Source organism: Capra hircus, chromosome 7 (genome assembly GCF_001704415.2).
Source record: "Capra hircus breed San Clemente chromosome 7, ASM170441v1, whole genome shotgun sequence".
NCBI lineage: Eukaryota > Metazoa > Chordata > Mammalia > Artiodactyla > Bovidae > Capra > Capra hircus.
Window position 1 is genome coordinate 96291724 of NC_030814.1, and position 53351 is coordinate 96345074.

Sequence of the window (53351 nt, forward strand, 5' to 3'; positions counted from 1 at the left end):
GTTGTGGCACATGGGCTCAGTTGACCCTGGGCACGTGTGAAGTGAAAGTGTTAGGACCCCATGGACTGTAGCCTGCCAGGCTTCTCTGTCCATGGGATTTTCCAGGCAAGAATACTGGAGTGTGTGGCCATTTTGTTCTCCAGGGGATCATCCCATTTGTTTAAAATGTATTCTTTTTTAAAATTTATTTGTGGTTGCTCTGGGTCTTCATGGCTTTTGGCACAGGCTTTCCTCTAGCTGTGTGGAGCAGGAGCTGCTCTTTGTTGTGGTGCATGGACTGCTTGTTGCTGTGGCTTCTTGTTGCCAAGCACAGGGTTAGGCACACAGACTTCGGTAGTGGTGGCTCGTGGGCTTAGTTGAAATCTTCCTGGACCAGAGATTGAACTTGTGTGCCCTGAGTGGCAGGTGGATTCTTATCTACTGCCTCACCAGGGAAGCCCCCACTTGTTTATTTTCTGTTTTTATTTCCATTACCCTAGGAGACAAATCTAAAAAGATCTTTCCGTGGTTTCTGTCTAAGAGTGTCCTCCCTATGTTTTCCTCTAGGAGTTTTATAGGATCCGTTCTTGTATTTAGGTCTTTAATCCATTCTGATTTTCCTTTTGTGTATGGTGTTAGAGAATTTTCTAATTTCATTCTTTTACAGGTAACTGTCCAGTTTTCCCAGCACCTCGTATTGAAGAGATTGTCTTTTCTCCTTTGTATATTCTTGTCTTTGTTGTAGATTAATTGAGCATAGATGCATGGAGCCTCTTTTCTATGTAAGGAGACACATTCATAGATTCCAGGAATTAAATTTTTGGAGGGAATAGAAATTATTTTGCCTGCCATAAGTTCCTAGGAGAAGAGAATGGCAACAGCAACCCACTCCAGTATTCTTGCCTGGAAAATTCCATGGACAGAGGAGCCTGGCAGACTACAGTCCATGGAGTCACAAAGAATCAGACACGACTGAGTGACTAACACTTTCAATTTATAAGTTCCTAAGTTCACAAGCTAAGCCAATAGGAGATTCTCAGTGAATAATGGTTGTTACTAAGATGATCAGTAGGTCATTATTGACATTACGACTATTTATACCTAGAACTTCAGTATCTCGAGGGTAGGAACTTAGTCTCCTGTGTCTCCATTGTTGGATCAATGCTGTCTCCCTTTGGGGGAACAATGTCGCAGCATGTCAGCACCATGGACAGCGAGGGTGCTATCCAAGGTGCTCCCAAGGCCCACCTCCCCGCTCTGCCTTCACCTCCAAGCCTCCGACATCCCTGCCCCCTCCAGATCCTGGGGAACACATTAAGCTGAAAATTAAGCCCCGGTTTGTACCCTGCAGACATCTACACCATAATTGCCCCCCACTCCATGCTCACTTGCTCCTCCAATTCCACTAGCATCTCTTCTGCAACTCAAATTCTTCATGGATTCCTGCCTTGGAGCGCTTTACTCTGTGTAGTTAAATAAGTCTATTCTCAAATATTGCCTCTTCAGATTGTCTGAAAGTATTGTCTAAACCAGTTTCCGCACTCCCACTGTCCTGTTTTCTTGCCTTTTTTTCTTTGTAAAAAAAAATATTTTGGCAGCACTGTGCAGCATGCATGCTCTTAGTTCCCTGACCAGGGATCAAACCCGTACTCCCATATTGGGAGCACAAAGTCTTAATCAGTAGACTTCCAGGGAAGTCCCCTCCATGCCTTTTTAAAAAATAATAATTTTTTTAATTTATTTATAGCTGTGTGGGTCTTTGTTGATGTGAGGCTTTTCTCTAGTTGCGGCGAGCAGGGGCTACTCTCTGGTTGCAATACACAGGATTCTCACTGTGGTAGCCTTTTTCATTCCAGAGCGTGGGTGGGCTCTAGGGAGCTAGGGCTTCAGTAGCTGCAGTGTGTGGGCTCAGTAGCTGTAGCTCCTGGGCTCTAGAGCACAGACTCAATAGCTATGGTGAATGGGCTTAGTTGCTCCACAGCATGTGCGATCTTCCCAGACCAAGGAGGAAACCTGTGTCTCCTGCATTGGCAGGCAGACTCTTTATCACTGAGCCACCAGGGGAGCCCCCTTCCTTGCCTTTTAACCATACTCCCTGACCACAGTTGCTTTGCTTGTTTATCATCTGTCTCTTTTTGCTCAAATATAAGTTCCAACCCTGGAGGAACCTTGTGTAGAAGAGCTTTTGGCCCATAGTAGGATCTCAGTAATGTTTGTCTAATGAGATCAAGCTCTGGGGGTAAAGCAAAGATAGCTGAAATGTCCCTTATGCCCTAGGAATCTCGAGACCCCACTTGGAAGCTGCATAGCACCCTCTTTCCCTTAAGCACATATGAGCACCACCAGCAGCAATAACAATGACACGTTTCGGAGAGAATTTCTATATATCATGTCTTGTGCTGATGGGTACATATTCTCTCTTTGAACTCTCACTATAGCTCCATGGACGATGTGTATTATTATTATCATTATCCCATTTCATAGAAGAGATAACTGATGCTCAAAGAGAGGATTAAGTGACAGAGTTGCTAAGAGATGGAGCTGGTTTTCGTATTCAGAAGCTTAACCACCACCTTATACTATCTCCCTGGGAAGTGGGTTTGTTGAAGTTTCCTTGCTAGGCTGCATTCCTGTGGACAGCACTTGATCCTCAGGAAAGAAGTTCTCTGGAAAGAGTCCCCTGATCACCCAGCTCCCTCCTCTCACTGATGCTGCGAAGGCTGGGACCCCTGGCACCTTAGAGTTGAAATGGAGTCTGTAATGGGATGATTTTGTTGTTGTTGTTGTTGTTCAGTTGCTAAGTGGGGTCCAACTCTTTGTGACCCTGTGCACTACAATATGCCAGGCTCCCCTGTCCTTCACTATCTCCTGGAGTTTGCTCAGATTCATGTCCACTGAGTCTCTGATGCTATCTGACCATCTCATCCTCTACCGCCCCCTACTCCTTTTGCCTTCTATCTTCCCCAGCTTCAAGGTCTTTTCCAATGAATTGGCTCTTCGCATCAGGTGACCAAAGTATTGGAGTTTCAGCTTCAGTGTCAGTCCTTCCAATGAATATTCAGGGTTGATTTCCTTTAAGATTTACTAGTTTCATCTCCTTGCAGTCCAAGGGGCTCTCAAGAGTTTTCTCCAGCACCACAATTAAAAAGCATCAATTCTTCTGTGCTCAGTCTTCTTTATGGTCCAACTCCCTCATCCATACATGACTACTGAGAAACCATAGCTTTGACTATATGACCTTTGTCGGCAAAGTGATGTCTCTGCTTTTTAATACACTGTCTAGGTTTGTCATAGCTTCCTTTCCAAGGAGCAAACATCTTTTAATTTCACGGCTGCAGTCTCTGTCCACAGTAATTTTGGAGCCCAAGAAAACAAAATCTGTCACTGCTTCCCCTTTTCCCCCTTATATTTGCCGTGAAGTGATCAGACTGGCTTCCATGATCTTAGCTTTTTCAATGTTGAGTTATAAGCCAGCATCCCTCCAAATCCATATATTGAAATCCTCGTCTCCAGGACATCAGAATGGAACTTTATCTGGAGATGGGGTCTCTAAGAAGCAATAAAGTTGGAAGGAGATAATTCAGATGGGTCCTAATCTATTATGTGACTGGTGTCCTTTAAAAAAGGGGGGGCGGAATTTGAACACAGACACACATAGAGGAAAGATGATGGGGAGACACGGGGAGAACATCACCTAAAAACCAAGGAACCCCTGAGACTTTGAGAAGCTGGGAGAGAGGCATAGAACAGATTCTCCCTTACTGCCCTCAGAAGGAATCAAGGCTGTAGCATCTTGATCTTGGATTTCTAGCCTCCAGAACAGAGATAATCCATTTCTGTTGTTTAAACTACCCAGTCTGTGGGTCCCTGGCTATGGCAACCCTATCAAATGAATAGAGAGCCCTTGGTTGGACCCAGGTGCATGAGGTAGATGGGTTAGTTTATCTGTCAGGAAATTTAGATTATGCTAACCAGGGTGCATAAAATTTAGATTATGCAGATGACACCACCCTTATGGCTGAAAGTGAAGAAGAACTAAAGAGCCTCTTGATGAAAATGAAAGAGGAGAGTGAAAAAGCTGGCTTAAAACTCAACACACAGAAAGCGAAGATCATGACATCCGGTCCCGTCACTTCAAGGCAAATAGATGGGGAAACAATGGAAACAGTGATAGACTTTATTTTCTTGGGCTCCAAAATCACTGCAGATGGTGACTGCAGCCGTGAAATTAAAAGACAATTGCTCCTTGGAAGAAAAGTTATGACCAACCTAGACAGCATATTAAAAAGGAAAGACATTACTTTGCCAACAAAGGTCCATCTAGTCAAAGCTATGGTTTTTCCAGTGAACTTTGGTGTTAGAGAAGACTTTTGAGAGTCCTTTGGACTGCAAAGAGATCAAACCAGTCATTCCTGAAGGAAATCAGTCCTGAATATGTACTGGAAGGACTGATGCTGAAGCTCCAATACTTTGGCCACCTGATGTGAAGAACTGACTCACTGGGGAAGACCCTGATGCTGGGAAAGATTGAAGGCAGGAGGAGAAGGGGCAACAGAGGATGAAATGGTTGGATAGCATTACTGACTCAATAGACATGAGTTTCAGCAAACTCTGGGAGTTGGTGATGGACAGGGAGGCCTGGCATGCTGCAGTCTATGGTGTTGCAAAGATTCGGACATGACTGAGCAACTGAACTGAACTGAACTGAACTGAACCAGGGTGCCTAAAGAATACAAAATTAATTTCTCACTCCCAGGATATATCCATCACAGATCCACTGGGGATTCTTTCCTAGGTGCCTTCACTCCATGACCCAGGTGATGAAGCAGCCACTGCCTGGAATGTGTCAGGACACCATAGCAGAGGATAAGAACTCTCTGGAGGGCCTTGCGCCAGCCATTCAATACTCTGGCCCAGAAATGACACAGCATTTCTGTTCACTTCTCATTGGCCAGAACAAGTCACGTGGTCCCACCCAACTAAGAGAGGGCAGGAAAGAACAGCCCTACCCTGTGCTCAGAAGAGACAGCATTGGAAACATTTGATGTACATTCATCACTAATAAAGTTAGTCAGATTTCACTGGATCTTCTTGAGCTGTTTTGGCTACTTCTCTCTATGCCGGAGCTTGAGCTTCAGCTAACACTAAGAAATCCTGGGGTTCCAGAGGCCTGACCCGCACTCACAGAAGCTGGGCAAGAAGAGTGGAGCTAGAGGAGGCTGATGGAGCCAGGCTCACAAGAGGGGTGTGTGTGTGTGTTTCTAGCCAGGTCTCTGGAAATGCCCATATAGAGATTGGACAGCAAAGTGACAACTATGTTGGACCCCAGACATCTGGAAAGTTGAGTTTAAAAGACTTCTTATACATAGAGTTAGCTTATGGCCCAGCAATACCACTCCTAGGCTTCTACCCAAGAGATATGAAAGTATATGTCCACAGAAATGTTGTGCATGAAAATTCAGGATATCATTCTTCATAACAGCCAATCAGATGCCCAACCACTGATGACTGAATAAAAAAATTGTGGCATATCCATACAACGGAACATTTATTTGGACCTAAGCGGCACAGTGGTAAAGAATCCCCTTGCCAATGCAGGAGACACAAGAGATGCGGGTTCGATCCCTGGGTTGGGAAGATCCCCGGAGTAGGAAATGGCAACCCACTCCAGTATTCTTGCCTGGGAAATCCCATGGACAAAGGAGCCTGGTGGGCTACAGTCCATGGGGTCACAAAAGAGTCAGACACAGCTAAGCACAACAGAACAAAGAAGAATGACGTACAGATACATGTTACAATGTGGATGAAACTTGAAAACATTATGCTAAGTGAAAGAAGCCAGATACAAAAGGCTACATGCTGTACCATTGCATTTGCGGGAGTGCTTCCATTAACATGAAATATCTGGAACAGGAAATCCCTGGAGATAGACAGATTAGCAGTTGTCAGGGGTTGGTGGAAGGGGAAGTGTGGAATGACTGCTAATGAGCTCGGGGTTTCTTTCTGGGGTAATGGAAATGTTCTCTTTTTTTCCACCCAGCTTTTTTTTTTTTTTATCAAGGTATAATTGACAAAATTGTAAGATATTTTAAGTGTGCCATGTGATAATGTATACACTGAGAAATGATACTCTCCGTCTAGTTCATTAATACCTCCATCACCTCTCATATTTACTTTTTTTTTTCTTTTTTGGTGAGAACGCTTCAATTCTAACAGTTTCAGTCATACAATACAGTGTTATTAACAGTAATCACCATGTTATACATTAAATCCTCAGATCTATCTATTCATCTTCTAGCTGAAAGCTTATACTCTTTACCAACATCTCCCTATTTATCTCACCCCCAGCGTCTGGAAACTTCTTTTCTCCTCTCAGTTTCTATGAGCTCTACTTTTTTCCTTTAGATTCCACGTATAAGTGATTGCAGGACTCCCCCGGTGGTCCAGTGGTAAGACTCCGTGCTTCCACGACAGGGGACATGTTTCCATCTCCGGTCAGGGAACTAAGACCCCACGTGCTGCGTTGAGCAGCCAAAAATTCTTAAAAAGTAAATAATTGCAGTATTTGTCTTTCATTGTCTAGTTTATTTCACATAGCACAATGCCCTCCATGTTCGTCGATGTTGTTGCAAATGACAGAATTTCATTCTTTTTAAAGGCTGAATCATAGTCCATCCCCTATATAGTGGGGAAAAAATACATATCCCATTTTCCTTATCTTTTCATCCATCAAGGAACACTTCGGTTGTTTTCATACCTGGGCTATTGTGAATAATGCTGCTATGAAATAGGAGTGCAACTATCTCTTCTGGAAAAAGGTATCATTTCCTTTGGAAGTAGATCCAGGTGTGGGATCGCTGGACCGTATGATAGTTCTACGTTTAGTTTCTCGTGGAAACCTCACTACTGTCTTCCACAGTGGGTGCACTGATTTACATTCCCACCGACAGTGCACGAGGGTTCCCTTTCCTCCACATCCTGTGATAGAAATGTTTTCAAATTGATAGTGATGATGGTTGCACAACTCGGAACAGACTAAAACCTACTGAACTGTACACTTTCAGTGGGTGAATTTAATAGTATATGAATTAGGTCCACAGACAGGGCAGAGGACCTTTGGGAACAGAGGACTTTGTGATCAAAAACAGGGACCTGGGGGAATTCCCTGGTTGTCCAGTGATTAAGACCCCACACTTCCGCTGAAGGAGGCATGGGTTCGGCCCCTGTTCGGGGAATTAAGATTCTGCACGCTCTATGGCACAGCCAAGAAACAAACAAAACAAAAACCAACCAAATAACAGCAAGAAAAAAATAAGCACTTGGACATTTCTCCAAGGGGGTGAGGAGCTGCACCTTGCCAGCAGGTTGATTCAAATTTCTCATCTGTGTCTTTTACATAATTTTTGTCCCCAACTCAAAGGGTTGCTTTGTGATGTAAGTAAAATGGAACAGAACTTCCTAACAGGAGGGCAGGCAGGTGAGTGTGCACACACACACACATAAACACACACACACACATAAACCCACACACACCCCCCCCTCCCTGGATCACCTCGGCTCTCTACCACCTACCACCAGGGGGCGATCCTGCCATAATGTTTGGGTGTTTGGCCCCCACAGCTGGCTCCTTCAAGGGTGGAGCTTTCCTCTGCTGGCTCCGCATGGGTTAAGTGTGGAGTCCCAAGCTGACTCCCTTGTTTTTTTAAGGGGTGCTTTTTCTCATTATAAAATGATTATCAATGTGCTTAGCATAAAATTTAAAACCACATAAAGCATAAAAATGAAGGTAATATATGTTCACTTGGAAATACATATTCATGATACACTCTCCTTAGAGCATTCTGAAAACATGAAACATAAAGAAAGGAGAAGTCGCCTGAACTCTGTCGCCCAGAGGTGAACATTGCTAATATTTTCTTCTTTCCCAGTTTCTTACTCTTTGTTGGTGTCCAGTCGCTCAGTCGTGTCCAGATCTTTGCAACCCCATGGACTGCAGCATGCCAGGCTCCTCTGCCCTTCACTGCCTCCCAGAATTTGCTCAAACTCGTGTCCTGCTGAGTTTCTGATGCCATCCAACTCTCTCATCCTCTGTTGTCCACTCTATGTTCAGTTTAAATGTTCTGGGTTTGCTTTTTTTTTTGAAACTGAGAGCCATGAAACAAAAGACAGACAGATTTGATGACATGGAAACACACTAAACAAAGACAAAAGGGCCAACAGAGCTGCAACCCTGAAGGAAATGTTTGCAACATAAATGATGGCAAAAGGGCAATTATTGCTAATGTTTTATTAACTGCTCACTGAATGCTGGATACTCTTCTTGGCCTTTGTATACATGAAGTAATTTAATCCTCAACCCTATGGGATGGATACTATCATTATCTCTATCTTATAGATGAGAAGCAGACACAGAGAGGTTAAGTGACTTACCCAAGGTCACACAGCCAGTAAACAACCAAGCTGGAAGCAAAGCAGGTTGGCCATGGAGTCCATATTCCTAACCCCTACATCATCAGGCCTCTTTATATAAATTAGGTTAACATCTGGACTGTGTAAGCCGGCTAGAAATAGAAATAGGAAAAAAAAGACAGCAACATGCTCAGTCTCACTAGTAATCAGACAAATTTTAATCCTCATTCTTTAACTTGTGCTGTGCTCCGTTGTGTCTGATTCTTTGTGGCCCCATGGACTGCAGCCCACCAGGCTCCTTTGTCCATGGAATTTTCCAGGCAAGAATACTGGAATTGGTTGCCATTTCCTACTCCAGGGGATCTTCCTGACCCAGGGATCAACCCAGTCTCTTGAGTCTCCTGCATCGGCAGCAGGCTCTTTACCACTAGCGCCACATGAGAAGCCCAGCATTAAAACTATTGCAAGCATCCGATCTTACGGAGAATTGGATGAATAATAAGCACTGCCACATTGTTGGGTGGGGGAAGTGTGGATTACTGCAACTTTTTTGGAAGGGAATTTGACTGTGGTCGAACAAACCATTTAAAGCACGTCACATTTCACCTGGCCACCCTACAGCCAACAATTGATCCCAGGAATATACGTGCCCAAAGATGTGTTCTCATCAAAGCCTTGCTTGCAATGATGCCATTGCTCGTAAAAGCAAAACATGGAAAACAGTCTTGACGACTGACAATAGGGGCATAGTTAGACAAATTAGGGCATGGCAGACTGTGGGAACGCAGCACAACCATTAAAAAAAAATGACTTGGAAAAATCCCTGTGTGTGTTGCTGGTGTATTGCTCCGTGGGAAAAAAAAAAAAAAAAAAACAAACAAGCATAACATTGTATACAGTCTGATTGCACTTATTTTAAAGAACATGAGTGATACACAAGTATGTACATGTATAAGACGCCCTGGGAATTTATTCCAAACAATTGACAGTGGTTTCCTCTTAGGAAGAAGTGGCAGGGGGACAGTTAAAAGTGGAACTTCTGTATCATCACTTTTTGCATTCTTTGACCTTTTTTTACAATGAGATTGTACTATTTCAATAATTTTTAAAGCCCCCCAGAAAAAAGCTTGTTAAATATTCCTCTAAAACAAGATTCCTGGGACTTTGCTGGCAGCCTAGTGGTTACGATTCCATATTTCCTGCGGGGGAAGGAGAGGGTGGGACGAATGGAGAGAGTAGCGTTGAATTACACACGCTGGCAGGTGTAAAATAGCTAGCTAGTGGGAAACTGCTATGTAACACAGAGGGCTCAGCTCGGTGCTCTGTAATGACCTCGAGGAGTGGAATGGGGAAGGAGGTAAGAGAGAGGTTCAAGAGGGAGGGGATATTTGTGTACGTATGGCTGATTCATGTTGTCGTATGGCAGAAACCAACAACTATGCAACGCTGCTGTCCTCCAATTAAAAATGGGTTAGTGTTTTTTTTTTAAACTGCAGGGCTTCATGAAAGGAAAAGGGAAAAAAAAAAAAAAGATTCTTTGCTTCTACTGCAGGGGGCGTGGGTTCAATCCCTGGTCAGGGAACTAAGATTCCAAATGGCTTGTGGTGTGCAAAAAAAAAACAAAAAGAAAGAACAAATAAACAAAAGCACGGGACTCCTTCTGTCCCTGCCAACTTGGCTGCTGCGTAATTATTTAACCGGTTCTCTCCTGCTGGGCATTTAGGTTGGTTCTAACTTTCACTATTGTGAATGAAACTGGGATGAATATCCTTGAATGTTCACCTTTATTTGCCTCTGTGATTTCTTTATGCTATTCCCAGCTGATTAGTGAGGAAATAAATACACAAGCACATATTTATTATTTCTTTGCTCTTAAGGAAAACAATCCCAGATGTGGAAATACGGGATTAAAAAGAAGTGATTTGGATGCGATTAACCTCTGTGGGAAAAGCATCTGAAAAAGAATAGATACATGTATGTGTATAATGGGATCACTTCGCTGTACACCTGAAACTAACACAGTATTGTAGATAGACTATACTCCAACATAAAATTTTTTTAAAATTTTAAGTGAAAAATATAAATAAATAAATAAATGATCTGGGGAATTCTCTGGTGGTCCAATGATTGGGACTCTGAGCTTTCACTGCTGAGAGCACAGGTTCAAACCCTGGTCAAGGAAATAAGATCCCACAAGCCAAGCTGAATGGCTAAAAGAACAAATAAATAATTTAAAAATAATAAAAATACATGGTTTTGGTAAATTTCTTGATGCATTGTGCCAAGTGGTCCTGGAGAAACTGTCTGTCATCCCCAGCAGCGGATGCAAGTCTCACTCCAGAGGACAGTTGAAGACCTGGGACACGATCACAACTGGAAAGCATCTACTGATGGAGTGACTGACACTTTGACTTTCACTGATGCAAGTGAAAATGGACTATCTCACATCCATGTAGTGTTACGGGTTTCCCTGGTAATTCAGCTGATAAAGAATCTGCCAGTAAGGCAGGAGACTCGGGTTCAATTCCTGGGTTGGGAAGTTCCCCTGGAGAAGGGATAGGCTACCCACTTCAGTATTCTTGGGTTTCCCTGGTGGCTCAGACAGTAAAGAATCCGCCTGCAATGTGGAAGACCTGGGCTCTTCGATCTCTGGGCTGGGAAAATCCCCTGGAGGAGGAAATGGCAACCCACTCCAGTATTCTCGCCTGGAGAATCCCATGGACAGAGAGGAGCCTGGAGGGTTACAGTCCATGGGGTCACCAAGAGTTGGACGTGATTGAGTGAGCAGACAAGCGTGCCATTCTCCAAGACACTTCCTTTCCACGTTTTTTCATTCTACAGTTCTGCTGGCAGGATTACGTTTTGGGGAATGACAGGAAGTGGAACAGAAGCACAAAGCAGGAAGGATGGACTTGTGGGGGATAACAGCTTTGGAGAGCGCAAAGGAAAAGCGTGAATGGTGGCTGGGAAATTTCAGTGATGTTTCTACTCTCTCATCTCATTGCCTCATCTACTCCCTCCCTTGGGCCTCCCCACACACATATCTTTGAGGCCAGTTTCCCGAAAATCACCTTTGAACCGCTCTGTCGTTGTATCAACTGTGACTGCCCATTCTTTCTCCTGCAGACACTCCAAGCTAGCCCTGACCCTGGGGATCCCTCTTCTTCCAGAAGCCCCTGCCCACTCGGTCCTTCACCTGTGTCTCATTTTTCTCAATCCTTCAATTTCTCGGACTCCCACACAGGCATCTCCAGCCCTGACCATTACTCTTGAGGAGCTCACACACCATGGGGTCTTAGCAGATGGGGCCATTGCAAGACCCCAAAGTTTGTATATGATTAGCTGAGTGTCTCTTAGAGTTGAAAATGGTGGTTGGGCACAGCGATGAATTCCAAGGATGATACAGGCCCTTCATTTGTGTTGAATCTCTACAGTCTTCATCAGTGTCTGAAGATCAGCCTCTCTTCATCCTTCTTCGCCGGCAATCATCTTGTGTGTGTCCTTGCTAAGTCATTTCAGTCGTGTCTGACTCTGTGCGACCCTATGGACTGTAGCCCGCCAAGCTCCTCTGTCCATGGGAATACTAGAGTGGGTTGCCATGCCCTCCTCCAGGGCATCTTCCTGACTCAGGAACTGAACCTGCGTCTCCTGCATGGGCAGGTGGGTTCTTTACCACTAGCGCCACCTGGGAACCCCACAATCACCTTAGATTTTTGTTTTCTAGCCTGCTTTAGAAAGTCACTGGCTTCCCTGGTCGTTCAGATGGTAAAGAATCTGCCTGTAATGCAGGAGACCTGGGTTTGATCCTTGGGTTGGGAAGATCCCCTGGAGAAGGAAATGCCAACCCACTCCAGTATTCTTGCCTGGAGGAGCCTGGCGGGATACGGTTCAAGGGGTCGCAAAGAGTCGGACACGACTGAGAATCTAACACTTTCACTTTAGAAAGTCACTGCCTCCTTTCTGCCTGCCCACAGATCTTCTCCTTCCAGAGGGAGGGAAAGGGAGAAAGGAACAAAGTGGATAGAAAATGTCTTTCCATCAAGGACGTGCAGAGGACACAGGCACACTCAAGATAATCTTTTTGGCCTTGACCTACATCAATAATGAGTATGGCGTGAGTGTGTGTGTGTGAGGTGTTCATGCACAGATACTGGTGCTCAGGAGGGTGAGCATGTGGGTATTATTGTGTGTTTTTTAAAATTATATTGGGATACAGTTGATTTACAATGTTGTGTTAGTTTCGGGTGTACAGCAGAGTGATTCAGTGATACATATGCATATATCCATCCCTTTTTAGATTCTCTTCCCAGGTAGGTTATCACAGAATATCGAGTAGATCCCTGTTGATTATCTGTTGTAGATAGAGCAGGGTGTGTAGGTTAATCCCCAGTTCCTAATTTATCTTCCCTCACCTGTTTCCCATTGGGTATATTTTAAATGCCCCAGTATGTATTTATGAATATTTGCTCAGTTTTTATATGTGTGTCTCACTGTATCTGTTTCTTATAGACTAACTTTTAGAGCAGTTTTAGGTTCACAGCAGAAAATACAGATCAGATTTCCCACATACCCCTCCCCCCATAGCCTCCCTACTATTGACATCCCCCACCACATGGTGCATTTGTTACAATGAACACACCTACAGTGAACACTAACAGTTCATTATCACTCCAAGTCCACTGTCAACATTAGGGCTCACTCTTGGTGTTGTACATTCAGTGGGTTTTGGACAAAAGTATAATGGCAAGGGTCTGCCATTATAGCATCACACAGGGTGTTTTCACTGCCCTAAAATCCACAGGCCCTGCCTGTTCATCCTTCGTTCCCTCTTCATCCCCAGCAGCCACTGATTCTTTTACTGTCTCCATAGCTTTGCCTTTTCCAAAATATCCTCAAGTTGGAATCACCCCCTCCATCGATTTTTCAGATCAGCTTCTTTCACTTAGTCGTATGCATTTTTAAAAGTCGTTCTGCGTCTTTCCGCAGCCTGATTGCTCATCTCTTTTTAGCTCCAAACAGTATTCTATTGTCTGGATGGCTCACAGTTTGTTTATCCTGCTGAAGGACTTCTTAGTGGTTTTCAAGTCTCTATTGTGCCTTCTTCTTCTTCTTTTTTAATTTGCCCATGCTGGGTCTTACTTGCAGCATGTGGGATCTAGTTTCTTTACCAGGGATCAAACCTGGGCCTCCTGCATTTGCAGCATGGGAGTGTTAGCCAGTGGACCACTACACTACGGAAGTCCCCAAATTGTGTCTTTGTGCCACAGAGGCAAGGGGCCGAATTACCCCTTTGGGATTATTTTACGTTCGTGGAAGCACACAAGGCACCACTCATCGAGGCAGGTAAGAGATTAGGAGCAGATGCCCTCCTTTCCTCCCTCCAGGACCTGAAACTCTTCCTGCCCAAGATGAAACTTGGCATCCTCCCCTCCCTCACCCAAGCTGGCCCCTCATCTCGTGTCCCCATCTCAGCTGATGACTCCACATCCACCCAGCTGTGAAAGGGAAAGATATGGGCATCTTCCAAACTCCTCCCTTCTCCTTCTGTCCTCCTCCTCCCATCAATCAGCAATTCTTTTTTTTTTTTTTTTTTTTTTGGCCATGGCAGGAGGCTGGCGAGGTCTTAGTTCCCAGTCAGGCATTGAACCCTCACCTTGGGCAGTGAAACCACTGAGTCCTGATCACTGGACTGCCAGGAAATCCCCCAGTTCTCTCTCTCTCCCTCTCATTTTTTAATAATTTTATTTATTTACTCTTGGCTACGCTGGGTTTTCATTGCTGCCCGGGCTTTCCTCTAGCTGTGGGGTGAGGGCTTCTCCTTGTGGTGGCTTCTTTTGTTGCAGAGCATGGGCTCCAGGTGAGTCGGGCTTCAGAGGTTGTGGCACGTGAGCTCTAAAGCACAGGCTCTGTAGTTGGGCTCAGTAGTTGTATGGGCTTGGTTGCCCTGCAGCCTGTGTGATCTTCCTGGACCAGGGATGGAATCGGTGTCTCCGGCACTGACAAGCGGATTCTTTACCATTGGGCCACCAGGGAAACCCCTCAATTTTCTCTCTTCAACACATTCTGAATCCTTGCTTTCTATCTAGTCCCAAAGTCAAGCCCTAGGATTGGCCTCCTAAGACATGTGTCCATGGTCCTCCTGGCATGAGGAGGATTGTTTGGGAGATCCCAAGCCCCTCAAGACAGCCGTGAGGTCACAGACATGCCTAGGTCTTTCTGGACTGTTAACAGGTTTGACCTCATCACCTGCACACATGCATGGTTTTCAGCGGGCGAGTGATTGATTCAGGTGGCCTGGGGGACGTTTGGTAATGTCTGGAGACATGTTTGGTTGTCTCCAAGTTGGCGGGGTGGCTGCTACAGGTGTCTAGTGGGCAGAGGTCAGGGATGTTGCTAAACATCCGCAATGCAAAGGCTCGAAACCCACAGCAAAGACTGATCTGTTCCCCAAATGTCAACAGAGCCGAGGGTGAGAACCAGTGACCTGGAACTGCTCAGATCAACCCACAGACCAGCACTGATCCCATCCAGCTGATTATCCATCCAGATAAGAGACTATAGAAACCAATAAGGAAGCACTTCCCTGGTGATCCAGTGGCTAAGACTCTGCATTCCTGATATAGAGGTCCTGGGTTTGATCCCTGGTCTGGGAACTACACCCCCGACGATGCAACTGAAGCTCCTGCTTGCAGCAACAAAGACTTATGCTGCTGCTAAGTCAGTTCAGTTGTGTCCGACTCTGTGCGACCCCATGTACTGCAGCCCACCAGGTTCCTCCGTCCATGGGATTTTCCAGGCAAGAGTACTGGAGTGGGTTACCATTGCCTTCTCCTATGCATGCACAGACAAATAAATAGATATTTTTTTCTAAAAGGAAAGAATAAGTGTTTAGAAACTTTATAGCAACTTGCCATAGTCATTTCATGGACTATTGGGCTTGTGTTTTGCATGTTTTGTAAATTCTTTTTTGTAAACATTTTTTAAATTGATGTATACTTTGGCCACCTGATGCAAACAGCTGACTCATTGGAAAAGACCCTGATGCTGGGAAAGACTGAAAAACAAAAGGAGAAGGGGCGGACGGCAGAAGATGAGATGGTTGGATAGCATCATGGACTCAGTGGACCTGAATTTGAGAAACTCTGGGAGACAGTGGAGGACAGGAAAGCCTGGCATGCTGCAGTCCATGGGGTCACAGAGTCAGATACAACTTAGCAACTGAGCAACAACAAATAGTTTACAATGTTGTGTTAATTTTGTGTGCACAGCAAAATGACTCAGTTATACAATCACATATAAATATTCATTTTCAGATTCTTTTCCATACAAACTCTTTATTTTAATGAACAGACTTTTCTAGAACAAATTAAAATTTACAGAAACACTGGGCAAACAGTACTATTTCCATGTATTTCCTGCCCAATACACACACATACAGTTTCCCCAGTAACTAGCGGAAGTAACATCTTCCCCTAGTCTGGGATTAGTGAACCAAGGCTTCCCTGGTAGCTCAGCTGGTAAAGAGTCCACCTGCAATGCAGGATATCCCATCAGGAAGATCCCCTGGAGAAGGGATAGGCTACCCACTTCAGTATTCTTGCCTTCCCTTGTGGCTCAGCTGGTAAAGAATCTGCCTGCAATACGGGAGACCTGGGTTTGACCCCTGGGTTGGGAAGCTCCCCTGGAGGAGGGCATGGCAACTCATTCCAGTATTCTTCCCTGGAGATTCCAATGGACAGAGGAGCCTGGCTGGCTATAGTCCATGGGGTCACAAAGAGCTGGACATGACTGAGCAACTAAGCACAGCACATCTATACATTATCATTAACTAAAGTTCATGCTTTATTTGTATTTCTTCAGTTTTCCCAGAGTATACTTTTTCTGGTCCAGGAGCCCACATGACATCTAATTGACATATCTCCTTAGATTTCTCTCGGCTGGGGCAGTTTCTTGAGCTCCCCTTGTCTTTGATGACCTTGAGAGTTTTGAGGATCATGGCCAAGTATACAGGAAGATGGGGCTTCCAAGGTGGCACTAGTGTTAAAGAACCCGCCTGCCAATGCAGGAAATGTAAGAGACGTGGGTTCGATCCCTGGGTTGGGAAGATGCCCTGGAGGAGGGCATGGCAACCCACTCCAGTATTCTTGCCTGGAGAATCCCATGGACAGAGGAGCCTGGCGGGCTACAGTCCATAGGGTCACAAAGAGTGGGACACGACTGAAGCGACTTAGCACGCATGCACACATACAGGTGGATACCTTTCAACTTTTTGGATTCTTTCCCTCATATTTAGACTAGGGTTATGGGTTTGGGGAGAGAAAGATCAGAGGTAGAGTGCCATTTTAATCACATCATCTCAAGAGTGCATATGATCGAGAGTACAGTTATGACTGTTGCCCTTGAACACCCAGCCAGGTGACGTAGCATGTTTGACAGTTTTCTCCACTGAAAAGTTACTCTTTCTTTCCCTTCTTTACATACTGTTCCTTCTGGAAGGAACCCACTGTGTGCAGTTCTAACCATCCCTTGGGGTGGAGTACTTACATAAATTATCTGAAAACCTTCCACACCTGTCCTTCATGTGTTAATGTATTCCATCATTTCTGTGTATCGCTTACAAACTCATGGACATTTATTTTCTTCCTGGGTGTTTTTTTTTTTTTTTTTTTGGCTGTGCTGGGTCTTCTCTGCTTTGCTGTCTTGTGATGTGGCAAGCAGGAGCTACCCTTCATTGCAGTGCACGGGCTCTTCATTGCAGTGGCTTCTCTTGTGGAACATGGGCTATAGGCTGGAGGGCTTCAGCAGCTGCAGCTTGCAGGCCCTAGAGCATAGACTCAGTGGTTGTGGCATGCACAGGCTTAGTTGCCCTGCAGCATGTGGGATCTTCCCAGACCAGGGATCGGCAGGCGGATTCTTATCCGTTGCGCCACTAGGGAAATCGTCTTCCTAGGGTTATAATCCAATACTATACATATATATTTTTTAATATTTATTTTATTTGGCTGTGCTGGGTGTTAGCTGTGGTATGTGGGATCTAGTTCTGTCACCAGGGATCAAACCCAGGCCCCTTGCATTGGGAGCTTGGAGTCTTAGCCACTGGACCACCACAGAAGTCCCCCAATACTTGATTAATTTTGTTGTCCAGATAGCTCTGGCTTTGTCCTCTGGGAACTTTTTTAGTTGTCTCCTGTGGATGATACCCTCTCATCCTTGATCCTTGTCAGCTCTTCCTTGCTTTCTGGCTCTAAGCACCTTTTTCTTTCTTTCTGGCCATATGCCACATGGCTTGTGGAATCTTAGTTCCTGGATCAGGGATCGAACACATGCCCCTTGCAATGAAAGCTCGGAAGTCCTAACTGCCTGGGGATTCCCATGCATGTCTTTTTCAATCTCATTTTCAATCTTATTTTCCTAGAAATTAATTTCTATTGCATTTTAGGGATTGCAAAAAAAAAAAAAAAAAGGTCTGCGTTTCAGAGAATTTAAGGAGCACTCCAAAACCTTCTAACATTTTCCTCTACCTGCCTCACTCACACCAGCTCCAGGGACCTGTCCTGAGCACCAAGCTTTTACCTGCCTCCCCACCCCTCCTTGCCCTTTGCCCAGGCAACTCTCTCTGTCTGGAATGCTCTGGGTCATCAGTTCTGTCTCAGCTCCATCTCCCTCTCCTCAAAAAAGTCTCCTAGTCTCAAACTGAAGAAGCCCCCACCCTGGCTATTTCCAGGTCCCCCCCTCCTTTGTTCCTGCCTCACTATTGTGTCCCTTGCTGAAATGATCTCTTTGATGGATTTGTTTATTGCCTCTGCATGGAAGTGTCATGAGGACAGGGACAACCCTGGGCAATGCACTATGGTGTTTTAGTTTTAAAAGATGTTAGTTTGAAATATTTCAGAAATGTCTCCTGGAGGCCCCTAGAGGTCTGATAATAATCTCCCTCTACTCTGGCCAAACTTCAGAGGTACCACCATGGGAATACTGTGGGGATGTGGAGGACAGAATCACTGACCATACCTGAATCCCATCACCACAACTTGCTATATAGGCTGCAGGTACAAAAAAGGGACCTCAAACTTCTTCCTCCACTCTGAGATCCCCAAAACTAGAGGCCTCACCCAACTCTATTTGAAGGTTCATAGGTATGTGGAGAATGTGCGCCAGCCTTGGAATGGAAGGGCAGCATAATTGTTAGGCAGATGCAACTTGGATCCTGGTGGTTGGGCTCAAAGGCTCCTTACATTCTCCTTGCCACCTGACTTCATGGTGCTCTGCTTCAGTTTTCCTGTCTGTGAAATGGGTATGATACTACGCTAGGGTGGTTGTGAGGATTAAGTGAGACTGTGCTGGGCATATCGTTCTCTCAGAAATTGTTATCTGTTAGCACAATCCCCGAAAGTGCACTGCACATACAGAATTTTGCAGATGGCTTTTACGGGATTCATCAGTTTCCTAAACTTAGTTCGGAACCCTTGACCTAGAAAGCCTCTAAGTCATCCCCACCCCACCCCCGTTTAATAACCGGGGCCCATCGAATGAGTTAAGAGGCTTGAGAGCCAGGCCTGCAGGTGAGCGAGGAGGCTGGAGGCAAAGAAGCCGGCAGGGCGGGAGGGGGCTCCTAAGATGGGGCGCCTGGTGCACACTGGAGAGTCAGTATGTCTGGAGCCGCCCGGGCCCCAGGAACAAGCCCCCAGGGGGGAAGGTGGGACGTGGTTTCCAGCAGGCGTGGGTGGGGCGGTCCAGCCCAGCCAGGCATTCCAGTCCGCCCAGTGTGGGGGCTGGGCGCCAGGAGGCCACTGGCTCCGGCTCGCTACACCACCGGAAGCCCCCTGCCTTTCCCACCCCGGGCGGTTGAAGGCTAGCGGAGGCGCCTCCCAAGGCGGGAAAGCCTTTGGCTGCCTGGTCACAATGTGTCCCCCGGGAGAGTGCCCACAAGCGGGAGGCACCGGCTTCACCCGTGTTTGCCCTTGGGGTCCACAAAGGTCATGAGAACCTCCCCAAGGAAAGCACAGACACGTGTGCCCCGGCAGGACACGCCACGCTCCCAGGAGGGGCAGGGCACGCAGGCACGCCCGTCCCCGCCAGGTCACCTCCCTAGCCCCGGAGCCTGGGATCCCCTGACTGTGTTGCAGATGGGGACACCGAAGCCAAGGGAAAAAGGACTGAAGCCAAGGGAAAAAGGACTCATCCATGTCTTTCAGGCGGGAGGAGCAGGGGGTTGGGAAAGGGGCCAGGGCACGTGCGCCACACACATCCCACACGTGTGTTCAGACACATCCACACTGGCCCCTTTGTGAGTGCGCCCACACCCACTCCTGCACGGGCACATCCAGACAGGAGGGCCCACGCCCCAGCTCCCCTCCCTTGGGCACACCCACCTCCTGCCCCCCAACAGGCTCTGGACCAGGAGACCCACGCCTCAAGCACCCCTGTACCTTGTATGTTAAGCGGATGGGCAATTTCTACAAAGGATGGGGCTCAGGGACCCCTATGGGGCGGCGGTTGTCAAGATACTGACTTGCTGTAGTCAGCTTCATCTCACAGAATTTTACACAGTCAAGAAAACACTGTTCTGTGTGTGTGTTTATAGATTGAAACCCCTCTGTAGTTGCAAATGCACAGACTCACTTACGTTCCCTTACACGGAATTCACCCACCAGTCTTATTTATATATGACACCCAAGTGCATCTAGATGCACAAATACTTACCCTTACTCACCCACAAAGCCATTCAAAGTATGACTTCTTACACACATACACCTACACACACACTACAGCCATATGTTCACAACTAGGCACCCACAAAAGCACTTATACATAAAGAGATATGTTCAGGCACTCAGTTTACATTCAGAAACCAGATACACACACTCTTACAGGTGCAATATCCACAAACCCACAGAGGTAAACACCAGCTCCACACACACAAATACACACACAATCCACTCAGTGATACAGGTCAATGCTCATATAAACAGATAACATAAACCCAAGCATATACGTACATTTACTATACACACAAAACTGCACTCTGATATACACATCTAGACCTACACAAATACCTAACATTCACAAACACGCCTGTGTTCACAATTACACACAGTTAGGAGGCCCACAGTTGACACACACAAAAAAACCACTATGGAACACACAAGCAAATATTAAACAAATATCCACCAATAGGCACTCAGACATTTACAAGTACACCCAGTAACATCCACACAATTGCATCATGTACACAAATACCTGAGCTCACACACATATAGTCACACATACAGACACACCTCCATTCCAACATACACAATCAGGCTCATACCACACACAGATTTGCTCACACATATCTGCAGTTCCTACAGAAATAGGCACAAACACTCATAAAGGGCTTCCCAGGTGGCGCTAGCTAGTGGTAAAGAACCTGCCTGCCAATGCAGGAGACACAAGAGACATGGGTTCGATCCCTGGGTCAGGAAGATCCCCTAGAGGAGGGAATGGCAACCTATTCTCGCCTGGAGAACTCCATGAACAGAGGAGCCTGGTGTGCTATAGTCCATGGAGTCTCAAAGCATTAGACACGACTGAAAGGACTTAACATGCACGCACACTCATAAATGCATCCAAGAAATGGACATTCTTACACAATTACATCCCCTTCCACGATTTACACACCCTGTCACACCACCTTGATTCACACCATATAGCCAAATGCAGTCACCCACAATACACTTACATGTAAATATACATGTATGCACAAGGCACATTCTGCCATGTCTCCCCCCATAGACATCCATTGCACACAATCACACTCATAGACTCATATACAAATGCACTTGGATACAAATATATAATCCCCATCTACACACAGGTGAAGCCCCGCCCCCAACCAATACTGTTGACATCACAAATCCACACAGGAATGTAAATATATTTGCAGATATATCCAGTAACAGCCACTCAAACACACTCACAGCTACAAGCCGTCACACTCTATAAATACACATACTCAATTTTTCCCATATCCTCCTTCACTGACATTCATCACACTCTGATACATATACAAGTACATTTAAATGCTCACAAATAGGCACACTCACAAGCACAATGACAAAACAGAGATACTCCTGTATTCTAAGGACACGGGCACCTACACAATATAGATCCTTGAAAACACAACACTCATGAAAATCAAGGACACACACACGCGTTGTCACACACTCACACAGATACGCACATGCAGACACCCTCAAACACACTCGTGCACCACCCAAACTTGCAGAGACCACACACTGGTGCGGACACAGACACCCGTTCTTGGACGCTCCCAAGACACAATGAGAAACAGGTGCACCCACGCGCGCGCTGCCTCCAGGGCCGGAATGACAAGCTCACATCCTTATCTAAGGGAACAACACTTGTGCCTGCTCCCACGCCGCAAGCCGAGGGTCCCTCATCCTCCCCAGGGCGCGCACACAGACAAGCGCGCGCGGGCGCGCACACACAGACACTCCTCCGCAGCCTCCCCCGCCGCCACCGCAGTCTGGGCCCGCCCCACCCTGCGGCGGCGAGGGGCCGGGCGAGGCGAGGGGACCGGGCGAGGCGAGGGGACCGGGTCAGGCGAGGGGACCGGGTAGGGGGCCAGGGCCGGGGGCGGGGCGCACCTGGGCTCCGCCCCGGGGCGGGGCCGACGCAGCGTCGCGAGCGCGAGCGGCCGCACCTGGCTCGCCTGCGGTGGTGGTGGTGGCGGCGGCGGCTGTGGTGGCGGCCGCGGGCCCGGCCCGGGTGCGAGCGCGGCGAAGCCCAGCCCGAGCGAGCGCGGAGCCGGTGCCCGCAGCCCCCGCGCCGCCATGGTGGAGGCGGCGCCCCCGGGGCCCGGGCCGCTGCGGAGGACCTTCCTGGTGCCCGAGATCAAGTCGCTGGACCAGTACGATTTCTCGCGGGCCAAGGCGGCGGCCAGCCTGGCGTGGGTGCTGCGGGCCGCGTTCGGGGGCGCAGGTACCGGGGCCAGGGGAAGAGGGGGCGGCAGGTGTGGGGGGCGGGGCGCCGCGCTGGGGAGGCCGGGGCCGTGGGAACAATAGCGCCGGCCGCCGGGGGCGGGGGGGTCCCCGGGCCTGGGCCCCTCGGCGCCGGGCCTCTGGGCTTCCTGCTCGGCCCGGGCGGTGGACTTTGCCCGCGCCGCTGCGGGAGCGCGGTGGGGGTGGGGCCGGCTGCCCAGCTCCGCGCCACGACCGGGGCGTCCGGGTCCCCAGGTGAGCCGGGCAGGGTCTGTGGGCCGAGTGGGGTCCCCAGGGCGAGCCTCGCCTCTGGCACGTCCTCCCCCCACCCTTTACACCCTCGTATCACGCGCCCGCGAGGACCCCCGCCCCTGTCCAGGCCGGACACACACACCCCGCGTCGGCCCTGCCTGCGCTGCGGGCGGCGAAGGGAGCTCCAGGAAGCCCCTCTCTCGCCTGCATGGCCCCGGCCGGCGGCTGGCAGCTGTGACTTATTGCCCCATTTTACTCAGGAGGCGGGCGAGCCCGGCAGAAGGGAAATGGCTTATCCATGATCGCCGGGAGTGGGGGCCCAGGTGTGGGGCCTTGTCCCACTTCCTCCCCAAGACCCACATGGTGGAGACCTCGGGCCACCCCATGGGGGAGGAGGATGCGGGTACATCCCTAGGATTTGAGGCCCAAGGCAGTTTCAGTCATGGCCTTATGCCAGAGCCAGGAGTCAGGGCCTGGCCATGGGGAAGAGGAGTTAATTAAGGTCTGGGCCTTCTGGGGGGACGCCCTGCCCGCCTACGGGTCCTGCCCACTGGTGTTGGCACCAGCTGAGCGCAGCCCATCCCCCCTTCAGTGGCCTTCCCAGATCAACCTGTTCTGGGTGTGGGTCTTGGTGACAGCTGTCCGTCTGTCTCCTGGTTCTGCCTGAGCCTGCCTTTTTCTCCCAGTCTCTTTCCCTGCAGTCTCCCAGGCAGGGCCCACTCTAGGGCCCACCCACCCCCAAATACCTGCTTGAGGAAGAGAGGAAGGATTGGCAGGGAGAGAGCCCAGCCTGCCCCAGTCCCCGGCATCCCAAGTTAGGAGGCCACAGAGGACTCAGCTTTGGGAATCAGCTGGGTTGAGTGCCACGCTCCCCTAGAATGTGGCCGAATTAACCCAATTCTCTAAGCTTCTGTTGAGTCCTCTGTAAAAGAAAGCATGTATTCACTTTGTTATCCACTTCACAATTGTCCACTAAGCCCCAGGGCAGTGCTGGGGTGAGTGGGGTCCCAGTTCCATCTTTCACAAGGTGAGACAGACAGACCATGGGATTCTTCTGTGTCTGGCCCCACTGTACACGCTAAGTGGATGTCGCTGTTTCTGCTGCCATGACCGGTGGTATTTTTATTAAAGATAATATTATTTGTCCTCTGGCCAGGGGACCAAAGAGAAATTACTATTCCATTTTGCAGAAAGAAAAGTTAGGTCTCTGGGAGGATGCCCTGACTCACCCGGTTCTGTTTTCACTGACTCAGCTCCACCAAATTGTGTGATATGGTCCCGGAGGGTCAAGTTCAGTCTGTCCCCTCACCCATGTTCTCTGAACAGAGGGGGACTTAGGAAGGGGGGACGCCAGGCTCTAAGCAGGAAGTGGTGAGCAGAGCCCTGCTTGATCCATGAACTCTGGAACTCTTTACTGATGCCTGTTGGGTGCCAGGCCAGTGCTGGGCTCTCAGGACAGAAAAGATGGGGATGAACTCTGGAGAGAGGATGATGGGCCCTGAAACCAGACGGTTGCTTCTTCTGGTGATAAAGCCAGTGATGTCCAAGCAGTGTTGAAGAGGGCTGCCAGCCCTGCAGAGGGGCTGGGGGAGGAAATCCTAGAAGTCTTCCAGGGAAGGGGGTAGAAAGGACAGACAGCTCACTAGAGGAGGGAGCATTTGGACCTTGAAGGGTGTGTAGGAGTTTTCTAGGGGGAGGAGACCCACAGGGAGTTCTCTGTGCTGTGCCCAGGAGTGGCTGGGGATGATGAGGGAGTCTGGTGCCATTGGAGAGGTCCTCTGAGGCCACATGTGGGGATCTAAGGGCCCTGGGGAGCCGGGGAAGGTGTTTGGGGACTGACAAGATGAGATCAGCTATGCAGTTGCCCCTCTGGGGAAAAATGGCTAGGGGGAAGGGGTCTTTCTGGTGGCTCAGGGCACAGGCCTGAGGAGGTTGGGCAGGAATGCAGGCTAGTGGGCTCCACAGTGAGCTCAGAGATAAGATAAGGAAGGGTGCCATCTTTACACAAGTTCAGGAAACACTACGTGCAGTCCCTCAGGCCGCCAGAACTTCCCTGTGATGCTCTAGGGAGCTAGGGTCCTGTCGGCTCCACCCTCTACTAGCTCTTTGATCTTGGCCAAGTCTGGGTCTATGTTTTCCCACCTGTACCATGGATAAGTTTCATAAGAATTCCATGAGCAAGGGGGGTGTGAGGAGGCTCAAGAGGGAGGGGATATATGGATACTTATGGCTGATTCACGGTGTATGGCAGAAACCAATACATCGTAGAGCAGTTATCCTCCAATTAAAAAAAGAAGAAGAATGCCATGAGCAGATGCACACGGGAGGGCGGCCCAAAGGCTGGCTGTAGTGTGTTTGCCATCAGCTTCAGCATCAGTCCTTCCCATAAATATTCAGGGTTGATTTCCTTTAGGACTGACTGGTTTGATCTCCTTGCAGTCCAAGGGACTCTCAAGAGCAACATGTGGCTGATCTGACTTGTGAGAGAAAAAAAAAATGTGAACATCTCATTAATAATGTTTTTATGTTGACATGTTGAAATAATATTTTGGATATATATATGGTGAGATATGTTACTAAGATATATATTACCAATATATATATATAGGGTGAGATATATTATAAGGTCTTGTTACTCCTTGCTGCTTTTTAAACGGTGCAATCGAAAAATTTAAACTTCTTGTGTGGCTCGTATTCTATTCCTGTTGGACAGTATTAAGTGCTCCGATAAACATAGCGTAGAGCCAATAAAAATAGCACAGAGCCGCAGTTCTCAGCCGAGGATGAGTTTGTCACTTAGGGGCCGTGTTTGGGAATATCTTTGGTTGTCACTATTAGAGATGACAGTGCTCTTGTCAGCTCTCAGGAGAGACCAGGAAGCCTGCTAAACATTTTACAATGCCCCAGAACAGCATTCCCTGCCCCAATTCCCCACACCTAGAGCCCCTCTAAACACACATCATCACAAATCCCAGCTGTGCCTCGGCAAAGACACACTAGTATAACCTAAGTACTTGATAAACATTGTGAGTGCTTGGTTGTGTCCGACTCTTTGCAGCCCTATGGACTGTTGCCCACCAGGTCTTCTGTCCCTGGGATTTCCCAGACAAGAATACTGGAGTGGGTTGCCATGCCCTCCTCCAGGGGATTTTCCCCTCCCAGGGATCAAACCCACATCTCTTGTGTCTTCTGCATTAGCACGTGAATTCTGTACCACCGCACCACCTGGGAAGCCCCTGACCTCGGAAGCCCCTTAGTAAACAGTAGCCATCCATAGCTCCAGCTCAAGTTGTCATCTTCAAGGCCCTGACATGTCCTGCAGGAAAGAAACTTGTTTCATTTTGCTGATGAGAGCAGGAAATAAACCTGGAGCTAGAGAGGGAGGGAGGAAGGTTTGGCTTCAGGCAGAGCTGCAGCCCAGTGAGTCGCAGCTGGATGCTGGAGGTGGGGAGAGATAAGGAGGGATGGTGTTCTCTCACTGTGATGGGAAGAGAGAAGGAGAAAGATGCTAAGGATTAGGGGCAATGCCTGGGCTGCAGCAGGGGGCAGTGCTCAGATGACTATGGAAGCCATCATTGCGGTGGGAAGGAGGTGGGGAGAGCATGTCCATTGACAGGGCTGCTCAGACAGAGCTATCAGGAGCCCAGCAATGAAAAGGCATGGAGGCAGGCAGCCAGGCTTGAGTGGTGGGAGAAAGAGAAAAGAGATAGGATGTTGGGAGACACCAGAGGGAGGAAGACTTCCCAAAGAAGGAGGTGCTCGGCAGAGAGCCCAGGCAAGATAGTGGGTGTTGGAAGGCCACTGCTGGCCTTGGGAAGGCTGGGAGCTACAAGGGAAGGAACGGATGGGGAGGATGGGGAGGGGTTGGATCGGGAGTAGGGTGGAAGGAAAGAGAACCTGGAGAACTCTTTTTTCTTTTTTTTTAATTGGAGTATAGTTACAATGTTGTGTTATAGTTTCACATGAACAACAAAGTGACTCAGTTATACATACATATATAGGCTTCCCAGGTGGCAAAGTGGTAAAGAATCCACCTGTCAGTGAGGGATATGCAAAGACATGAGTTCAATCCCTGGGTCGGAAAGATCCCCTGGAGTAGGAAATGGCAACCTGCTCCAGGATTCTTGCCTTGAAAATTCCATGGACAAAGGAGCTGACGAGCTACAGTCCATGGGGTTGCAAAGAGCTGGACATGACTGAACGACTGAACACACACACACACATTCATTTTCAGATTCTTTTTCAGTATAGCTTGTTACAAGATACTGAGTATAGTTTTCTGTGCTCTGCATTGGTCCTAGTTGGTTATCTAGTTCATAGTACTACGTATATGTTAATCCTAGATTCCTAATTAATCGCTCCCCACTTCCCCTTTAGTAACCCTAAGTTTGTTTTCTGTGTCTGTAAGTCTTGTTTTATAAATAAGCCCCTTTGTATCATTTTTTTAGATTCCACATATGGAATATTTCACATATTCCAAGCGATGGGGTTTGATATTTGTGTTTCTCTGTCTGACTTCACATAATATAATCTCTCGCTCTGGGGAACTTTCCCTTCAAGGGTCAGGGAGATGGCCCAACTCTTTGCAAGGTTTAGGTATTAAGTGGGAAGAAGGTCAAGTGTGAGTTTAAGGGGTGGGGAAAGATCAGGGGGGCCAGGGAGGGGTTGAAGGCAAGGGTGCCTGGGTCCTTGTAGCTGAGGGTAGCTGAGGGCCGGGACCCCGGGGGAGCACTGCTGTGAATTCAGGCACCTGAGGAAGGCCTGGTATATCACGTTCAAATGTTTCTAAACACATGTTTCTAAACAGTACAATCCCGCCTCCTCACATTCTTCCAACACAGGCAGAACCGAAGTGTACAGAGCAGCAGCTCTGACTGGGATAAGACTTGGGGCTCCCTGGAAGGCCCAGGAGGGCAGGCCCAGGAGGGTTGGATCCTCCTTCTCTACCTCCCAAGTCCTTCCTAGTGGCTCTGATTTTTCTCCTCCTCACCCTTGGGTTCTACTTGGTTGGGGTTCTGCTACTGCCCCCCTCCCCCAGGGCTTCCTCAAGCCTCCTCGTCTTACCTTGTCCCTCTCTTTCAGAGTTTCCCTGGCTGCCTCTAAGTCCCAGGCCCTCCTGTACCCCCATCTCAGCCAACACCCTCTTTCTCCCGCCTGTCTTCCCCATCCAGATAGGGCTCTGGGTACCTCTCTTCCCCCCACCCCCTCCCTTCAGTCACCAAGTTCAGGCCGTTCACCCCTCTCAATGTGTTTGCAGTCTGTCCCCTCCTCCATTCTATGCCCCTCCAGCCAGCCCCCTGCTCCACAGCTCATCCCACGTCCAGCCTCCACTCTAAGGGTGTAGTCTCCTTGAGACTTGGGTTTGAATCCCAGTCCCAACCTTTTTTTATTTTTCCTAAATATTTATTTGTTTGGCTATTGTTGCGGCATGTGGGATCTAGTTCCCTAACCAGGGGAGTGCAGAGTCTTAGCTACTGGCCCACCAGCGAAGTCCCAGCCTTGATGAGCTGTGGGGCCTTGGTGCCTAGGTTTCCTCATCTATAAAGTGGAGTTACCACGCGTGTCCAGGCTGCCTCTTCCTAGGGTTGCTGTAAGGGGAAGCACCGGGAAGGCCCATTAACCCTTCTAGTCACTGCTGCTCTTAGGTGAGGGCAAGAGGCGTGGCTTCAAGACCCCGCCTATCTGACCTCCAGTTCCACTCTGGGTCCAAGTGCCCGCCATCTCCTCTAGGCATGGTGCTCCGTCCCACCGTCTCTCCTTTGTATGCAGATCTCCCTGCCAGAAACACCGGCATCTCTTCCTCTGGGAAACTCCTCCACATTTGCGCCTCTCGTCTTAGCCCAGCTCCCCTATTCTCCCATCTTGGTGCCATCCTTCTTGGTACAGACCTGCCCCAACCCACATCCCACCCACCCCCTGCTTTAATTGGGGCCATGTAATTGTATGTAATGGAGAAGGCACCCCACTCCAGTACTCTTGCCTGGAAAATCCCATGGATGGAGGAGCCTGGAAGGCTGCAGTCCATGGGGTCGCTGAGGGTCAGACACGACAGAGCGACTTCACTTTCGCTTTTCACTTTAATACATTGGAGAAGGCAATGGCAACCCACTCCAGCGTTCTTGCCTTGAGAATCCCAGGGACGGGGGAGCCTGGTGGGGTGCCGTCTATGGGGTTGCACAGAGTCGGACACGACTGAAGAGACTTGGCAGTAGTAATTGTATGTAAGGGCTTCCCTGGTGGCTCAGACAGGAAAGAATCGGCCTGCAATGCTGGAGTTCCGGGTTCGATCCCTGGGTTGATCCCTGGGTCCTGGAGAAGGGAATGGCTACCCACTTCAGTATTCTTACCTGGAGAATTCCATGGACAGAGGCGCCTGGTAGGCTACATAGTCCATGGGGTTGCAAGTATGGGGGTTTGTGCCCCGTGGCCCTGACCCTGCCATTACCTCCACTCCGCCCCCGCAGAGCATGTGCCCTCGGAGCTGTGGGAGCCCTTCTACACGGATCAGTACGCCCAGGAGCACGTGAAGCCCCCGGTGACAAGGCTGCTGCTCTCGGCTGAGCTGTACTGCCGGGCCTGGCGCCAGGCGCTGCCTCAGCTCGAAGCACCCCCTAACCCCTCTGCGCTTCTGGCACTGCTGGCACGGAGGGGCACAGTGCCCGCGCTGCCCGAGCGCCCGGTGCAGGAGGCCGACCTGAGGCACCAGCCTATCCTCATGGTAGGCCCCGCCCCACCAAACAAGGTCCCTCCCCCACCAAGGCTCCGCCCATCAGGCCTGGCTCCTCCTACCAAGTCAGGCACCTCCCAAAAAGGCGCTACTCTGGACGCCAGATCGCTAAGGCCCTACTTTGTGACCTCCAAGTATTCTGGCCTGGAGAATTCCATGGGCTGTATAGTCCGTGAGGTCGCAAAGAGTTAGACACTGAGCGACTTTAACTTTCCCTTTCAAGCTTGGCCTGCTTCCCAAGCCCGTCCCACTGTAAGCCCCTCCTGCCTCCAGGCTTTTCCTGTTTCTTTTCCCTTGGAGGCTTCCAACCTGCGCTCTGGGCTCACCCTTCAGCCCTTGCCCCCACAGGGAGCCCACCTAGCTGTCATTGATGCCCTCATGGTTGCCTTCGCCTTCGAGTGGACAAAGACACTGCCTGGTCCCTTGGCCCTAGCCAGCTTGGAGCACAAGCTCCTTTTCTGGGTAGACACGGTAGGTGGGGGCTGGGCCAAGATGGGGGTGCGGGAGGTGGCCAGGACTGGTCCAGTGACTGGAGTGCTAACCTCTCCCTGCTCCGCAGACCATCCGGCGGCTGCAGGAGAAGACGGAGCAGGAAGCTGCCCAGAGAGCATCTCCGGCGGCCCCTGCAGATGGGGTGGCCCCAGCGCAGCCTTCGGTGAGGCTGGGGTGATGGATGGAAGGATGGAGGGGCGGATCTTTGAGGGCTGGATGGGTAGGTCGGGGCTGTGCCTCGAGGCCATTCCTGCTCTTGCGGGGGCCGGAAGTGACTCTCTCTTTCTCTCTGCCCCCTTGCCTCTGCCCACTCCTGCCACACTCTCCTCTCTGCCTCTCTGGCATCAGTGCCCCACACGCTGGTACTGGAAGCTGGTTCCTGTAAGTGGGGCTGTCTCTCTGCCCTGTCTGCCTGCCCCGCTTGTCGCTGTCTGTGTGTCTCTTTCTGCCTGCCTGTCCCGCTCCCTCTCCTATTCTCCCCTGCTCCCAGTTATGAGCAAAGGAAGTGGGACCCAGCTCTGGGGGACAGAGGGAAGCCATTTGGGGAACCAAGGCAAGAGGGTCATCTCTGCTCTTACTTCTCCCCTGGTACATGACTCCCCTCCCAGTAATCCAGAGGCTTGTCCACCTGAGCCGAGGTGGGGAGACCTCTGGGGCTTCTGAAGGGAGGACCCCAACCCATCAGACCCATGGATCCTGACCCCAGCAGGCAGGGCACAGGGAGAAGACCCCTCTGGCCAAGAGGAAGATCATCAGACCCAAAAGAGGGGAGAGGAACCTTCCTAACTGAGCCTCCAGCTTCCCTAAGGACAGCTCCCTGCTCCCAGCTCTGGAGGCACTGGGGTGTCCATCCCTGAAGTGCAACAAGGGGAAACTGACCACTGCAAGTGGGGTGAGGGTGGGGGTGCTTTGGGCTGAAGCCCCTGCCTTTGCTCACTTCAGGGCCTCCTCCTTCCCCCCACCCTAGGGCCTGGGTCGGGGGCTCCTCTCCTGCCTACCTGCTTCCTCTGCATCCCCTCCCCAGCCGGGGCCTGGGTCTTTTGAGTGGGTGGGGGAGGACTTCCTGCATGAGAGGCTGCTCTGTTGGGTCCCTCCATGCTGGGAGGTGCTGGGGTCCCCAAAGCCGGCCAGAGCACAGCCAGGGAGTTGGACGGCCAGGGCTCAGGACAGGGGTCAGGGCCGTCCCCCATCCCAGAGGTGTGCTTGGGGGCCCAGCAAGTCAGCACCCCTCCCGCCCTGCTGACGGCTGCTCCTCTCCCCCCCAGCACGCAATTGCCTTCTGTTTGAAGGAGTCGGGGAGCAAACCCCCCATGGTAATGTATCCCCCACCCCAGGGTCTCAGGAGTCCCTGCCCCCAGCCCCCGCTGCTGGCCTGGCTGCTCTCAGACACCTCCTCTGCCTCTTGCTGCTGCCCTTCCCCACCCTGCTCTAGGCTGGCCCCCCTCCCACTCTGGCTCTGGGACGCCCCCTGGCTTCACGCCCCTTCGTGGTAGAAACCCCAGGCCTCCCCACACAGCTTGCATGACCGCTGACTTGGAGGCCAGCCCGACCTCTGACCTGACACGGCTCCCACCCGCAGATTCGATATCGCAAGGACCGCGCGGTGGCCCGACGTGCCCCCTGCTTTCCGACGGTGACCAGCCTCCAGGACCTGGCAAGTGGGGCTGCGCTGGCTGCCACAATCCACTGCTACTGCCCCCAGCTCTTGCGGCTTGAGGGTGAGTGAACGGGTCTGAGCCAGATCCTGTCCCAACGAGCCTGGCGCCCAGGCCTTGGCTCCTGTCTCCAGAGTATCGCAGAGAGTTTAAGTGTAGCTCCCAGGATTGGCGGACCTGAGTTTGAACCTCTCTCTTCTATTAATGAGCTGTGTGACCTTGCCCGAGTGTCTAAACCTCTCTGTGCTGCCTGTAATTCAGTGTGTGTTAGCTGCTCAGTCGTGTTTGACACTTTGTAACCCCACTGCAGCCCGCCAGGCTCCTCTGCCCATGGGATTCTCCAGGCAAGAATACTGGAGTGGGTTGTCATGCCCTCCTCCTGGGGATCTTGCCAACCCAGGGATCGAACCCAGGTCTCCTGCATTGCAAGAAGATTCTTTCCCATCTGAGCCGTACTGTTTGATTCCGTAATTCAGTCCTGCAGCAAATATGAGTAGAGTACAGACCGTGTGCCAGATCCTGTTGTAGGCACCAAGAGATCCAACCAAAACAATATGGACCTGCCCCTGGCCTCAGGCGGCTCACATCCTAGTTGAGAGAGAATGAACCATAAGTTCATCTCGAGGAATGTTCTGGATGTTAGGTACTTTGTTAGGTGCTGGGTAGTCAGAAGCCATTTGAGTTGAGTTCTAGGGGGACTAGCATTCCAGGCGGTGAGGACAGTAGATGCAAAGACCTGAGGGACAGACAGCTTGTCATGACACCCACCTTATGAAGGGGGCCCGGCTCAGCTCATCAGTCGAAGGTGTCCGTGTATATTGTGTGCTGGGACCCTGTCCTCCTTCCCGGAGAGCCAGGGACCCAGGCATCCTGTCTCTACAGAGGTGTGCCTCAAGGACCCCATGTCTGTGGCAGACAGCCTGTACAACCTCCAGCTGGTGCAGGACTTTTGTGCCTCCCGCCTCCCTCGGGGTTGCCCGCTGTCCTTGGAGGACCTTCTCTATGTCCCACCGCCCCTCAAGGTAAGGCCACCTCGTGGGCCTCATGGGCATCCGGGGCTGTGGGTCCAGGTGGCTGACCCTGCCTGTCGCCTCCAGGTCAACCTGATGGTGCTGCTGGCTGAGTTGTTCACGTGCTTCGAGGTGCTGAAGCCCGACTTCGTGCAGGTCAAGGATCTGCCTGATGGTCACGGTAAGGCCTGGCCCTGGGCCTGGGGTGGGGTGGGGCGGAGGGGGATGGTGGGGAGAAGACCAAGCCCCGCCTGACCCTCTGCTCCGTGTGCAGCCGCCTCCCCCCAGGCCACAGAGGCCTCTACTCCCCAGAACAACAGCGGCAGCAGGTACGTCCCCTGGCAGGTGGAGGCTTCCCAGCCACGACAGGTTCCTCCTCTGACTGGGTCAGCTAGAGGGGAGGCGTGGCGGGGCACTCTGGTCTCCACTCCCGGGGGGGGGTGGGGAGGGGGGGGGGACCTTGGCTGACACACCTGTCTTGGCAGCTCTCCTGTCTTCAATTTCCGCCATCCACTCCTGTCACCTGGGGGCCCCCAGTCCCCACTCCGAGGATCCACAGGTGAGGGCAGGGGAGGGCTTGTCACTGGAGATCCGCCCCCCCCCCCACCCCCACCCCCACCCCAAGACTGCCCCTGCTGACCTCATGTGGGCACCTTGTGACCCCTCCATTGGGTCTGTCTGGTACCTGAATGACTTCCTTGGTGACATTCACTGGCCCCCACAGTGACCTCCCCAGGGGCTCACAAGGACCCTCTAGTGACACCACGTGGCCCATCAGTGACTCACCCACTGACACCCCATGGCTCACCCCACCCAGGGTCCCCAGTGACCCCAGAATGACCACTCATCACCCCTCCCCAGGCTCGCTGAAGTCCTCCCCGTCCATGTCCCACATGGAGGCCCTCGGCAAAGCCTGGAACCGTCAGCTCAGGTGAGCACATCGAAAGGGCCCGGGCAGTGGAGTTAGAGGGGCCAGAGTGGGGCCTGGACCTGTCCCAGGGGCTGACCCTTCCCTCCGGCCGCCCAGCCGTCCCCTTTCCCAGGCTGTGTCGTTCAGCACCCCCTTTGGCCTGGACAGCGACGTGGATGTTGTCATGGGAGACCCCGTCCTACTGCGCTCCGTCAGCTCAGACAGCCTGGGTCCCCAGCGCCCTGTGCCAGCCCGGACCCCCGCACAGCCACCCCCGGAGACTGGCGACCTGCCTACCATCGAGGAGGCCCTGCAGATCATCCACAGTGCCGAGCCCCGGCTGCTGCCAGACGGGGCTGCCGATGGCAGCTTCTACCTCCACTCCCCCGAGGGGTCCTCCAAACTGCCGCTGGCTTCCCCCTACCCACCAGAGGGCACCTCAAAACCACTGCCTGAGGGGCCCACCAAAGTACCTGCCTACTTGCCCCACCCCGAGGGCCCCTCAAAACCGGCTCCCTGCCCAGCTGGGGAGGTATCAAAACCACCAGCCCTGCCTGAGGGCTCCCCAAAGGTGGCAACTTCGTCCCCAGCAGCCAGCAACTCTGAAGTGAAGATGACCAGCTTTGCTGAACGCAAGAAGCAGCTGGTGAAGGCTGAGGTCGAGGCTGGGTCCCCGGTGGCTACCCCAGGGGCACCGGAGGCCCTGAGCTCGGAGATGAGTGAGCTTGGAGCCCGGCTAGAGGAGAAACGCCGGGCCATTGAGGCCCAGAAGCGACGGATTGAGGCCATCTTTGCCAAGCACCGCCAGCGACTGGGCAAGAATGCTTTCCTGCAGGTGCAGCCCCGGGAGGCCGGTGGGGAAGCGGAGGCAGAGCTAGGCCCGGCCCCTGGCGGGGAGCGGCCAGCGGGTGAGGGCCAGGGTGAGCCGTCCCCACGGCCAAAGGCGGTGACCTTCTCACCAGAACTGGGCCCGGTGCCCCCCGAAGGACTGGGGGACTATAACCGGGCAGTGAGCAAGCTGAGTGCAGCGCTGAACTCTCTGCAACGGGACATGCAGAGGCTCACAGACCAGCAGCAGCGGCTCCTGGCCCCACCCGAGCCCTCCGCGGCTGCCCCTACTCCTGCTGCCGCCGCGTGGGTCATCCCTGGTCCCACAACGGGCCCCAAAGCTGCATCCCCCAGCCCCGCCCGGCGCACCCCAGCTGCCCGGCGCAGCCACGGGCCGGGCCCCAGCCCCGGCCCCAGCCCCACACCCCGCAGCCCCAAACACGCGCGGCCAGCAGAGCTGCGGCTGGCACCCCTGACCAGGGTGCTCACTCCCCCACACGACGTGGACAGCCTTCCCCACCTGCGCAAGTTCTCGCCGAGCCAGGTGCCGGTGCAGACGCGCTCCTCCATCCTCCTGGCTGAGGGGCCGCCCCCTGAGGAGCCTGCAGCACGGCCTGGCCTCATCGAGATCCCACTGAGCAGCTTGGAGGAGCCAGCGGCTGAGGACGAGGGAGATGGGAGCCCCCCTGGGGCTGAGGACTCCTTAGAGGAGGAAGCGTCTTCAGAGGGAGAGCCCCGCACCGGACTGGGCTTCTTCTATAAGGTAAGCACCTGAGCGGGGGGGGGTGGGCGGGGCAGGTGGGCGAATGGATGGATGACCAGACAGGCAGGTGGACAGGTGGTCACATGGATGGGGCTTTCTCAGTGTATGATCAAACAGAGCTGGTAGGGGAACAGAGACAGATAGATGGTTAGCCAGGTGGGAGCAGGCAGACCTACAAGCTGCGGTCAGATGGACATGTAGATGGGGTGGGTAGTGGGTGAACAGAAAGTAAGTGGTAGACAGATGGACAGGGGTGGCCCAGTAGATGGATGGGTGGGTGGGTTATGGACAGATGAACAGGAACAGGTAGACAGACAGATGAGGCTGGCGTCTTCCACAGCATCCCCTCCCTCCTGTTCTCTCCTCCCCACTCCCAGCATGGCCCTACTAATTCTTTTGATTCTTCCATATCCACTCACTCTTCTTCCTGTTGGCATCCCCAGCCTGGGCCCGCACCTCTTACTTGGACACCAGCAGTCTCGTCCTGATTGGTCTCCACTGCCCACCCCTCACCACACACCAATCCCTGGCCACTGTGAAGTGAGCAGTTAGCATTTATTTAAAATGTAAATTGGACCTTGTCACTCCCCTGTCTGTGGTCTTCCCCAGTGGCTCAGACAGTAAAGAATCTGCCTGCAATGCAGGAGACTGGAGTTCGATCCCTGGGTCGGGAAGATCCCCTGGAGAAGGGAATGGCAACCCATTACAATATTCTTGTCTGGAGAATTCCACGGACAGAGGATCCTGGCAGGCTGTAGTCCATGGGGTTGCAGAGTCGGGCACAGCTGAGTGACTAACACCCATTCCCCTATTTAAAACCCTCCTGTGGCTCCCCTTTGCTCCTAGAATAAACTGGCCTCCCTGCTCCACACCTGCTCAACCTTCTCTGGTCTCAGGGCCTTTGCACTTCCTCTTCCCTCCCCAGAATGCACTCCTCACCACTCAACCCCACCCAGTTCAATCCACCTCATTCTCCTAGGCTGCTTCCTCCAGGAAGCCTCTCCTGCTATCTCCAGACTAGGATAGATCCTGCCCCATCAGTGTGCTCACCAGTGTTGTGTCCTAGCTGGGTTGAGGCCTTTGTGTGCCCAAAACCCAGCCTGGGGTCACACACACAGCAGGCACCCACCAAATGCCTTCAGACCAATGACAAAAACTCAAGGACATTCGAGTGGCTGGCAGGCTGGGTCAAAGGACAGACTCCAGCCGAACCAGGGGAGGGACAGCCAGCTACACTCGGTGCCTGCCCCCAGGATGAAGACAAGCCCGAGGACGAGATGGCCCAGAAGCGGGCCAGCCTGCTGGAGCGGCAGCAGCGGCGAGCAGAGGAGGCGAGGCGGAGGAAACAGTGGCAGGAGGCCGAGAAGGAGCAGCGGAGGGAGGAGGCCTCGAGGTGAGGCTGAGCTCAGCCCCAGGACCTCTGCCCCCGGCAACCCAGCCACCTGTCTGACTGTGTTCATCTCCTCTGTGTGTAGGCTGGCCCAGGAGGAGGTGGCCCCCAGCCCCCCTGCACCCACAGCTCCTACGGCCTCTGCTGCAACCCCAGCCCCAGCTGCCCGGGCCCCCCCTGAGGAGGAGGTGGGCCCCCGGCGGGGGGAGTTCACACGGCTGGAGTATGAACGCCGGGCCCAGCTGAAGTTGATGGACGATCTTGATAAGGTGCTGCGGCCCCGGGCAGCGGGGAGTGGGGGGCCGGGCCGCGGCGGTCGGAGGGCCCCTCGGCCACGCTCTGGTTGCTGTGATGACTCGGCCCTGGCTCGGAGCCCAGCCCGTGGACTGCTGGGTGAGGCCCCCCGGGGGCAAGCGGGGCAGCTTGGGGTATACACACAGGGCTGCGGTGTGGGGGATCAAGGCTTCCAGAAGGATGTGGGGGCCACAGCAGGGTAAAGGGTACTGGCCCAGAGTTCTCTCCGCAGCTTAACAGGTCAGGTACTGCTTCCCTACAGCCGGGCTTACGGGGGACGGGGGGCGGTCAGTGTAGGGTGAGGGTCTTAGGCAGGGTTGACCCCCATATGCCTTCTCCCACTGGCCAGGTCGGGCCCCCGGGCATACGTGGAGGTAAGGGGGCTTGGCAGGGCGTGCCTGACCTGGCACCCTCTGCTCCCAGGCTCTCGGCTCAGCAAAATCTACTCTCAGTCCACCCTGTCTCTGTCCACGGTGGCCAACGAGGCCCCCGGTAGCCTTGGCGTGAAGAGGCCCACGTCTCGGTGAGTTTGGCCTGGACGTGCAGGTGCTTATGTGGCAGGTGGCCTCTCGGAGTGTGCATCTGTGTGTGTGTGCACCTAGGAGTGTGATATGGCGCCAGAGATGAAAGGTCACATACCTGAGACAGAACCCAAGGATGAGCCTTTCTGCTCTCATGTTCAGCATGCCCAGGGCTGGCCCTGGCCCTGTAGGGACTTAGGAGCATAGACAGAATCTGTGGATACATCCTGCTTTGCCGTGTCCTGGGCGCACCCCTGCTGGGTCTCACTGCATACTGATTTCATCCACCACTGACTGCACCCCCACCCCATCCCACCTCCCCCCGCAGGGCTCCATCTCCATCTGGCCTCATGTCCCCGAGCCGCCTGCCCGGCAGCCGTGAACGTGAGTGGGACAATGGCAGCAACGCATCTTCCCCGGCCTCAGTGCCTGAGTATACGGGTAGGTGGTGGGACTTTTGGGGGTGGCGGCGTGGTGAGCACCGGCCCCCACCAGTCCCTGCTCACTGCCCTGCCCCCTAGGTCCGCGGCTGTACAAGGAGCCGAGTGCCAAGTCCAACAAGTTCATCATCCACAATGCCCTGTCACACTGCTGCCTGGCAGGCAAGGTGAATGAGCCACAGAAGAACCGCATTCTTGAGGTAGGCCCTCGCCGGGGCTTTATGGGGGGGGTCGGGGACAGGTGGGGTTCTCTGGTGGCCTGGCTAACTGTGTCTGCTGCCCACCAGGAGATCGAGAAGAGCAAGGCCAACCACTTCCTGATCCTCTTCCGCGACTCGAGCTGCCAGTTCCGGGCCCTGTACACGCTGTCCGCAGAAACGGAGGAGCTGTCACGGCTGGCGGGCTACGGCCCCCGCACGGTCACACCAGCCATGGTCGAGGGCATCTACAAGTACAACTCAGACCGCAAGCGCTTCACGCAGATCCCCGCCAAGACCATGTCCATGAGCGTGGATGCCTTCACCATCCAGGGACACCTCTGGCAGAGCAAGAAGCCCACCACCCCCAAGAAGGGCAGCAGCACCCCCAAATAGCCCCGTCCTGGGTGGTCCGCAGGCCGGGCCCTGTGTACTCCAACTGCCGCCCCCTCCAGGGACCAGCCCGGAGGACAGACAGTCGGTGTTCCTGGGTCCTGTCTGTCCCCGACCTTGTCTGGGTGGGGCTGGAGTCCCCACCCCCTAATTTTTGTCCCGTCCTGCTGTGGGGGCTGAGCTGGGAGGTTCAGGGACTCAGGGCTCAGCTCAGTCCCCCCCAACTGTCTGTCCTCCCCACCTTCTTGAATAAAGTAATTTAAAGAGAGTGAGACTACTGGAGACTACTGGCATCTCCCCGAGGCTGGCTGGGGGGCTGGGGACATCTCTGCAGGAGAGGGTTTCCCACACTCGCCAACCATTTCCTGTCTCCCAGTTCTCTCTTGATCCTGCTCCAGCCTCTTGTCTGCCCCCTTCGATGGCTCTGGTGTAGCTCCTGCCAAGGTCTGGCATGACTCCCCTGCCAGGGCCCCGTGGCCGCTTCCCAGCTGCCTCTTCGCTGAACTCCTGGGCACCTGGGGCTTCCGGCCAGCCCTCCCCACCCCCACTGGCTTCATTTTCCTCCTCAGCCTGGCTGTTATTATCGGCCCCTCCTGCCATTTGGTCCTTGGCCAACTGCTAAATTTGATCTTCTCTCCCCCAGCCGCCTGCCTACGTTTCTAGACTGCCTCTGGGCCAGGGGGTCCTGTTTCTCTCATCGGAGCTCCAGGTCTGAGGTTGCACCTGGGCGTGGCCCCCGGATGTCTCAGGTGGAGGAGCTATGTCACAAGCTCAAGTGGGGAACCTCAGCCTCCCCAGGGTCACCTGATCCTGCACAGTCGCTTCCTGAAGGCCTACCTGCTCACTCGCTTCTCTGTCCCCATGACTGCATCCCCAGTCACCTCCTGCCACCAGCCGGTCCCACAGCAGTCTGCCTGGCCTGTTAAGGGCACAAATCTGATTAAGTCCCTGAATGCTTCAAATCCTTTAATAGCTTAGAGCCCGATAATGGCTTCCCAGAGCTTAGGACTAAGGACCACGCCCTGGCCGTGGCCCAGGGCCGAGGCCTGGCTCCTGGCTGCTGTCCAGGTAGAGAATAGCCTTGCTAAGATCACAGAGGTGGTCAGGGCCTGCCTGCCTCCAAAGCTCTCAGACTAGTCACCTCCCAAGGGTGGGGGGGTGCCGCCCTCGCCCAGGGAGGAAGGGTTCGAGGTGGGGTGCTGTCTACCTGCTGATGGGAAGCAGGGCAGGGCCCTCCAGGATCAGGCCCTCAGGCCGCAGAGAGACTGGCCTCTCAGAGTCCAGAACTGGCTTGGTGGGGTGAGGGTGGGGCAGGTGCCTGCCCTGGCCTGGAGCCCAGCTGCCCCACCTCCCACACGAGCCAATCCAGGGGTGGAGGGGGGCGGAGCGCTGAGTTGGCAAACCCCTCAGGCACCTGGGCAGCAGGAGAGGGCAAGCAGGAAGGAGGCTCAGACCAGGATGTACAAACACAAGCTTCATTGAGGGGAGAGGCAGAGTGGGCAGGGGCAGGAGTCAATCTTCCTTCAGGCTCCCGAACACAGCGGCTGGCACGCTCTGCTGCTCCAGGCGCACCTCTGGATGGGGGTGGGGTGTGAGGAGGACTTGGTCACTCTCTGGGAGCGGTTCCCGCCCCCACCCTCTACCCCACCTGGCCCACTGGCCCCTCACCGTTGGGCTCCAGGTCCATCTCATCCTCATCCTCATCCTCGCCCAGCTCAATCTCCTCTGGGTTGGCCTGCTGGGCCAGCTCAGCCAGCTCCTCCCGGGAGGCGTCACTCCTGGGGCAGGCAGGGGCCACACTGCTCAGCCAGGCCCGGCGGCCCCCCACCTCCCGGTGCCTCCCCTCCTGAGAGCTGGCTGGCTCCGAGCCCCAGCCTCAGGGCGACCCCCTCACCTCACAAACAGGATCTTGCTCTGGGCCCTTGAGGGCTGGTCCCGCTCCGCCTCTGCCGCCAACTGCTCCGCACGCTGCTCCAGCAGTTTCATGTCATCCATACCGCTCTGCCCGGGGGCCAGGTCGGACACTGGGGGTGGGGGCAGGGAATGGGAGGTCAGACGCCGTGCGGACCATGCCTGGTTTGCTCTGGGTGCTGCTGGGCGCCCCCAACGTGAGCCTGAGGCCCCGGTCCCCCAGGGAGCTCCCAGCCCGAAGCATGGGGGACAGGGTGAACCTTGACGCTCTCAGACCTGGGAGGCCAGCGCCCACGGCAAGGGCTTGCTCACCAGTGCCCGTGGCGCTGCCCGACACCTTGAGCATCTGCGAGGCCATGAAGTTGACCTGTGTGTTGTACGTGGCCTGCACGCTACGGCGGATCCGCAACATCTCCCGGATGGTGTCCTCATTGCCATGCCGGACCTCAAAGTCCTTCCACGTTTGCCAGAAGGCCCCGGTTGTCTGCAGAGGGGGTAGCAGGAACGTGAGCTGGTCAGCTTGGCCACAACCTCCCACCCCCCAATCCCTCCCCAGGCTCAGGACCGTCCCTACCCGGGGGTCGCAGATCTGCGAGCAGAAGCTGTATATGGCCCGGGCGCGGTCGATCTCCCCGAGCTTGCACTCCATGTCAGCAAACCGCAGGCACATCTCCCGGGCATGCTCATCAGACAGCACCTGGTGGGGTTGGGACGGGTCAGGGAGGCTGGGATGGGGGCGGGGGTGCACACACTCCTCTTTGCACACTAGGCTGGCCCCTGGGCAGTGAGCCGGCCCTCTGCCACACACACACACACACAGGCTCACTCAGATTCCCTGCCTGCAAGACCCTCTTCTTCCCCCCTCGCCCTCCACCCCCGCCGCGGGCACCTCAATGGCCTTCTGATAGATACTGCGGGTGTGGGTGACCCCGTAGATCTCAGCCGCCCGCTTGATGTAGATGTTGAACATGTCATACTGCTGCGCGGGCTCCACAGCCCTGGTGGCACGCTCATACACTGCCATGGCGTGTCGCGCCAGGCCCCACTCTTCTTCCAGCTGCGCGTACAGCAGGTACAGCGCTGTGGCAGGACGAAGCGGGAGGTGGAGTTAGAGGTCAGCGGTTGGGCCCGGGATGCGCCCCCACCCCCCAAGACCATTTGGCCCCCCTTACTCTTGGCATATTTGGGAGGGCAGCCATCCAGCGCCTGCTCAAAGAGGTCGCGTGCCCGCTCCAGCTTGCGGCCCCCATAGCGGGCAATGAACTTTGTCAGGTAGGTACTCCAGATGTCTGACACATTGGGCCACTTGAACAACGAGATGCCGCGCTCGTATGCCTGCCCAAGGGGGTGCTGTGTGTGAGCCCTCAGCAGGAGGACCCCTTACGCCCATGTCCCCTTCTGGCTCATTCAGCAGGCCCCTGGCCTGCCTGCCTCTCCCTCCTGCTCCTCCCCGTGATCACACAATCAAAACCCAGCCTGGCGGCCAGTCTCCCTCTATAGGCTGCCAGGACCCTAGACAGAGCTGGACTAGGACTCACTAAGGTAACTCAGCAACTTTATGGCTGAAAATGGGAGTTGATCCTCAGCTCCACAGACACTGAAGCCTGGGGAGAAAGGTCACACAGGCAGGGGGCAGGCCTGACACTCAGAGGCGGCACTCATGTGTGTACAACAGCCCCCCGTGTCCCCGTGCCCTCCCCAAATTCAAGTCAAAACCCTTGCTCCCAGTACCTCAGAACAAGACTGTGTTTGGAAAAAAATTTTACAAGGTGTAACTTGAGTTAAAATGAGATGACTAAGGTGACCTCACTCCAACACAACTGACATCCTCATGAGAGCAGAGGTAGCCACGCCAGGACACCACGGAGAGGTGAGCTCTGCAAGCCAGAGGGAGGGGGCTCTCGGAGGGAAACAGCCCTGCCCACACCTTGATCTCAGACTTCAGGCCTCCACGACGAAGAAAATGCACCTCTGTGGGTTAAGCCGCCCAGTGGGTGGTTAAGCCCCCATCTTGTGGGGTGGCCTGAGCACACAAACACAGTGTCCCTGACACCTGGGTGGGGACCCCCGTACCTTGAAGCTCTCCTCAAAGTACTTGTGCTCCTCCAGGAACATAGCGTAGTTAATGACGATCTGAGGCGTGGCGATGCGCAGGTCCAGGATGCGGTCATACACTGCCTTGGTGGACTGCGGAGCGGGGACAGGGCGGCACACCCCGGGGGTGGAGTCAGCCCCCTTCCTCTCCCCAGGGAACGCTTCCCATTCCCCCACCCCACCCCAGGGACTCTGCTGCAAGGTGCAACCCCACCCCCACCCCGTTCCAGGGACTCACCTGGAAGGTGCCGAGGCTCTCCTCCAGGTCGGCCAGCATGGACCACACCTTCAGAGACTTGTACACACGGTTCTGCACAGGCTCTGAACCATCAAAGTACTCAGCACGCCGGGCAGGCAGCGCTGTCGCCTTCTGCAGGAGCAAGGACAGCAGGGGTAGGTGCTCAGGGGGCGTCCGGAACCCTGACCGCACACCCTGCAGCACCCAAGCCTGCCTATCCCACCCCTCACCTGCCCATCCCACCCCTCACGGGCCTATGCTCACCCGCAGAAGTCGCAAGGCCTGGTCATAGTTCTCATGCCGGAGCTCCAGCTCGCCACACTCACACCACACACTGGCCAGGTCGTCCACCTGCTTGAAACTCACCTTGGTGGCTTTCTCCAAGATGACTCGGGCCTGCGGGGCAGGCAGAGGCCAGGCTGAGACCCCACCCACCAAGAGGGGCGGGGCAGAGGACTCAAGACGTCCATACGCGACACCCACACTCACATCGACACCCACACTCACATCGTCCAGCTGCCCGTTGTCCTCGTAAAACTTGGCGAACGCGACCCACAGCGTGTGGGGCTTGCCGGTGGCCTTGAAGGGGTCCACCGTCTGCACAGCCTCCGTGTACGTATTGATGATCTGCGCGGGAAGGGCTGGGTCAGGCTGGGCGGGGACCTGGTGGGGAGGGGCGGGCCTCGGAAGAGGGCGGGGCGAAGACAGGCGCTGGGGGCGGGGCCGTCACACACCTCCCGGGGGCGGCCCTGGTGCAGGGCCACACGCTTGTGCCACTCGTGCACGTGGTGCGGGTTCTGGCGCAGCAGGACACTGTTGAGAAGCAGGGGCCGCCGGCTGATGAGCTGTTCGAAGCGGGCCAGGCGTAGCTCCAGGTCTACATCGTCTGGGAAGTCGGGGCAGGGTGGAGGGTGTCAGTTCACTTACCCAGGGCACCTCCTGCTCGCAGCCGGTCCCTAGCCCCACCCCCCGCACTGTCCATCTGAGCACTCCCTCCCCGAGCTGCCCCAGGGCCACCTTGAACCCACACTTGCGCAGGGTCCAGGCTACCATGGAAACCCTTCAATCCCACCCCCCCACACACCAGCCCTCCTTCCCTGCCAAGCTCTGGCCCAGGCCCTCTCCACCTCGCTGTCCACCCTGCTCTCCCTTCCCACCAGCGTTCAACCCAAGCCCCACTTAAAAGTGTCCCCAGTCCTAGCAACCCACCCACTCACACTCCCCTGCTGCTGTCCTCTGACCCCAAGACTCACTCACCCCCAAGCAAGTCACTAGGGACTCCTCTCCCCCAGCTCACCCTCCTCCTCCCTCCCCAGCTCCGAGGCGGTCTCCATCTTCGCTGCGATCATACTCTCTTCGAATTGGGCATAGCTGTCGAACACCTGGGTGAAGTCCCGCACGGTCATCACAGTCCGGATGGCCTCCTCGTACACGTCCCGAGCCTGCAGGGAAGGGAAGTGGGGGAGGGGGGTGTAAGGAAAGTGCAGGGGAGAGGCGTGTGTGCCCACCAGAGAGCCTAGGCATCTGATAGAACCGGCCTCTGAGCACCTGTCCCAAATCAGAATCCCCACAGGGTACTCCCTGGGGCCTGCCCAGCCCTGCCAGCACCCAACAATGGTTGGAGCTCTCCCTTCCCCTCTTCTGCCAGATGATCTGGGGACCTCGGCTCCTCATCAGTAAACAGCGTGACAGCTCCTCGTGTAGTAACCATGGGGCTCAAGTGAGATACATGGCGGCCCAGCCCCCATGGGACCCAAGGGGGGACCAACCACCCCGCCTGGACCTGAACCTCAGCAGGCCACGGAGGGCTCACCTGTTGCTACAAAGTACCCCTCACACCAGTCTGACCCCTCTTTCCAGCACACATTCTCCCAGTCATCCCCCAAACCCCGAGGGGACGGGTAGTATGAAAGGAAAGTGGTGGGAGGCCCCATCACTCTGCCCCTGCCGGCCCCGGCCTATGCGGTCCACTCAAAGTGTCAGCCCGAAGGGTCTTTGTATTTTTGTAAAATGCACAGCTGGTCAGGCCTGTGTCCTGCTCACGGCTGGCTAACTGGCAGCTCCCTGTAGCGGGACACAGTCGGCCCCTTCTTGGCCTGCAGGGCTCCCTCTTCCCCCAGGCCTGCACAGACCCCTCTGGGCCCCAATCCACCCTCTTGCTCTGATGGCCCCTGGCCCACCCCCTCCCCACCCTCGCAACCTCAGCCAGCTCCTCCAGGGACCTCTCAGAGCCCCCCCACACGGCCCCCATCCCCAAGCTTGCCACTCCACTGTCACAAGGAGAGCAGCAACGTGAACAGATGGCAACACCAGCACCTCAGCAGGGACCCTCACACCAAACCCCGACTCCAGCCTGAGTCCCAGTAGGTGGGAAGGCAACTGTCACTCTCAAAAGTTCATTCTCAGGAAACTTCAGCAAACGAGGACACCCAAGCTAAAACAGGTCCAAGGCTACCACCAAGGAAAACTAGGTCTCGCTGGTTCAAGGTGGGTGCGCTCGCTGGCAGGGCCAGGCAGTCTGCCTCGCCCCACCTTCAGGAAGGCACGTGCAAAAGTGTGCACTAGCAATACACTGGCACGGGTTTCCTGCCCATATGCACGTCCACAGGTGTCCCCAAAGGCTGGGTGCTGGAGGGAGGTCCCGCCCCGCTGCCAGACCCCTGCCTGCCCAGGCACCTTCTCGAAGTGACCGCTACGGATATAGTAGTCGGCCAGTGAGCACCAGAGCTTGCCCAGCTGGTCGGTGAAGCGGGTGAGGCCCCCGCGGATGATGGCGTCCACATTGAGAGACTGCACCTTGTCGGGGTTCTGGGAGATGAGGTCACAGAGCTCGTGCCACAGCTGCGGGGCGAGGGAAAGTCAGCCTCGGCTCCAAGGGGCTGGCCCTCCCGCCCGGCCAGCACCCCAGGGCCCACCTGGTAGTTAGACTTGCCGGCCTTCGACACGAAGCGCTCGTCGTTCACCACGGTGGCCAGGCGCTGCGCCGCCTCGTCCAGCCGGTCGCTTGACTTGAGGTACTCGATATACTCCTCAGCGCTTTCGGGGCTCAGCTGGGCACCCACACACCACCGGCCGTCAGTGGGGCCACAGGGCCACCCCACCTCGGGTCAGCCCCCCACCACTGTCCTGGGCAGGAGCTAGTGCTGCACTTCCAGCCTCAGCCTCAGCCCCAGCCCTCTCCAGTCCAGGTCCAGCCCTCGCTGGTCTGGGTTAGACACCAGCAGTCCAGCCTGCACAGACCAGGCCTTGCTTTCATCATAAGCCCCCTACCTAAAACAGCACTGCACCAAGGACTTCACGATGCATTAGAGACTATAAATCTGGGGAAACCGCAGGAGGCCTCCATACCATCTGCCCCTCGACTCTCAGCCCTGCCTGTTATGTGTTTATCTCCTGTTCCCTGCCCTCTCACGGTTGCAGATTTACTCTGGTTTACGCAGTCAGGTCACAAGCATTTGTCTGCCAGGTGAGACTGAAAACTCCGTGCAAGCAGGGACTGTCTTAGCCACGCTATCCTCAGCACCTGTATCCCAATGCCTGACGTAGAGCGGTTGCTCGCAAACTCTCTGGAAATTGAACACAGAACTCACAAATAAAACCCTGTGTGTCTCCACGAGCCATGTTCCCACTTCCTGTCTGTCAGGGCAGACGGTGCCCCCAGTGAGCCCGTTTTTGGGAAGTCCTGACCTAGGGTACTGGCCCACCTGCCTGAACCTGGCCCCATCTTGCCCTTTTAGGGGGCTCACCTTGAGGAAGCGCCGGTAGCCCCGCACGGCAGTCTCAGGCAGGGGGTGTGAGCGCAGGAAGCGCAGGTACAGGGGCCAAATACGAGAGTGCTGGGTGATGGGCAATGCCCGGAGGGCCCGGTCGAAAGTTCGGCGTGTGTGTGTGACACGTCCCTGGTCCATTAGGAACTGGCAGTAATCCAGCCACAGCCGGGGCATCTGGAGGGGTAGGGAGAGGAGGGGCTGAGCTGCCAGCCTCACCACTGGGCCCCAGGATGCTGGATGTCCCCTGCAGCAGGACCCAGAACCACAGTGCCCCTGGAACTAAGTCTCACTCAGCCCGGCATGCACAAAGGTCACAGAATTCCCACCCCTGCTCTGTCCACCTCCATGGACTCTGAGCCCCACCTCCCTACTCATTCCCTGGCCCAGCCATGCCCCCTCCCCACCTTGTGCATGAACACAAAGGCCCTCTCATGGCAGTTGTTGACATCTTCATAGGCGGGGTCGGTCACACAGCGATGCTTCACCTGCGCCCGGCGGGCCTTCAGGTAGCGGTACCAGAGTTTGTAGCTGGGAGTTGGAGGGAGGGGCAGTGACTGGTCAGCTTTTATGGACTCCCAGGACCCTTCCCTCTGCCCTATGAGACAAGTGCTAGGAGCAAGGGCCTGGGGAGGATGGCCAGGACATCAGGGAAGGTGTGCTCGGCAATTCCTGGGATGTCTACTCGCTGACACAACACCTAAGAGGGACCTGGGACCTACTAGCCAGTTCTGGTGTGATGGGATAAGATAGGGGCAGGGGGCGGGGGCAGGCAGGGCAGCTACTGCCAATCTCACCTGCAGGGCAGCAGCTTGAGCGCCCGCTCATACAGTTGATTGAGCCTGGGCTTGGGGGCCCCCTGCTTGAACTCGATGTAGCGGAGCCAGCACTTGACGGAGAACTGGTTCCGCATGATTTCCTCCTCATAGGGGAGGTCCTCTTCCTCCTGCCAGGGCCGGGGTATGGAGAAAAGACAGACCTGCTTTCAGAGCCTGCGCACAGCACCACTCCTACTGGGACCCCTACCCAGGTCCCAAATGCCACTGCTCACCCCTGGAGCCCAGTCACCTAGATACCAGGACTATGGACCAGATTTTTACCTCTCAGAATCTGATGACCTACAACGTGACCCAGACTATCAGACTCCTCGGTCACCGGGTTCCAGGCCAGGCATGAAACTATCACCCAGATATCACTCTCTTGGCCTTCCGAATCAAGCTATCCACTTTCTGGCCCAGGTCACCAGACTCTACAGACACCAAGGTTCTGGTCCAACGCTAGGCCTCCGCCCTAGTCACCAAGTCTTACCTCCTCAGAGCATGACTCCCCAGACACCAGACCTTTGGCATCTCAGGCTCCCACCAGCCAGTTTAGCTCAACTCTCCCCCAGAAGTCGGAAGCTAGATCCTTATCTCAGGAAGAAAGGTATGGACAAGTTCCCTAGCCTTTAACTCGAGACATCAAGAATCAATCTAGTGAAAATGCCACGCCTCTACTCCAAACACCAAGACTGACTCTCCAGGATTCTACTGGCCGTCGCCCACTCAGCTCCACATAACCAGGTCTTCACTTCTTTTCCCAAGATTCTCCCGGTCCAGACACCATGCCTTTATCCCAGAAACTATAACGCTCAGGACCAGACCTGGACCGTTACCCGGAACACTTAGATTTTACCAATGAAACCTGGACTAGTCACCATACTTTTACTTCAAACACCAGGTCTCTCAAAGTTTAGCTACAGGAGTTTCTGTTCCCGCCCACACCCCGCGCGCTCCCATTTCCGCCCCAGATCCGGGATGCCAGCCCCTTAACTTCGACCATTTGCTCTTTACTGAGATCACCTGGGCTCCGGCACCAGATCTTTGCTCCTGACCAGCCTGGTCCAGGCATCACGAGCCGGTCTTCGGCCCGTAAGGGTCCTCCTGCTCTCAGACCGGCACAGTTTTAGCCTAAATACCCCGAGTGGCCAAGCCCCAATCCCCTGAGGTATCTAAGCCCCGGTGCCCCTATGAATGCCACCCCCGGCCCGCCGCGGACTCACGAAGACAAGGTCCGGTCGCTCGGGCCTCGAGAGCCGCGCCATCACCACCATTTTCCAGGCTCTCCAGGTACGGACAGAAGTCGCGGTATGATGACGTCTAGGCCTAAGGCCTGCTCTCTCGACCCAAACTAATTTCCCATTGGCTGAACTCTTCCCGATCATGCGCCAGGTGTTGTTGACTTTCCGTTCGACCACCCCAGATACCGGAAGCAGAGGCGAGCGCTCTAAGATGACGTCATCACGAAGCTACTTGGACCAATCAACTTTAGCAGTGGAGCCCGCGGACTCTCAATGACCTACTGTCTTGTTGGGCTGTGGGCTTTGGGCGGAAGCGGCTGTGAAGCCTAAGAGGAGGAACATGGGGGTGAAGCTTGAGGTGTTTCGGGTCAGTGAGCAACGGAGCGGTCGGAAGGCTGGGCGCGGGGTTCTTCCTGGATGAGGAGAAGGCTCAAAAGGGAGGCCTCCGAGAGAGGGGCTCTGGGGCGAAAGCTCCGTTGATTTGAAAGGGACCTTTACGGTTGGAGACGCAGAGGAGGGGGCTCTGGGTTGGGGGCTCTGGGTTGGGGGCTCTGGGAGGGCAGGTGTGAGGAAAGCCCTCTGAGAGATGTGACCTGGGAAGGAGGCTCTAAGAAGGAAGACTTCAGGCTCTGGCGGAGCTCTCGGGTTTACAGTGGGTGTGCGTCTTTCTCCTAGACCGACTCCTAGACTCCGAAGAATGAGTTCTGGGTCTGAGGGCGCTCTGGAATCTCGCTGGGGGTGGTTTGAAGTCTCAGAGAGATGCCTTTGTTGTACAGTTCTTCTGCTCCTGGGGCCAATATGTCTGTCTTTCTTTGAGAAAGAGTCTTTTAGACTCGGAGGGGGCTTTCGAGGTGGGGGGTGACTCTTGGATTCTGGGGACTAGACTTCAAGGTGTGTGACTTCTGTACCCTTGCTGGGAGTTTTGGGGTTCTGGAGGGTCCTGAGGAAACACCTCTGGTCTCGGCCAGAGGATGGTTTTCCCGACTCTGAGCAGCCGCTGTACCAGTAGGGGTGGAGGCGGGGATGGTAATTCCTGACTACTCATCCCTCCCCTTCCCTTCCAGATGACCATCTACCTCACCTTCCCTGTGGCTATGTTCTGGATTGCCAATCAGGCCGAGTGGTTTGAGGACTATGTCATACAGCGCAAGGTGGGCACCAGTTCATTCCAGGGGGTGGGGAAGGGTATGAGGGAGCAGGGTCAGCCTCCCCTGGGCCGACCCTGCCCTGGATGTGGGGCTCTGGAGGCTTCTGGCTTGTGACTCCATCTATGACTTTGTCCCTACAGAGGGAGCTGTGGCCCCCTGAGAAGGAGGACCAGGTAAGCATGTAATTTTCCTCGCCCCGGAGAGGGGAGGGGCCTGGATTCCTGTGGCCATGATGGACCCTCAGTCGCAGGCAGGGAACCTAGAGTGGAGGGACACATGATTTCCTTAACTGCCCCTCTCCCTGAAAGTGAAAGTGAAAGTCGCTCAGTCGGGTCTGACTCTTTGCGGACCCCATGGACTCTACAATCCATGGAATTCGCTGAGCCCAGAATACTGGAGTGGGTAGCCTTTCCCTTCTCCAGGGATCTTCACAACCCAGGGATCAAACCCAGGTCTCCTGTATTGCAGACGGATTCTTTACCACCTGAACCGCAAGGGAAGCCAAGAATACTGGAGTGGGTAGCCTATTCCCTCTCCCAGCAGATCTTCCCAACCCAGGAATTGAACTGGGGTATCCTGCATTGCAGGCGGATTCTTTACCAACTGAGCTATCAGGGAACTCCCTGAAGGTCGAAGCTAATCTGGGGTTGTAATTGGCAAAGGCTTCATTGTAGACAGGAACTCTGAAGCCACGGTCTGGGGGGTTAAGGGGAGGTGGGCTGGGAACAAGATCCAGGCCCTGAGGTGCATTTGCCTCTCCTTCCTTCCCATCTCACCTCCCCAGCGCCGGGAACTAGAAGAATTCAAAGAGAGGATACGGAAGCAGCGGGAGGAGAAAACTCCTTCGTGCTGCCCAGCAGAGCCCCTGAGGCCTCTACGTGCCGGATTTCCAGCCTGCTCCGCAGAATAACACACACACGGTTCTTTGTTGCTCATGGAAGTGCTTTATTGTCGGTTCTCAGGGGCCAAGTGGGCCCAGGACACCTCAGGCCCTCAGGGGGCTTGTGTCTGGGGCTGGGGGGCTGCTGTTCCGACGGAAAGCTGAGAGCAGCTGGGTCCTGGGGGGTGAGGGAGGGTTTGGGGACTGAGGGTCCCAGCTCGTTTCTGCACTCCGTCCTGTTGATACAAAGGGGTCAACCAGAGAGAGGGCCGAGAGGTAGTCCAACCAGAGGGGGACACAGACACTGGAGGGAGGCGGCAGATGGCAACGGTCACACCTCCCCCCTCCCATTACCTGCTGCCACCGTCCCTGAGCCTCTGTGCTCCTCAGTACTCAACATTAAGGGTTGGTATTGTGGGCTGGTGGGTTTTGGGGGCCTCACTGGGGTCCTGATCAGAACCCAAGCTGTGGCAAAATGCGTGATGGTGGACATGTGGGGGTCTGGATGCATCCTGTGCACAAGCTCACCTGTCCTCCACCCCTCGGGGTGCCTTCCCAGGAAGGGGTCTATGCTCTGTCACCTCCTAAGCTCTCAGACACTCGGGCTCAGGAGCTGTGAGTTCCCGCCATGTCTCTGACTTGAACATGCCCCAGACATGACTTCGATCCCTTTTCAGCCCTGTCTGGGCCTCTGCCTCCCTCTGAACTGGGGTATTGGATCCACCAGGGTCTTGTGACTGGCAGGGACTCAGGATGAGTGCACCGACCAGACAATGGACGGATAGAGGTGGGAGTGGGGCCCCTTGCGCTCCTGGCTGGGTGGAAAGCGGGTTAAAGGCCTCAGCCTGGTCGGTCTCTCCTCAGCCCAGACAGAACATCACCTACCTTGGGGCCCAAAGGCTGGAAGCCAGGCAGGGCGCTGACCGTCACTCGCTGGTCATCCATGCGGCGGCCCTGGGTATTGGCCAGCATGTCCATGAGGCTGTCTCCATCTCGGGTGCAGGGGCGCTCTCTGCGTGGAGCCAAGGGCCGGGGGAGCTCAAACAGCCCAGCTGGAGCCCCCCAGCCCACCCTGCCACCCCCCACTCACATCCTCCAAGAAGCAGGCTGGTATCTGCCCCCAACCTGTGGGCATCTCTGTCCCCAGTCACCAGCTCACTTTCTCAGACTCTTGCCCGCAGCCCCCCAGGTGGCCACTTGCCCCCTTCATGCCCAGCCACCCACATCACAAGCCACTTCTGCACACCCTGCTGCCCACTCTCACGGCTGTCAGAGGCTGGGCCCGGCCCCGCCTGCAGCGAGCAGCGCTGCTCCTCCATCCGGCCGCCCTGCACGTGGCTCAGCAGGTTGAAGAAGCCCTCCTGGCTCTGGGAGGCAGCTTGGGATGGCAGGAACAGATATGCTCAGTCAGCCGGCCTCAGCCAGGAGCCCCGTCAAACGCAGCCAGCCAGCTTCCACTTGGCTCCCAGCGCCCCCTGAAACTTCTCCGCGGTTCTCACCATTCCCGCCGATGTGCTTTTGCAGAGCTGCTCACAAATGAGACATGAGTCTCCTTCCAATCTCACCCTGGCCCCTGCCCCAGGGGCCCCACCAGCAGTGTCACGTGACTGCAGCACTGCCCCGAAGAGAGGCTGACGTCCTACATAGGGGCCTGACTGCAGGGCGGCCTGGGAACTGGGACACTAGCCAGGAGGACCATCCCGGGGGCCGCTCCCTATATCCCAACCTCCTTCCCCCATAGGGTCATCACTGAGAGCCCCTGACCTCGCTGGGGGCTGGATTAGCACTCAGAGCTTCAAGTGCCCTCCTGCACCTTCTTAGGTGGCAACTGGGTCAGGGTCCCAGAAGACTCCTTGCTAATTAGGTGCCCTACAAATGAATTAGTCTTGTTCATTCACAGGCCCTTGAGTGTGGGTGTGGGGGTGGGGCCTGCTCACCTTGTTGCAGGCAGAGCCCACATTCTCCTCTTCCTGCGTCCATCGTTGTCCCTGCTGCCCTCCCCTGGATCCCGTCCACCTTCTGCTGGCCTCTCCCCAGTCCCAGGCCAGAGAAGCTTTTTAAGAGACTGGGATATGGGGGGGGGGCGTGGGTGTGTAGTGGATACCCCAGCCCCAAATCCCCAGCTCATGCCCCATCTGCTCCCACCCAAGCTTAAGCCCATAAAGATGATCCAGATAATTGTTTTTGCAGCGTGAGCCGGGGCTGCTGTGGGGCAGGAGGCAGTGACCTGTGGGTTTTAGGACCTGCTGGGCCTCAAGGACTCAGAGGTGAGTGCAGGGTCTCCACAGTGGAGAGCTTGAGCTGACTGGACCCCCTTGGGAGAGACTGGACCATGTGGACAGCTCAGCGTGAGATCTGCATCCACCTTTGCCCACCCGTATTTGCTGGAAAGGCAGTTGCCATCCACAGGTGGTGGGAGGAGAGGAAGCTCAAGGACACCTGAGCCACCACCAGCTAGCCTGGTCCACTCATACCTCCTCTGTCTCTGGCCATCCCTTCTACTACTGTCCGCACGGCCTGGCTTGTCCCACCCCATGCCCCCCAAAACTGGAATTTATGGCGCACTTGTCTCCCCACTCCACCATAGCCAAAATTGTGGTCCAAATCTGACCCATCACACAACGATAGAACCTATTCCCCATCACACCAAGGACCCAAATTACAGGATGAAATATATTAGAGAGAGAGCAATTAAATCAAAGAAATACTGGGCTAGAGTAAGGATGAATACATAGGCTAAGATAGGGAGAGAACGGACCCACACAGTCATCTTAATGACCGCGTCTGTGCAAGAGCCCCAATCAGATTGAATGTCTCAAGCGCCGGAGATGATAAGGGTGATGAGACTCCAATGCGCACCACACATGCCCCTCACTCAAGGATGTTTCTTTCTTACATGTAGTGTATAGATTGCAGGCAAACCAGTTAAAGTTATTCCAGAACGATAAGGGCCACTACTCATGACCTTTCTGCGCAGATTAGAAGCTTTGGTAGTCACTATCAATTCTCTTC

At 54.1% G+C, this 53351-nt stretch overlaps 4 protein-coding genes across 9 annotated transcripts; 2 read left to right on the forward strand and 2 right to left on the reverse strand.

Moving 5' to 3' along the window:
- On the forward strand, window positions 22131-38510 carry CAMSAP3 (calmodulin regulated spectrin associated protein family member 3). Of its 6 annotated transcripts, none has more exons than XM_018051160.1 (19): window positions 22131-22371; window positions 29087-29340; window positions 29698-29820; window positions 29909-30004; window positions 30190-30222; window positions 31107-31154; window positions 31421-31559; window positions 32379-32518; window positions 32594-32687; window positions 32781-32835; window positions 32992-33065; window positions 33368-33437; window positions 33534-35007; window positions 36261-36400; window positions 36483-36790; window positions 37115-37214; window positions 37541-37653; window positions 37734-37852; window positions 37940-38510. In XM_018051160.1, exons 1-19 carry the CDS (start codon window positions 22224-22226, stop codon window positions 38243-38245), a joined length of 3834 nt encoding a protein of 1277 aa, XP_017906649.1. In that variant the 5' UTR covers window positions 22131-22223; the 3' UTR covers window positions 38246-38510. The 6 variants fall into 6 exon arrangements, with proteins under 6 accessions (XP_017906649.1, XP_017906653.1, XP_017906652.1 ...); XM_018051163.1 differs by having other exon boundaries at window positions 22141-22371; window positions 33585-35007; XM_018051162.1 differs by lacking the exon at window positions 31107-31154 and having other exon boundaries at window positions 22224-22371.
- Window positions 39697-48485, reverse strand: XAB2 (XPA binding protein 2). The gene is made up of 19 exons (XM_018051166.1): window positions 48294-48485; window positions 47050-47198; window positions 46660-46783; window positions 46232-46429; window positions 45401-45535; window positions 45162-45326; window positions 43783-43927; window positions 43220-43371; window positions 42993-43112; window positions 42750-42881; window positions 42486-42617; window positions 42227-42340; window positions 41326-41488; window positions 41043-41233; window positions 40728-40850; window positions 40466-40637; window positions 40137-40266; window positions 39911-40020; window positions 39697-39816 (listed from the first exon to the last, which is right to left on the reverse strand). Exons 1-19 carry the CDS (start codon window positions 48453-48455, stop codon window positions 39755-39757), a joined length of 2679 nt encoding a protein of 892 aa, XP_017906655.1. The 5' UTR covers window positions 48456-48485; the 3' UTR covers window positions 39697-39754.
- PET100 (PET100 homolog) lies at window positions 48543-50394 on the forward strand. Its single transcript, XM_005682403.3, is given in 5 exon segments — window positions 48543-48678; window positions 49376-49462; window positions 49600-49632; window positions 50244-50294; window positions 50296-50394. Coding segments are annotated over 5 exon segments (231 nt in total). The 5' UTR covers window positions 48543-48651; the 3' UTR covers window positions 50329-50394.
- Window positions 50453-52319, reverse strand: PCP2 (Purkinje cell protein 2). Its single transcript, XM_018051677.1, is given in 7 exon segments — window positions 50453-50488; window positions 50491-50535; window positions 50537-50575; window positions 51225-51326; window positions 51329-51351; window positions 51604-51717; window positions 52277-52319. Coding segments are annotated over 7 exon segments (402 nt in total).

Coding starts and splice junctions, on each gene's coding strand:
- CAMSAP3 (XM_018051160.1), top strand. CDS start 22,224: ATGGTGGAGGCGGCGCCCCCGGGGCCCGGGCCGCTGCGGAGGACCTTC. Junction 22,372..29,086: donor GGCCGCGTTCGGGGGCGCAG/GTACCGGGGCCA, acceptor CCGCCCCCGCAG/AGCATGTGCCCTCGGAGCTG. Junction 32,688..32,780: donor GGATCTGCCTGATGGTCACG/GTAAGGCCTGGC, acceptor CTCCGTGTGCAG/CCGCCTCCCCCCAGGCCACA.
- XAB2 (XM_018051166.1), bottom strand. CDS start 48,455: ATGATCGGGAAGAGTTCAGCCAATGGGAAATTAGTTTGGGTCGAGAGA. Junction 43,372..43,782: donor GCTGGGGAGGGAGGAGGAGG/GTGAGCTGGGGG, acceptor CCGACTTCCCAG/ACGATGTAGACCTGGAGCTA. Junction 40,851..41,042: donor TCTATCAGAAGGCCATTGAG/GTGCCCGCGGCG, acceptor CAACCCCACCAG/GTGCTGTCTGATGAGCATGC.